The sequence below is a fragment of the Diabrotica undecimpunctata genome, chromosome 2 (genome assembly GCF_040954645.1).
Source record: "Diabrotica undecimpunctata isolate CICGRU chromosome 2, icDiaUnde3, whole genome shotgun sequence".
In the NCBI taxonomy this organism is placed as follows: domain Eukaryota; kingdom Metazoa; phylum Arthropoda; class Insecta; order Coleoptera; family Chrysomelidae; genus Diabrotica; species Diabrotica undecimpunctata.
In genome coordinates this window covers 22,888,336-22,955,317 of record NC_092804.1, presented here as the reverse complement: position 1 = coordinate 22,955,317, position 66,982 = coordinate 22,888,336, and the positions used below count along the sequence as shown (strand labels likewise).

The 66,982-nt window shown below is 33.5% G+C and overlaps 2 protein-coding genes across 2 annotated transcripts; both read left to right on the top strand.

The window, feature by feature from the left end:
• Positions 1-18,866: 18,866 nt before the first annotated feature.
• On the top strand, positions 18,867-20,850 carry LOC140433238 (uncharacterized). The gene is made up of 3 exons (XM_072521283.1): positions 18,867-19,253; positions 19,448-19,524; positions 20,388-20,850. The coding sequence occupies exons 1-3, from the start codon at positions 18,920-18,922 to the stop codon at positions 20,694-20,696; spliced, it is 720 nt and encodes a 239-aa protein (XP_072377384.1). The 5' UTR covers positions 18,867-18,919; the 3' UTR covers positions 20,697-20,850.
• Positions 20,851-23,515: 2,665 nt separating this feature from the next.
• Positions 23,516-66,449, top strand: conv (insulin like growth factor binding protein acid labile subunit convoluted). Its single transcript, XM_072522508.1, has 14 exons — positions 23,516-23,723; positions 33,122-33,387; positions 35,028-35,197; positions 39,138-39,362; positions 39,417-39,547; positions 42,916-43,162; positions 43,451-43,705; positions 45,011-45,622; positions 47,066-47,249; positions 47,350-47,450; positions 58,254-58,449; positions 63,091-63,357; positions 64,799-65,045; positions 66,062-66,449. The coding sequence occupies exons 2-14, from the start codon at positions 33,135-33,137 to the stop codon at positions 66,417-66,419; spliced, it is 3,246 nt and encodes a 1,081-aa protein (XP_072378609.1). The 5' UTR covers positions 23,516-23,723; positions 33,122-33,134; the 3' UTR covers positions 66,420-66,449.
• Positions 66,450-66,982: the final 533 nt, after the last annotated feature.

Genomic DNA, 66,982 nt, shown 5'->3' with positions numbered 1-66,982 from the left:
TTCATTTTTGTGTTTCAGCTTATCTTCTTATCTCTAAACATTTTTTCTTTCTTGTATAATGCTAGGTAAGCATTACTTAAGAATACTTATATACTTACTTACTTACATACTTCAGAAATTCGTCAAGAGATATTTCTAAATATTTTATAGTTGTAATAGGATTAAGGCGTCATTATCAATTTTATAATTTATAAGTGATTTAATCTTAAAAATCCCATATAACAGCACGGGTTGATATTTAAAGATATTTTGTTTTGTATTTGTTTTGATTAAGTAGTATCGATTTTCCTGAACAATTATACAAATATGCTTCTAAACGTAGGCACCCTTGGAAGGAGAGGTTACTTCCAACAGCTCGAAATAGATCAGTTGGCGTTAGACCAATCCATTTCCTAAAATTGATATACATCTGCGTCCTGCGCCTCTCTTGCTATTAATCTTGCCTTGTAGAATCAACTGTAGAAGTTGGTATTTATTATTACCCTTAATGTGGTAGAAGTAACCCAATTTTCTGTACAGTGTTATATAATAATTTCTTTGTTTTTTCTTGCCTCTGGAGAATGGTAGTGTTAATTTTACTATCACCATATCGTGACATGTATGACATTTCAAATGCCTCTAACCGTTTTATGACATCTTCTGTAAGACTCTAGCTTTCTAGTGTGATTGTCAATCGGCCTGTGTACACGTGCTCGAATTTTGCGCGCTTTTAGATTGTTAACGGCGAGTTTTTTTATTACGCATCGGAATTAATTTAATTTGAGTTTGCAATTTTTTAAAGAGAAATAACACGCCATATATTATGGTTTCCGATGTTAACTCTCTGCATAGTGACTCAACGGAGAGTGAGATGTCGGATACATGTAGTGATGACAGTAGCGTTATTATTGCGCATTGTAGAAAAATGCTAAGAGTAGAAAGTGAATCTTCTGACTCTTCTACTTCTTTAAAATTAATAAAAATGTTGAATGCCAACATTTGCGAATATTTCCTACAACAAATGTATTTTCCAAAGGAACAAATAATTTTTTCGAGACACCTGGAGCTAGACGTGCTCCTTCTCCTGATGTCAATCTCATAACATATTTTAATTTATATTTTACAATGACATTACTAGAGTCCATTGTTACAGAAATTTACAGTACAAGAAATCAGAACCCTGATTGGGATTAGAGATTGGGACGAAAAGACCTGCAATTTATAGTTATTGGAAAAAGGATTCCAGACACATTCCACACATTCAGTGATTTAGGACAATGTTTGCAAAGGACAATTGCTTTTAAAGTTTTTTGATTTGACCGATCATAATTTAATGTTTGAACTAGGCAATCCAAAATATGACCCGTGTGCCAGGTTTGACATGCTTGTATAAGCATACAAATGATGTGTTTAGGCGGATATTTATGTTTGAATTTGTATGCAACAAAACCAGCAATATACTTCAAAAAGTCCGGATGAATTTTTTCTTTCACCTCATAATTGTCTGCCACTTTCAAAACGTCATCGTCAATTATATGATCCTTCTACAAGCAGTGAACTTCTATAATTGTATTCTAAAGTATTTTTGTCCTCTTCAGACTGTGATTCTTTCGTACTTTCAGTTTTTTCTACCAAATTAGACTGCATTTTTTGTGTCAAGCAAATATCTTCTGACGCCGAAATATCGCTTGGCAATTAAGGACTTTCTATTCAGCTGTGACTTACGCAGGATTCACTAGTTTCAATAGTATTGCGACATTTTGTAAAGATCTCCGCCGAATGTTTTTCTAAAATATACCACCTTAATCTATATTTAAAATCTATTGGCGAACGATGATCATTTGCACCACCCATTTCTCGAATATAAGAAAAAAGTTCTCTAGAACGTCTTGATTCAACCTCGAAGTTATATATATATAGTCAACGTATTTTGCTTGTAGCTAAGAAAGTAACTCTTTCAGAGATCTATTAGTAAGCAATATCCCTTTTTGAAATGGAATGACCATTTCTGGCATTTCATCTAGTAGACGTGACTGCTTATCTAAATCTGTACCATATAAATTTCGTGTTGGAGAATTGGCAACGAACTTACATCGAGAATTTAATAGATCAAACCAATCATTAAATAGCTGAACAATTACAGAAACTTCTTTATAGTAACTATCTTTTGGCATAAGTCCATTTTCTCCAGCATAACTAATAGCTTTTGTCACATAATTTGACAATAATTGAACTGTAGGTCTCACTCTTTGCCTCATAGAGCCTTTTAAACAGAGATGATGTAGTGTAAATTTATGCGCAATTGTCAATTCTGAAGTTGATATATTTAGTAGCACTTCAAAGTAATCCTTGTTGATTATTTTATTAAAACTATGATCAATTACATGGTTTCGGGCAAGTTTAATCAAATGTGAAGGATCTACAAAAACAAAAATATTTAAAGACACCACAGGTGTGATTAATTTGTAAAAACAATTCATATACCGCACGATGAACAAATACAACTACCGGGACAGGGAATCCTACATCTCGAACATCGGTTGCTTCGCAGGTGACGTCATGTGCGTTGGAGTACACATTTCTATTTCTTGAGTAGCGTACCGGTATTTGTGTATCGTGGTCGAGGGAAGCGCCCACTCATATTGAACCTAATCTAACCTAACCTATAAAAGTGGAATACAATCGTATAATCGAGTCTTATGACCTTATGACCTTTCCTTTTCTTTATTTTTTTCTTGTGGAGTACCACACAATACGGAATATAATGCACATATGCAACATTAAAAGCGTTCAAAAATATCGGTCATAGATAAGTTATTGGAATCAGCACATAAGCCATATGGCAGCAAACAGCCTGGTAAAAATTTCTTCTTTGTCAACCATTTTCCATCCACTCCTGAATGTAGGTCTCTCCTAATTGCTTCCATCTTTCTCTATTTTGCGCCAATCTAATCCACTGTTTGCCTGCCACTGTTCTTATGTCATCTACCCATCTTTTTTGAGGTCTTCCCATGCTTCTTGTTGTCGTCCTTGGTCTCCATTCTAGAATTCTCCGTGTCCACCTGTTGTCATTATATCGGGCTACGTGACCTGCCCAGCGCCATTTCATTTCTGCAATTTCTTCCACAATATCCCTAATCTTCGTTCTACGTCTTATCTCGGTGTTTCTAAATCTTGTCTCTTAGTGATATTCCAAGCATGATTCGTTCCATTACTCTTTGCGTTGTTTCTAAATTTTTGGCAGACTTTTTGGTAAGGGCTACTGTCTCCAAGCCGTAAGTACAAACTGGTAGTATGCATGTGTTATACACCTTTTTCTTTAAGTTTACAGAAATGGAGGTGTTTTTCAAGATATATGCTAATTTGTCGAAAGCGCCCCATGCCAGTTGTATTCTTTTTTTAATTTCAGCATCTTGATTTGGTTTTCCTAGTTTGATAACATGACCTAGATATACATAATGTTCAACATTTTCTGTGGTATGATTTTGTATTGTTATATGTGTCTGGTCTCGGCTTAGTATGTTTGTTTTGCTGTAGTTCATTTTTAAGCCTACCGCTCCTGAAACTGCATTTAATTGTTGTAACATATCATTTAGTTCTTGGATATTATCGGCTATTAAAACTATGTCATCTGCGAATCGCAAGTGGTTTAAGTATAATCCGTCGACGTTGATACCCTTATTGTTCCATTCTAGTTTCTTAAAAATGTCTTCTAGAGCAAGGGTAAATAGTTTGGGAGAGATGGTGTCTCCTTGTCTTACTCCCCGTTGTAGTCTTATGGGATTGGTTTTTGTGCTTTCGTCCAGCTTTATCTGCATGGTGGCATATTGGTAAAAATAGTCCGAAAGAAATCACCTACTAGATAGAGCTTAATTAGACGGCCACGAAAACGAGGGTCAGACGATCTATGATTGTGAGGAATAATACAGTATGCCTTTACAAAAAAGAACGAAAAAAAAGCTTTGCTATTACTGCTTACTTGGTTAATGTTTATTGTACCTTCGTACCTCCAGATTAATAAATTTTGTTTACCTTTGCGGTCAACATGATATCGGTTCTTTTCAAAGCTAGTAAGGTTTCACAGTCAATCATGATGTTCCCTTTTTATTTTTGTGTAATTATTCTGTCAATGGCGACTATAATATAAACATAAGTCTCAATGAAAATTTGCAATTTAGTAATTTTTATTAGGTTTATATGACGTTTGATTATCAAAAATTGTTACTAAACAAATTGGAGGAATTTACTGTCATCCACTCGTTGGTCCTGCCCAAAAACATCCTTGTCTGCCGATGGTTTTGATCTTGAACGGGAATGGATGGATACACATTTACGAATAGAATGCTGGAATTGCCGGGACGACCGTTGGAAGTTTATTGGCGCCGTTTGTGGGCGCCGAGACGCCTAGTGGTTCGATCCGATCTCGATGTTTTCTGCAGAATGTACAGATTTTATACGCCCATATATGTTTATTGCATATTTTATTTTGCAATATCAAATGCCGACGTATAAAATGATGGTTGCTGAAAATTCAATTTCAAAATTAAATTTTACAAACGATTAGTTTCGAAATATAAAATGAGTTAATTAATTTAAATGAAGATACTATTTTTAAATAATATATTTTTATACTTTTGTATAATTTTCGGATTGATTCCATTTAGCTGGTTTACTTTTTTTAACTTAAATTAATTATTTTTAAGCCAAATCTTGAATGTGAGTTTCTAAAAAACCGTAACAACTTGAAATATTAATAATATACCTATCATTCATGGCAAATTTACCATAGCTGTGGATATAACCTCAAAATATGTGGTAATATGTGGTAACCTCAATATAAGTGGTAATATGAAAGAACATTTAAATATACATAAAATTAATTCTATGACCACTTCACAAATATAATTAACCAAGCAGTAGAAATTGCTATCTGAAATAAACAAGACAGAGGGACACGAAATCTACGATATCAAAAAACAGTACCTTGGCGTGATCAGGAATGCACTAAAATAATAAATAAAATAAAAGAGGCAATAAAGAAACTAAAAATAATTTTAATCTTAATACCTATATCAATGCAAAACACGTAATCTCTAAATCAAAATTACTTCTAAAAACAATAAAGGCAAAAGTTTATGTAATATTGTAGAAATATAAATAGAAATGTAGACATCACCTCTATCTGGGAAATTATCAGAATATTTAAATATGCGTTCTCTCAACCATCAAACAATATTATTGTTTTTTAATAAAAAAATTAACACTTATTTTTTAATAAATAAATAAGTAATGAAATATTAACCAACCTTTCAGTAATCTTATATACTAAAAGGCTAAGCCCTATTCTTGTGCGCAATACTCCTCCTAAACGGTGATAGATAGGAGAATAATTTTTTCGAATAATTAAACAGATTGTTGAGTAGATTCCCCCTAAGGTTTAAAATTTAAAAAATTCGAACCGGTTTAAAAATGGCGGCCATAAAATGAATTTTTCCTGTAGTAAAGTATAGGAATTCAATATTATACACAATGCAACAACGCGTCAATTCTCGAATGCTGGAATGCACCAACAAGTGTTTCCACTTAAGGAATAACGATAATGACCACTCAAAATTCGGGATCCTCCTGTCTCCGATTTTAATTTATGGGGTCTGTTTTACACTATCTGATGAGTTGGTATTTTTTTATTTTTATGTTTCGTTAGAAAGTATTCTGTTTCCAACAAGTGCAGCGTGTGTGAGGTGTTGTGATTGATATTTAGAGATTTAGACTACGTTTTGAGTTTAATACTTGAAGAATTAAATAATGAGGTAAGCATTACTTTGTTTTTAATTTATTAGTTAGAAATATATTATTAATTTTGTTGGGAATAAGCCACAATTTTACTTTAAATTAAGTTTGTTTTAAATAAATAAATAAAAAATAAACTTATTATAAAGTACAATTGTGGCGTATTCTCAAAAAAGTCGAACAGTAGGCGGTAGTGTAGACTAGCGCTGAGCATCATACTGTTTTCTGTATTTTTTAAATTTAAATAATATTTAAATATAAATTTAGTTAGTTAGTTAGTTAGAGTTCTCAAACCGACTTCTTTTTCTTAAACGTGGCATTTTACAATCTAAAATATGCAAAAAAAAAGTTACTTCCGGTTTTACTTCCGTTTTTTTATTTAAGAGGAGCGGAGTCTAACAATCATATTGTTTCCGTTTCCTAATGTAAATCTTCCTGAAAATCCTAAAAAACTACTGTATAGATTTTCATATAAGTACCTTTCTTACTTGTGCGTAGTTGAGTGTCGCATGTACCGTACTCCGAAAGTGGGGTAGCCGCTGTAATGCTGACGACATTTTTGGAACACTCCCTTCTCTTATCTAGATCTTATCTATTGTTCTGAAGCTACTTTCTTGTGACATTTCAAAGTAATTACTATTTTAATGGAAATAAGCCACAATTGAAGGTTAAAATAAGTTTATTGACGTTTGACATTAATCTAACTTGTAAACACAATACATTTTGGAGACGGCTATCGCCGTACTTCCGTTCTCCTCTGCGAATCCTCCCGGTCCAAGGCATGCTCCTCCTCCAAACCTCTTGATTCCATCGCTCTTCTAATTCATTCATTCCATGAGCGTCGAGGTCTACCTCCTTTTCTTCTTCCAGGGGGCTTCCATTTGTGAAGTTTTTGGAGCCAACGTTCGTCAGGCATTCTCAAGGTGTCCAAACCATTTTGAACTTCTTCTTTCTATTCTGTCAATGACCGTTTCTATGGCATTCATGTTATTTCTTATAGATTCGTTGATCTTCCTTTCCTGCCTTGATGTTCCAGCACTTCTTCTCAAATAATCCATTTCAACTGCCAACAATCCAACTTTTCTCTTCGGGTCTGCATTAATTGTCCATACTTCAGAGCCATAACAAAGAACTGATTCAACCATGGTTTGTCCTATTCTTTTTTTTTTTTGTTCCTTTTAGAAATGTGGCGATCCCACCATAAGGAGTTCAGACATCCTACAATTTTACGTCCCGGATTAATTTGGTGTTTAATCTCTCAAGCCGTTCTTAGCAATGAGTGCACCCAAACATTTAAATTTTTCCACTTGTTTGATTTCTACGTCCTCGTCTATCAACACTTCAAACCTTGCATCTGAATTGATAACTAAATATTCTGTTTTCTTCATGCTGACTTGTAACCGCCATTTTACATATTCTCTGTATAGACGCTTTATTATAAATTATAGATCATAAGAATCTTGAGCTAGGACGACTTGGTCATCCGCAAAGTTCAGGGAGAACAGTACGTCATTTCCTATTGGGATTCTAATTCCCTGGCAGTGGTTTTTCCAATTTTAGAGAGTTGCCTCAATATATAATATAAATTATAATATATAACATATAAATTAAACAGTAAGGGTAACATACTGCAACCTTGTCTCAGTCCTTTAGTCGCTTTTATTGGCTCTGATTGTCTATTTCCGATTTTTAGGTAAGTTGTGTTATACCTGTATACTTGTGTGATTATTTCTAAAAGGTATATCTTGGTCCACTGGGCAACATCTTCCTTGTCGTTCCCCTCTTCTTGACATCTTTCCATTGATCTTTCCCTTTCTTCTTTTTTTTTTTATAGCTGTTGTCAAATGCTTTTTTCTCTCATAGAGATGTCTCTTTTCTACTGCTAACACATGCAGAGGAACACAACCCGTGATAGTCCACAAGGCCGCCGCAGATACAGTCCTGTAGACGCATGCTAATCGCAGCAGACTCGTTCTGTCTACTTTGTCATAAGCCTAATATCAGGTATCTATATCTTAATATAATGAGAAGTATTAATAATTATTGTGTATTAATTATTGTGTATTTATACAATATTTATTGTGTTCTACATATTTAAAGTGGTAATTTAATTATTCAAGTAGCGTTTTGGATTTTTGTATTGTGTATGAAAGACAAGTAACATTTTCCCACTATTCTTTATATGTTTTCTATATTCATTAGACGGCGAGAGTAGTTTCTAATATTTTTTCAATATTTTTATACAAATACAAATTAAAGATTTATACCTAATAAATAAATATGTATTTCATATTAATAAGTACACATTAACATCTTCTTAAAATGGAATGTTACGCAAGCGATTTTCAAATATATCAAATAAGTCCAATTGACTCTTGTCCGACGGGAGTCTGTGCCTCGTTGGCTAAAAATTACAAAGAAAGATGATAGTCCATTTACTTTATTTATGAATGTTTTTGCCGATCTCAGAAAATAACATTTGTCAAAATAAAGTAACAAAAGATATGACGCGTGGGAAAATTTCTGAAGGAAATTCCGAATGGGGTGTGGTGAATGGTGAATAACAAGAAAGGATGTCGCAGGATTTCAAGTATTTATTGTTTAACTTTTCAACTTAATCCCGTCAAAAGAACGATGACGAGAAATCCATTAAAGTTATGTACCATCAAGTATACAATCGTTTATGATTATAGACTATAGAGATTAAAAAGAAATATTGTATTATATATACGAAAAGGGCTATAAAAATTTAACACGTCTTAGATTGAAAAACTCAAAAGTGCATTAATAAAACTTTAAACAACAGGGGTTTTTTATTAAATCTTTATTTATTATTTAAACTTGGCACTAAAAAACTCATATTTTCTAGAAACCTTCGTAAATTTGAATCGGCTAGTATTGTATTAGTGGATGAGGACTATACCGTAAAAAAGTGAAGAATGTGAAAATGATCTATATAAATCAATATTCAGTACCATTCAATTTAATACAATAAATTTGATTCGCCAGAGAGTGGAAATAGTCTAGCAGCACTTAGCATTACACTTTTAATAGGTAATATAATGTAACAAAAAATTTTGTAAATACTGAATTAGTTGCTAACATCGTTACGAAAACCAACAAATGTTATGAACAAATTAATGCTTTAAATGTAAAGCTACATTCTAGGCTAAAACGATGTCGTCCTCCTGACGTGATAAATTTAGCCATTCTAAGTATGCTGCATTTCTTACAAAATGAGACACTTGACAGGGATGATAAGCTTTAGAAAATTCGACCGATCATAGTGATATATAGTTATATATTTGGCATTTGTTTTGCTAGGAGTTGCCTACAATATTCTTACATTTTATGAGTAAAATGCTACCCAGATTAATATGCAAATAAAACACCCATTTCAGCTAACTTAAACATGTTTATTAAAAGAAATATGGAAGCTAATAAATTTAATGTACATACAGGGTGAAAATAATAACTTATAAACATTATACGTACTAATGACTAAATGGCGCAACTGAGGTAGATTAATTATGGGCGTATGTAAATACATATCGTCGGTATACTGCGAAAACCAGGTAAATGGCAAATTTTATTGAGTTAAGTATATCAAAATTCTCAGGTTTTTCCGCTCTACATACAGGTAAAACCCAATAAATAATACGACTTACCATTCAGCAGATACTTTGTGTAATAAACAAATAAGTACCACCTAATCAACTTTTCATTTTCTAATAAAACAATATATCGCTACTTACTTGTTTCTACTACTGCAAACCATATTCAGTAAAAAGGTGATAAGTGTCTTTAATACATTTTACGTGTATGATTTATTAAAATTTCTCTTTCATATCGACTAGTAAAAACCTTTAAGTACACTTACTTCATTCTACCTGAAAACGGGTTGTTTATAACACATACACAGATAGAATAACTGAAGACAGCAGTTCAATTCTTGATGATTCTGAGAACAATATAGTCTCAACGATGGAATCCATTTTTGATAGTAACTTTTCAGATGTAGACCCCACATATCAGCCAAGTGAAGAGGGATCGCTCTCTCTAGGAAGTCTATATGATTTACACACAGCTGTCTTTGATAGCCTAAATGATGAGAAAAAAGATACTGGAATAGGTGCACCCACGACCAATTTCGTGTCAACTAAAATAGCTAGTTAGATATTAAATCTACTTCTTGACAAAGTATGGAAAGACTTACGTTCACTAAAACGTTGGAGAAAAGTTAACCCCAAAGATTGGGTAATAAATGTCGCAAAAATGAGGCGTGCTGAGGGTGCCTTATGAGATAAAAAAAAACCATAGACCCGCAAAATTGCCAAAACCAGTTAATTGTTCAGAGTGCTTTTACAAATGTGCCAGTTATTTCAGCGAAGATTACAGACAAAGACTATGTCGTGATTATTGAAAGATATAGAAAGTTAGTTAAGAATATATAGGCCAGAAACATTTTCTTATTGCACGTATTAAAACGGAGCCACCAAAGAGAGTCGTTGCAGTTCGTAGAAGTTTAAAAAACCACGTGCATTTTCCAAAAAGTGTTACTTTTCTTTAAATGGTCAAGACATACAGGTATGTGAGAAATTTTTTTGTAAGACACTTTGTATATCAGAAAAACTTATATTCTAGGCTGTTATGCAGATACGAATAAGAGAGGCAAGCATACACCGCCAAATAAAACAGGCAGTAAGACCCGAAAAATCGTGAAGGCTCATATTGAGTCTTTTCCAACTATGGGCCCACATTATATTCGCCAAAGTTCAAAGCGTAGATATTTGGACAAAAATTTAAGTATAAGAAAAATGTACCAACTTTTTATAAATGACTGTGAGCAGAAGAAACTGGAAGGTGTTAACGAAATTACGTATTGAAGAATATTTTCTAACGACTATAATTTAAGCTTTTTTGTTGCTAAAAAAGATCAATATTTAGTTTGTAATAAATATGATAGGGCTAATCCAACTGAAAAATCGGATTTAGAAGACAGTTACAGAGAACATCAGAAAAGAAAAGAAGTATGTAATCTTAAAAAACAAAATGATAAGAAAAGATCTAATGAACAACGGGATTTTGTTTTAATTACTTTCGATCTACAGGCCGTACTACAGATTCCAAGTGGATTAACGGGAAAACTATATTATTCTCGAAAATTATGTGTCTACAATTTGTGTGTATATGAAGCCGCATTACCAAATGTAGCTTACCGTTTTGACTGATCAGAAATTAACGGTAGACAAGGAAGTTCTGAAATAGGAAGCATTATACTCCACTACTTATCAAAATGTGTTCCAGAATAATATGTAAGTGAAATAAGTTTATTTTCTGATACCTGCCTAAGACAGAATCGTAATCAGAATATTGCAGCCTTACTATTATAGGAAACAAAACATAGACCATTTAAATATTATTGAACACAAATTTTTAGTCTGGACATTCCTATATGGATGTTGACTCTATGTAGAGTAGTATCGAAACCGCTAAAAAACACAGATCTATCTATGCGATGCCAGATTACTTGCCTGTTTTTCAAAATGCAAGAGGAACTAAAAATATCAAGGTTGATGATAAAAAAGTATGTATAGAACCATACAAGTGTAAAGAATTTAAATACTACGACTTTTATGATTTAAAAAATTTGTCACACACTTTAATTAAAAACCGGACAAAAGACCAAAACGGCGAAAAAATAGTGTGGTTGAAGATAAAAAGAATGAGATTTGTGAAAGGAGATACAAACAGAATTTATTTTAATTATGACATGTCAACAAGCTTCAATTATTTCCTTACTGATACTGCACGGCAGTCAACAAGAAAAAAGAACGCCAAGTTATCAACTAGTACAAGCAATCTTGAAGAACTTAAGCGACTTTAGGATGCACATTTGCCAATTAGCATAGCAAAAAAGAGAGATTTGGTACAGCTATGTGATAAGGAAGTGATACCGGAGGAATATCACGGCTGGTATCGTAATTTGAAAACGGGAAATGATGTAACAGACATCTTGCCAGAGCCTGCTTTCAGTGACGAATCGGACCGAGGAAGCCTCATAATAATAATATTGTTATTATTATATTCAAAATAAATTTGATGTTTTCTATAAAACTGCCTTTAATTCATATAAATAATAACTATAACTACACACAGATGTTAATAAAATTTTCAGGGAAAACCAGTTAAATTTCATAAATATCGACTAATACCTTAAAACATTGCTATTACCTAGTAAAAGCCTCGTATCTCGATCACAAAACTGGAAAATATTATACTTGGTTTATTATATTTGTGATAAATATGTTATTTAAAGAGTAATTGATTTATTTAGATTTACAGGTAAAACCAGGTAAGTGATAGCATTTCCAACTTAAATTTAGGATTAGTCAGATAGGTGTCTCCACTTTTTCAAACTAATGATAGAATATCATTTCAGATATATGCATCTTTCACTAGAATACCTAATATTAAAAACAAACTGACTGCTTAATTCACAATAAAAAACTAAACTTTAAAAACGTTTTTTCTCGATTTCGGAATTCCGACATTTACCTGGTTTTCGCAGTATACCGACGATATGTACTGTGCGCACACTTTGAAAGATCTTTGATTGTCTTTTGCTTTTTCTTGTGTACACAGTCTGTCTTGCTCGTTCTTATATCTCCTTTGCTTTATCCTATCATCCTATGCTTCCTGGGCCGTGTTCATCTGATTCTGTCATTTCTTTAATTATTTCTTCATCTTTTAGGTCAGCATTGAGATGATCATTTAAAATTCACTCTTGTAAGGCTTCTCTTAATTTTAATGAATTAGTCATATTGCTGCAAATTTGATGAGCAGCATCTAGTACAACTTGCACAGGCTGGTCATTGGATTCTTCTTCTATTGGAAGGAGTGGATTGTTGATCCAAATATTCTTCCAAGATTTAATCAGTGTAGTAGGTTTGACTTGCTGCCACCCAAACGCAGCATTGATAATCGCATATTTAATGTTAAAGTTTTTTAAAATTGAAGTGGTGTCAGCATTAGGTTGACTTACAATATCCACAAGGAGTTGTTTCTTGTAGTGTGTCTTGAGAGTTTTAAAGTTTTGATCCATGGGCTGAATAAATGCAGTAGTATTTTTCAGTAAGTACATTACCCCGAAATATCCATCGGCAGTTTTGATTTTTAATTCGTCATTATCAGGATGTCCTGGAGCATTGACTAACAAAAGGAGAGCTTTCACTTGCAGTTTATTTTTTCTTAGCTCATCTTTAACTTGTTGGACAAAGATGTTCTTGTACCCATATAGAAAAACTTCTTTTGTCACCCAGACACAGCTTTGCACACATATGTAATTGGTATCTTCTTAATTTTGACATTTTTGAAGGCACGAGGTTTTTTGAACTTACGATTAGCAATTTCAATTTGTGGGATCCTGATGAGAGATGAGAGTAAGACGTTCTATCTAAAGTTTTTGACCAAAACGTTTTTTCGTCTGAAGTGACAAATGTCTTTATTAGAAGTTGTCGCCAATTTAGACCGGTTTCATCAGTGTTATAAAGTTGTTCAGGAATTGGGTCTAATTCGGTAATCCTTTTGCTCAAATTCTGAATAAATTCAGATATCTCAGACTCATCTGCACTCAACTTATCTCCACTCAACTGCAAAAATAGTATTACGTACCGTTTTTTTGAAGTTTTCGACACAACCTTGAGTTAATTTCTGATAAAAAAAACTGAACTTTATTTTTTAAAATGTCACCTGAAATAGGAGCTTGTTTGCTTTGTTGTTGCTTAAACCAGATGAGCAGAGCTTCTTCAACATCAGGAAATTCCTTTATTTTAAGGGTTTTGTGTCCTTAGAATTATTCTCTACAGATTTCATAAATTTTTGGATTTTGTCTTTGTTTTTCATAATGCCGTACACTGTAGCTCGTCCAATATCATACAATCTAGATATCGCAATCGGAGTTTCACAACACTCGCATCTCTTAATATCCCATTTATCTTTTAAAGTCAGCGTTTTGTGCTTTCGTTTTGAACTTGCGAGTAAAACTGCGGTTTTGTGGTTCGTCGGTAAAGCTCGTCAGTGTATCATTGCAATACCGCGGTTTTATATACATACGAGCAGGGTTACCAGGTCTACCGATTTTTCAGTAGATCTACTGATTTCAACTTATCTACTGATCTACTGAAACAGTATATAGATCTAGTGAAAAATCTGTGATGATCAAATTATTTTCAAAAAGTCATCATTATATCAGTGCTCAATTATAAATTTTGGAAAAAATAATTTCTCATTCATTCTTATACACAATGCAACATGCATCACATCTCGAATGTATGAATAAACGCTTCATTCTTTCTTTTAATAATTTTAAGAGCTTTAAAATTGAAAAACAAATATTTAAAAATTATGTTAATGCATGTAAATTACTTTTAAATGTACTAAATCACTCAATACATTAGCGCCCGTTAAAACAACTAAGTTATTATATTACCACAGAAAGCATCGAATCGTATTCAGGCATTTTAAATATCATTAATAGGCCCGATCGGAACTGGCCGACCCAGCTTACATAAGATCCCCGTACAAAAAGCGTTTGAAGTTAAGCAGCTTGCCGGACAACGATTTATATTGTCGTGTTTATGCTTGCTGTTTAGGCACCAGACGATCGGGCCTACGATGACCATCGTTGTCACTTGTAACGTAATTATCGAATTGTAATATAAATTTTCTTTTAAATTATGATAAAAAAATATGTAACATAATCTATAATTGTAACATATTTTTAAACAAACAACACAATTGCAAACAAGTGCACGGTTGCCCAAATAAATTTAAAAAAATTCGTAAAATTTGAAGAAAAAAAAATCACATTTGCGTGATTTCTTGTATGATTGCGTGATTGTATGCAACTTATATAATGTGAGATTGTTTTATAACTGATACATAAAAATGAGTTTTTATGACGCTTTACCAGGTTGCAGTAATAGTAATGTTGATAGTGAGTGTTTGGACATTGTTGTTTCACTATTGGAATCGCCATTATCTAGAAGAACTGAAATTGCGTATTAACCAAAAAGATGGGAAAAAGGTGCGTACTTTTAATTGCTCTTGGTATGATGTCTACAAATGGTTGTCTGGAAGTATTACGAAAAATAGACTATATTGTTGGCTGTGTTTGTTATTTTCAAATAAGAAATGTGTATAGAATTGTGAAGGATACTTTGATTTAAAAAATATGTCTGCCTCCTTAAAAAAACATTCCAGTTGCAAGGAACATTTAAGTAATTTCCTGTCCTTTAAGGATGTACAGAAGAGGGCATTTTCTGTTCGCGATTTGCTAGATGAAAAATCAAAAATCGCAAAAATTAGATACAACGCAGAAGTTAAAATGAACAGAGAAATCATTAAAAAATTTGGCCTACCCAAAATTTTACCACACCAGCCGCCACTGATATATATATATATATATATATATATATATATATATATATATATATATATATATATATATATATATATATAGACATTGTAAAGACTACGACCGTCAATTTATATTTCTAAAGTATTCAACTAGTGAATTCAGAGGTTTAATCGGTCATTCAGGTTGGCAAATAAAAAAAGAAGTCAACTACTTCATAAGTTTATTGAAGACGTTTCGCTTTATATTTCTAAAGCTTCATCAGTTCTCTAAAATATAACAAATGACATTGAGTTTATAAGAAATACAGATATAGTTCATAACTTACAACTCAATATGTAGTATGTTATCGATGTTATCATATCTACTGTACACTTTACTCCTTATTTAAAACTAACTTAACCAAAAAAGAAAAAACAAAAAACAAAAACAAAAAACACACAAACTTTGCAGAAAATAATGTTCATATTCGTAGATATGAATATTTAAAAAATTTTAAACGAACATTTGGCTTCATTTAGATGGTTCTCCACTGAAGACCAACAAAGTTCTGATTTATTGCATCTAAGCAAACTACTTGACGCGATACCGAAAATTTTTTGTAAGGGCCATGTGTCACCAAATTCCAAGGTTTGAGACAATTATGAACTTCTACAGGGGACATTGCATAATTAGTTGGACAGGTGGAATTTATATGGCAGAAATATTTGATATATTATTTTTTAATTTATGTTTTAATGAAACTTGGAAATAGGGGATAATTTTGTTATTATTTTGAACAAAAAATACGCCAACTTTTAACTGAAGAATAATTGGTATCATTTATTTCGTAAGATGAGAGAGTGGTAAACCTGGCTCAAATTGTCGATGTCGGTTCTTTTGTTTATTGCCGATGAGTTCTTGAGGATCTCACACATTTCAATAAAGGAGCGTTTCTGATGGTTGTTTTGTTTCGCCAGTATTTTGGTATTTGTGAAATCAATGTGATGTTTAGTGGAAATGGCGTGTTGTGCAAGGGCACAAGAGGGTTTGGAAAGTCTGATGTCGCTTTTGTGTGAAGTTATACGCCCTAGAAGAGATCGACTAGTCTGGCCAATGTAGCAGGAGTTGCATTCTGAACAAGGTATCTGATAGACAACATTAGTGTGCTCTAACGAGCTTAGTGGAGTTTTAGACTTGGAGAATAACTTTCCAATGGTTTTAGTATTTTTTAGGGATATTTTGACGGGTAAGTTTTTGAATAGTTTAGTAAGCTTGTTCGTAATTTGTGGGAAATAGGGAAGAGAAGCATATTTTGTGGCTGGTTTTGGGGTTAACGGGGAAATGTTTGTCTGTATGCTATTGGATATGGAGGCTAGTATTGCACCGTTGGGTGCTTCCGAAATAGAATGACCATAGCTTTTAGAGAAAAGATATCTGTTGATGATGGATATGGGGTAAGAGTTATCAATGAGAATGGATTTGAGTAAATCCAAGGATTCCCTCTTGTACCGCGTATGGGTCAACGTATGTACTCTAAAGCTAAGAGCTTGTACAAGGTTATGTTTGTATCTTATTGGGTGTGTAGAGTGGTAATTTAAGAACCTCCCAACCTAACCCCCATTCTAGTTAATTTCGTACTCGATGACCTTATCAATGAGAGTATCAGTAAGTTAGATTTCCAGGTTCCCTTTGTAAAGCGTTATGTCGACGACTTGATCCTAGCAACACCACCTGATAAGATTTTAAGCACCTTATCAGTCTTCAATAGCGTTGATCCTCACCTGCAATTTACTTGTGAATTGGAGGTTGATAACAGCATACCGTTTTTGGATATGCGAATCATACGCACACATAGTAACACATTGGGCACTACGTGGTACAGGAAAGACATGGCGAGCAACCGGTTCTTAAATTACCACTCTACACACCCAATAAGATACAAACATAACCTTGTACAAACTCTTAGCTTTAGAGTACATACGTTGACCCATACGCGGTACAAGAGGGAATCCTTGGATTTATTCAAATCCATTCTCATTGATAACTCTTACCCCATATCCATCATCAACAGATATCTTTTCTCTAAAAGCTATGGTCATTCTATTTCGGAAGCACCCAACGGTGCAATACTAGCCTCCATATCCAATAGCATACAGACAAACATTTCCCCGTTAACCCCAAAACCAGCCACAAAATATGCTTCTCTTCCCTATTTCCCACAAATTACGAACAAGCTTACTAAACTATTCAAAAACTTACCCGTCAAAATATCCCTAAAAAATACTAAAACCATTGGAAAGTTATTCTCCAAGTCTAAAACTCCACTAAGCTCGTTAGAGCACACTAATGTTGTCTATCAGATACCTTGTTCAGAATGCAACTCCTGCTACATTGGCCAGACTAGTCGATCTCTTCTAGGGCGTATAACTTCACACAAAAGCGACATCAGACTTTCCAAACCCTCTTGTGCCCTTGCACAACACGCCATTTCCACTAAACATCACATTGATTTCACAAATACCAAAATACTGGCGAAACAAAACAACCATCAGAAACGCTCCTTTATTGAAATGTGTGAGATCCTCAAGAACTCATCGGCAATAAACAAAAGAACCGACATCGACAATTTGAGCCAGGTTTACCACTCTCTCATCTTACGAAATAAATGATACCAATTATTCTTCAGTTAAAAGTTGGCGTATTTTTTGTTCAAAATAATAACAAAATTATCCCCTATTTCCAAGTTTCATTAAAACATAAATTAAAAAATAATATATCAAATATTTCTGCCATATAAATTCCACCTGTCCAACTAATTATGCAATGTCCCCTGTAGAAGTTCATAATTGTCTCAAACCTTGGAATTTGGTGACACATGGCCCTTACAAAAAATTTTCGGTATCGCGTCAAGTAGTTTGCTTAGATGCAATAAATCAGAACTTTGTTGGTCTTCAGTGGAGAACCATCTAAATGAAGCCAAATGTTCGTTTAAAATTTTTTAAATATTCATATCTACGAATATGAACATTATTTTCTGCAAAGTTTGTGTGTTTTTTGTTTTTGTTTTTTGTTTTTTCTTTTTTGGTTAAGTTAGTTTTAAATAAGGAGTAAAGTGTACAGTAGATATGATAACATCGATAACATACTACATATTGAGTTGTAAGTTATGAACTATATCTGTATTTCTTATAAACTCAATGTCATTTGTTATATTTTAGAGAACTGATGAAGCTTTAGAAATATAAAGCGAAACGTCTTCAATAAACTTATGAAGTAGTTGACTTCTTTTTTTATTTGCCAACCTGAATGACCGATTAAACCTCTGAATTCACTAGTTGAATACTTTAGAAATATATATATATATATATATATATATATATATATATATATATATATATATATATATATACATATATATATATATATACATATATATATATATATATATATATATATATATATATATATATATATATATATATATATATATATATATATATATATTGTATATATATATATATAAATAATTCCAATCTACTGATTTCTACTGATTTTTTGAATGCAAATCTACTGAAGACATAAAGTCTGACTTGGCAACCCTGCCTACGAGACTGGCTCGCGACTCGTCAGTTTGTTTTAATTTTTACTTGGCTCGTCGTTTAAAACCGGGCGTGTATCACGGGTGGCGAGCCAAACCGGCAGTTTTTGGCGACCGTTGAAGTGAACAGACGTGCGTGAGAGTTTTTAATCATGGATATGCGAACTCACAGTCGCGATTTTATATTAGAATTTATATCTTGCTTCCGAGACTGTTCTTGTTTATGGAAATGTACATCACCAGAGTACAAAAACAAATCAAATCGACTGACCGCATATGTTAAACTGTTAAAGATCTTAAAAAAACATGAACCGAACTCAACTATAGCCGACGTTAAGAGAAAAATTCAATCATTACGAGCTTCCTACAGGAAAGAAAGGAACAAGGTTACGGCAAGCATGAGAACCGGCTCCGGTATTGAGGATATATATCAGCCAAAATTATGGTATTACAACGAGCTTGAATTTCTCAACGACCAGGCTCGAAGTAAGTATTTTACCTACCTACCGATTTTTATTTCATTTAGGAACTCAATTACTTATGTGCAATCAAATAATGTAATAAATATAATTACCTATGTTTTATTCGTAGTAGTATGTCATATATAGTAACAAATATAAAATCATGGTATTCTAAACTAAACTAAAAAATTCTAAACTAAATTGTAAATTATTTTACAGACACTCGTAGTCAACGATCAACTCAACATAATGAGGACAATCTGAGTCAACTATCAATGCAACATTCAGAGTACAATGTGAGTATCGTTATTATTATTCGTTCTTTCGTCTATTTCATTATGTATTTACTAAATCATTCTGTCCTGCCACGAGACAGCTCCAGTTGTATTGAAGTATTTTACAAAATCTTCCCTTACTTTTTTTGTATCATTGCCAGAATATCCTGTGCGAGTGGCTTGTAGGCGTGCCAAAATACTATCCGGACTGATGCCTTGTTGAATTGTACCAGTAATTCGATTTTCTGTATCACTATCACCTGGAGAGATATAATCTATTCCGGATTTGCGTTTTAAATAATTATGTAAAGAACAACAAGACAACACCACAAAATTTATGTCATCAACTGATTTGAAATCAATAGCAGATCGAAATATTTGGAATCTTGCGGCTAAAATCCCGAACGCATTTTCTACTATTCTCCGGGCTCTGCAAATTCGATAGTTATAAATTCTCTTGGCATGATCAAAAGCTTCATCGCCAATATATACAAATGGTAATGGATCGGAATCCTGAGTTGGCTTTTCTGGCGGTGGTATATTTAAAGTGCCTGCATCCAAACGCTTGTAAAATTCTGTTTTCTTTAAAACCCCTCCATCAGAAATGCGACCGTTCGTGCCTACATCAACATATATAAATTCGTAATCAGCGTTGACAATTGCCATAAGGACAATGCTATGGAAGCCTTTGTAATTAAAAAAATGTGAGCCAGCGCCAGGAAGTGGAACTATTTTGACATGTTTACCATCTACTGCACCGAGGCAGTTTGGGAACTGCCACTTGTTTTTGAATTCTTCAGCTATCATTTTCATTTCTTCTACATTTTTAGGGAACTGAAACAAGAGAAAAGGGTACATAAATAATTGTTTTTATTTTATTACAGATAACTAGTCCGTCCCCATCGGTGAATTCACTGCCTGATTCTCTGCCTCCAACTCCATCCACATCACTGGATCCATCCACATTATCTCGAAAACTCAAAGATGACCATACAACTAGGATGTTTAGTTTGATTAGTCAAAGACTAAGCGAAAAAGAGGATGAATTTGATGTTTTCGGGAAAAATGTGAGTAATAAATTAAGGACGATGACGACTCAACAGCAAATTTTGGCGCAGAAACTAATAAACGATGTAATTTTTTGTGGACAAATGGAGCAGCTCTCCTTAAACTCTCAAATTAGCGTGAAATAAGTACCATGCTATAAGTACGAACCCACACACCACAACTTACTCACATCAAGTCTCTAATACCCAACAATTTTAGCCAGAAGCATCAAACTCAATGAAATATTATCTTACAAATTTTTCAGTTTGATATTATGTTTGTTTGTTTTTTTATATTATTGAGAAAGTTGTTAGTTAAATTTAGTTATTTTTTACTGCACTGAAAATAATAAGTATAAAAATAAATATTTTACTTTCATATATATTCGTTTTTTAATACTGTGTAAATAGCTCTGCAAGTTTCCGGAATAATTCTCCCCAAAGTTTGCCTGGATATTAAAGTAGAATACTGTAAACTGGTTTGGGATTTACCTTCACAAAACTTCAGTTGAACACGACATGTTGGCTGTGGACGGTTGACACGACTGTTTTGCTCGCTAGTCGATCAGCACCAACGAGCCGCGTGTAAAACCGTCGTTCTTAAAACCGCGGTATTATGGCTCGTTCGTCGATCACCCACTGAACTTTCTAAACGAATTAAATAAAAATTTGGCACTACGTATCACTGTATCTAAAAACCCTATCGAACTGAACTGCTCACGGAAAACACAAAATTAAGCATCCGGTAAGAATGAGATTCATGTCGCGACAGGTTTCAGTACAGCAGACAAGGCGGCGACTTTGACGGGAGGTGCGTCGGACTACCGAGCGTGTCGGATTGCAAAACGTCGGAGTATCAAGCGTGGACCTATTAAATCAATTTACAACGTTCTCCACCGTTTTCTAATTTTTAATTTCTCGGTCATTCAGAACCTACCTACTCTTCTATTCCTCTCGCTTTTACATCCTTGTCGATTCACTTTCTTCATCGGCGTTAATACAGATATGAATATAAATGAAACATTGGCTATTTCAGGTAGGATTGTTGAAACCCTAATGCAACCCCATTTGGAAAAAAGACACACTTTATATGCAGAATTTGTATTTAAATAAAATAAACATATATGGAACTGATATAAAACCACAAAGTTATGCCACTCTTCACAGAAAAACTAAAGAAGTCCAAAATCTCCTTTAAACATCCAAAAGTCATTACGTGCATAAAGTGGTGCAACAAAAGGGAAATTTATATGCTTAGAACTAATTCTATCTTACAACTAATCACAAAATATCCATGAATTTTACAGGAAAAACTGATAGAATAACTGGACAACCAATTTATAAGCCAGAATGTATGCTAGACTATAATAAGAACGTGGGAACAGTAGAGAAAAACTGATATGCTACTAAATTCTGCGAAAACAATACGGAACAACAAAATTGTATCGAAAAGTTTTTTGCTCTTGCTTTATGTCCATAAAGGACCATTGAAACCAGAGGAAACCATTGTTCATAAAAATTCCAATGACCACATTAACTGAACAAAAAAAAAAAACAAATGATAAATGAAAAAAAAAATTAGAATAAAGTACTTAAACGAGTGGTAGCGACAATTAAATTTATTTCTTTATATTCTTTAGCGTTTCGTGCTAAAAATTAGTGTATTTAGTGAATATAATAGTAATTATATAGGTCTTTGGCATATGTATCTGAGTTTGATCCATTTTTATAGGAAACATGAAAAAATATGCATACTGAGGCACCACTACTATAAACTATTTATCGTTTACAATATGTGATGTATTTATTTCTGTTATATCGAAAGATTTACAACTCAAAATAGTGAACGAAATAAAGGAAGCCAAATTTTACTCTTTAATTAATGATTAATGATGATCTACACGTTAGAGCTTCTGTACCAATCGCTCTGATGGTTCCTGTAGAATGAAATACGTATAAGCAAATATACAGAGGTCCTATACGGGAAATCGAATCTTAACTGTCTTTTCTTTTATTTCGGTTTATTCTTTATGAGTACAAGAAACCAATTCGCCAAGGTATTTTGCTTAGATGAGGAGATATATTGTGGAATACAACTTTTTAGATTCTCCATATCTCTCTTACATCTTTTAGCATCATCTGTTTTATCTTGGAATTTATAGAAGGTACAGATTAAAGCAAAAAATCTGAATTTTTGTTTTCGCCAATAGAAATCTTCGGATTTCTGCTTTCGTGTTTTATGTTTATTTTATTTAATAGTTAACAACTACCAAACTGACAAATAGGCCCGGAATTACAATTTTGCATATGGCTCTCTTCAGCCTTAGTCCATCACTGTATATATTTAACAGAAATAATTACAAGCTATGGTGGACTAGAAAAGCACTTTAAATAGAGCACTTAAAAAAAGCACTTTATACTTTGATAGTAATAGAAACAATGGTAATAGATGTAGCGCAATGCAGATTCTTTGAATTAGATGATAAACATATCCACGTATATTCTCAATCTATGGCGCTAAACTAAATTTACTAGATAGTTGTGACTGGGATCAGCGAACTGAGTATGTTACAAATTAATAGCTTTGGAACATGTTTGGAACAATTTTAACAATGATATATTTTTTTCATTATTTAACTACGTTATAGGCAACCAGTATAACGACTCATATTTCGGCTTTCATTATCGATTTCTGTAGAGATATAAGTTTCTACTAGTCAGCAGAAGATGGCGCAAATATTTAGATCTCCATTTTACCTCTGAAATTTAAGCGGCAAATTTCATTTTAAGAAAGTGATTATTAGAGATTAGTTTTGATAAACTGTTAATTACTGTTATTAAAATAAATTTGTCATAAACATCTATTAATTGATAAGATTATAACTTATGAATCGAACTAATATTGGTATTAACTAAACTTGCTGGTATAAATAGAAAGCGCTTGTAATTTGTAGTCTACCTGGTTACCTTGAAAGAAAGAAGGTGAAACCGCGACAGTACAGTGTGGTTCTGAGGTACCACACTTGCAGTTGACATTTAAATGAAACGTTAAATGACTGCCTGAGTTGTATATTAATTAAAATAAATATGTGATCTAGTAGTTAATTAGTCATAAATCCACCCTCAAAGTGTTTATAGTTTTATATTTGTTGTTTTGTGCTTGGAATGTGAAAGGTAGGCAATGACCGTAAGGTTAGTCTGAGTGTTATATTTTTAAAAAATATTTTGTAGTTATTTTGATTGATTAGTTTGTCATTTTTAGTTTGACTAAATTATTACGCAAAGATTTTAAATAAATAATCGTACAAGCATTTAGTAAAATACTACACTCACATGTCTCACATTTTAATTTAGTTTCTTTCTAGGTCTGCTAATTTAAACAACCTATATAATAAATGAGACATTAACTAAAGGTAGTTTTTTATTTACATACAGTTTTAAAAATTTTGCCTAATTTGATCTTTTAACAATTAATAGGTACTTATATAAATACCTAAGTTTATATTTATATGAATTAAACCGGATGTTGTTTAAAATAACTTAAGATTGTTAAGATATTTCCTAATTTGGCATTGGAAACTGATACAGATGAGATAAGTTCTAACAAGGAATAAAACTCTTAATTACAACATAAACTAACTACGATAGCTATGTGTACAAAAGATACATCAGTTCAAGAAAATATACAATACCCACCAAATTACCTAATCAAAAATTATTATGAAAATACATAGTAGATATTTTTATAACAAGAATGTAATACTTATTTTGGTATTTTTATTCGTTAAACTCATAGGCAAGCTGCGGCAATTCATACGGAAGACAAAAATGTAGACAAAAACAAAATACAAATTTAAACGCAATTTGTAAACTGTTATTAAAAAGGAATTTAGAAATATTAAGTACGTAAAGATTTCAAAATTTTACGTCATTGTCGAAGATCTTTCAAAATAACTGAAATTAAGTCTACTTTTTTTCTTTCTCTCGTGTGTCAATAGCTAAATAGCTGTTTTTGACTCTGTCGTTTACCATGTGATCGTGCCATTTCAACCGTCTGTTTTTTTCGTATGTCATCAATAAAGCTCGGATTTATAGGCAACAAAAATTGAAGAAAAAGGCGCCTATATAGGCAAAGATTTTTATTAAAAAAGGCAGGAATATTAACATTTAGGCAAAATATAGGCAATAAAGTAATATAACTTATTATTTATTGTACAAAGTGAATTAACGTAATATTAACTTAAGGCAGGTATATTTACACATCATAATCATAACATTAGTATAAATAAACTAGTAACTAAATAACTGTAAATTAATAATTAAACATTGTAACCACTTAAAATTTTATCAATGATAGAAACAACTAAATGTTTTTCAATATTTTCGGTCTTAAAACTATGTCTTCGATCACTTAAAATTAATTTGTACATTGAAAACGAACGTTCGACAGATGTAATTGGAGCATATTTCAGAGCGGATAATAAATCTGGCATAATTTGAAATTCCTCGGAAAATGTCCCATTCAAAACTTTAGCGACATTAGATAAAAACGAAAAAACCTTACTTCCAGGTGCCGATTTAATTTTCGTCTTTAAATTATCTATTAATTTTACTGACTCACATAAATTTATCTCTTGTTTTTCTAATAAGGTAATTGTGGTAACTATTAATTTATAATTGTCATTGATATAAGCGAGTTCCTGTTTTAATATTTCGAATTTTTTAATATTTTTTTTGCTTCTTGAATGGCTTCGGAAATATCATCATCAAATTCTGACATAACTAATTCTATTTCATTGCAGTGTTCAAAGTAAAAAAAAACTGCTTCGAGCCAGGTTCCCACCTCGTAATTACGGGTTTAGGTGGCAAAAAGACACCTCGAAGTCTTTCTTTATATATTTGCACCCTCAACGGAGCCTTTACAAAAACTTTTTTCATAAAATTTATAAAATTATTTACCAACGGAAACAGATTTCTTATTTCTTCAGCAATTCTATTTACCCCGTGGGCTACACAAGTGCAATGAATTATTAGGATAAAAAATCTTTAAAAAAACAGTAGCTTTTAACATATGTGCCGCAGCATCTGAAAGCATTAAAACTATTTTATTCACTGGTATAGCGTTGGGTAAAAAGAGGTTTGTTAAACTATCTTGTATAAATCGACTTATTGTTAAATTGTTTGTTTTTTCCAATTCTTTAACGGCAACTAAATAAGGTTTTCTCGCAAAGTTTTCGTTCAAAATTTTAATCATTAAATTAGCTATATACCTGCCGCATACATCTGTCGTTTCATCCACGATAATATACAAAAAATTGCCCTCTAATTCCCGCTTAATTTTTGAAATACATTCCACATAACATTTTTCCACTGTATGTTTTCTCAGTGTACTCTCGTCCGGTAAGGATTTATTAAGATATTTTTCGAAAAAGCATTTAAAACTAGGGTTATTAACTTATATAGAGGAATGTTGGAATGCAATCATCATCTGGCATAAATTAAATTTAAATGCGTCTTCCTCCTTTTTTTTTTGAACTGCTTAAACTATCCCGCAGAGGTAATTGGGCTAACTTAGAGGAATTTAATTTTTCCAAATTACGTTTATGAAGTGGGGTTCCACAATGCTGGTCAATAAAGTACTTTTTTCTACTTGAAATCTGAGAATTTAAAAAAAAAATAATTAGAATTCTAAAACTGCTTTAGAATTTAGTTATGTTGTGGGATGAGAAAAAATAAAACTTACCGATTTGCCGCATGGTTTACAAAATGCTCCATCTCCTTCTAGAGAAAGTTCCGAATAAGGTGCGATCCATAGCCTTAATTTAGATGTCATCTTTTCACACAAATGTCTAAAAAGTTTTAAAACGTGTTCTTTGCTTTTCGGTATACGCAACAAAACTAAACTAGGATATAGCAATTTGTGACTAAACTCTGATACAGTAACCGAGTGTACAACTGATAATAAACGAATAAAGCTTAGGGATTTCCAAATAGTTAACCCTCAAGTCTCGATCAGGTACATTTTCCTAGAAATCTGTTATACAGACAAACCATTGATATTTTATTATTGACCCAAAATTTTATTATAGAATGGTTTAGTAATAGAATAATATCATGGGTAGTACCATGAAATTTTAAAAAAGGCACAAATAGGCGGAATTTACGAAAAAAGGCAAAAAGTACAAAAAACAATTAAAATAGGCAAAATAGGCAAAAAAGGCATTTTGCCTATAATCCAAGCTTTAGTCATCAAATATTATGTGTTTAATAAGTCATGATGTCTCGTATTTAATTATTTGTTGGTTTTATATATTCATTATTTGTTTTATCTTTGGTGTATTAGTAAAGCCACACCTTCTTTGGGCCTGTTTTCTTTGCTACTCCACTGTAGATTAGTATATTTTCATCTAATTTTGATTGTCCTTGTCCTTTCTTTTTGTTTTACGTAGAGCGCATAATGTTTATTGGTTTCTCTTTCAGCACTTGGGTTATTTCTTGGTCTCTTGTGTTTAGCGATCTAATGTTCTATGTGGTAATGGTCATCTGGGTTTTTTTTATATTTTTCTCTTATTTTCTATTTTTTTTTCTTATTTTTTGCCGTGATTTTCTTTACATTATCAGTCCGATTCCGAGGCTTCACGGTGTTTCTTTAAGCAGCCTTTGTATTTACAGAGAATTAAGAGTCCAAAAATGAAAAGAGTTGTTAACCACAATAAAAACACCCAAAATCGAATTTCTCGGTCACATCATGAGGAACAGCGAAAGATATGGGTTGCTGCAATTAATTCTACAAGAAAAAGTACAAGGAAGACGAGTACCAGGAAGGCAAAGGATTTCCTGGATGAAAAATCTATGTACGTGGTTCAACACAACAACCACAAATCTTTTCAGAGTAGCAGTTTGCAAAATACAGATTACCATGATGGTGGCCAACATCTGAAACGAATAGGCACTACAAGAAGAAGAAGAAGATATTGTTTATTAATTAAGCATTATTAAGTTTTATATTTAACTTTAGGTAGCATTATTAGCCACGTTGTTTTAATTTAAGTAAATCTGCGGTTTTTACATTACCAGCCAAATTACCAAGCGCACACTTTAACGGTGTATAAGTGAAAGATTTTACTTACGAATATCGCTCATGACTTTACTGCTTACTTACTGCAGCCTTTGGTACTCTGAGAGTCACAGCTGGTTCGTTTGATTCTTTCAATCCTTTTTTGCAAGTTAATCTGCTTTTTCGATGCCAAGATCCCTAGTACCTAGACAAACTCAACCTTATTCCGGTCTCCCAGTTCATTCAGTTCTTTGATGCAGTCGTACACCAGCCTGGATGTCACTTCCTGCCACGTCAGTGCCTTCAGTGCCACTTGACTATCAGACAATATATGGATCTGTTTTTTTTTTCAAGGGCTCTCTCATTACTTCCTTTTGCACATTGAAATATCGCATAAATCTCCGCTTTAAAAACGACGCAGTTACTCTCAAAGTCAAAGCTTTCACTAATTCTTGTATTATTGGAGTGTATTTCTGCCCCCACATCCTCTATAGTCTTGGATACGTCTGTATAATAGATCTTTTCCTGTTGGTTGTGATATTCCTTGCATCTCCATACATTCATGTCTGGAATAGACACCCTGTATGAATTCTTAAAATTGTATCTTTTTGTCATGTCATCTGGTTTCTCATTAAAAATGTCCTTCGTCACAGTCCTTATGATACTGATATGCCCTGTCCCTTCATAGCAGAGTTTCAGTGATTGTCTATTCAGTTGGCTTCCAATCTTGCTTCTTCTTATATTATAAAATGCAAGGAAGACAGGCCTAGTAGAACATCCATAGTTGCTGTATGCTCTCCCCAAAAATCGCGGTATAATTTATTACAATTTTTTTGTGACACCCTGTATATATAATTACGTAAGCATCCTTTCGTTTAAACTTTAAACTTGAATACCTCGTGAGATTATAGTAGTTTTTCAGCCATATTTGCCATGATTTAATATTCCAGTCATGGGGCCATTACAGTAAATCGTTTCTTTTCTAAATCGTTAAAGTGTGTTGAACTTAATCAACAATTTTATTTATAATAATCGTGTAATTGATATAAATCAATAGGTTTCAGCGGAAGACGTCGACAGATTGTTAACTGAATTTATTTTGTTATTTATTTATTTTTAGCAAAATTTATGTTGTGAGAAATATTTTTTTACTAATGGCATCCGAATGGCAATTGTAGTTTTGGAAACTGCAGCACGAAACATTTCTGCGGATATGCGGCTAAAGTATCTCCTTAGGTCCTTCAGCTATGAGTTCTGACGTCTTCCTACTAATATTTCGCCCTGTACTTTACCTTATATTGTAATTCGTAGTAATTCATATCTTTCATCTCTCAACACCTGATGCAAAAATTTATATTTTCCTTGCTGGTCTACTTCATTTTTGGTAACTTTTTGTCTCCATGCAATTCTCAACATCCATCTGTACAGGGTATGGAGACAAATCGCGAACTCAGATGAAAGTGTGTAATTTATTTAATGATAAATATCCAGAAATATCCATCACACGGTCAACACTAAGTAAGATTGAAAAGAAATTTCGAGAAACTGGTACGGTTGAAAATGGACCCAAATCAGGTCGTCCCTCTGTAAATTATGTTACAACATTAGATGTTCTACTTGCTTTTGAAGAAGAGGCGCACACTTCTGTTCGTAAGGTTAGTAGTGATCTCGATGTTTGCAAAACAAAGGTACACAAAGTACGTAAAAGTAAGTAAAGTAAGTAAAATGCACAGTTGTACACTAATTAAACGAGGATGATCCAGATAAAAGAATACCATTTTGCGAAATAATGATGGATAACAGCCACCGAAGCCCTCTCTTGGTTCAAAATATTATTTTTTCTGATGAGGCTACATTCAAATTAAATGGCAAGGTCAACCGTCAGAATTATAGATACTGAGCAAAAGACAACTCCAACTGGATGCGGGAACATCATACACAATACCCGCAAAAGGTAAACGTATGGGCTGGCATTGTAAGAAATAAAATCATTGGACCCTACTATTTCGAAGGTAATTTAAACGGGCCAGCATACCTTCAGTTTTTAAGTGGGTATCTGGTACCTACTTTAGTTAATTTGTTCCCCAGTACATTTATTAATCTTGGAGGTATTGATAAAAGTTTATAGTTTCAACAGGATGGTGCGCTTCCGCATTATGCTTTAGATGTTCGAAGGTACCTAAACGAAATTTTTCCGAACAGGTAGATTGGAAGACGTGGACATATTGAATGGCCAGCGAGGTCGCAAGACCTCAATCCTGTGGATTATTTTATGTGGCGTCATTTAAAGAATGTTGGTTATAAAACGAAACCTGCAAATATTTGAGACTTAAAAACAAGAATTCGTAAAGAAATAAGCAATATTTCTCAAGAAAGCATATCAAGGTTCTACAAGAATTTGTACAACCGTTTGGGTTACTGTCAAATACAACAATGGCTACAATTCGAACATTTAAGATTAACTAATGTGTTAATTATTGGATTACTTTCAAGTTATTTATTATAATTTATTAATATTATAAATCAATAAAAATTAATTTTCTAAGCACATATCTTTCAAATTATATCCGTTAGACCCCCAGAATTATACTTTCTTGGAATCAGCTCATTTTTATCGATCTAAAAATGTCCTAAAATACAGAGTGTTACATTTAAAAAAAAAACCGATGACGTCATCACTGTAATGTGTATCACCTTGTATAATGAAATTTTATTGTAAAATGTAGAACATTAAATTTAAAAATCGACGAACGAATCGAGATTTTTTTAAAAAGGCTTTTCATATAGGAAATATCGAATTTATTCCATACTTTATGGACTCACTGTATATTAATTCTATTAATACTTCCATTAATACTATATTACACTGTTAAAAAAATAACTGTTTCTAATTTGAGTTAAAAGTGAATATGATTTTTATCGCTGTTAGTTATATCAAGTCCTCAATGCTTAGTTGTTATATCTTTTGGACAATAATTCGGTTGGAAATTCTTAATAAAGAAAAGAAAGCAAATAAAATTTAAACGTAGTATTGTTAGTTATTCCAAAGTTTAAAATGTACTGCTTTATTCATTTGACATTGTATATATTTAGAATGACCCGAATAAATCAAAAAGTTTGTGTCAATCTCATTTGCCTTTTGTCCAGCCATAATAATAAAGTAAAACTAGTTTTACCCAATTTCGGGGTTTACCCGTAATATACATACATCACTAAGTTTTACAGCCATAGAGCAAAACAAAAAAGTACGTTTGGTCATTCGCATTCTGAACTCCAGACTAAGGTCTGTTCTTTAAAAAAATGTTTTCGTGTTCAGGAGTGTTCCATCAACGTATAACAATATTGTTTCTAATTTTAGGTAATGGCATACTTGATGTAACGTTTTTATAAAGATATTAAGTGGTGATGTGCACCTGTAGTTTACTCGGCTTAGTTTTGAAGTAAAGACGAATCAAAAGCCTTTTTATTAATTAATGAATATGAAAAATTTTATCTTATTATTATTCAATTTTATTTTATATCAATTATTCTTAGGTTTCCTTCATCTTTTTTCTTAAGACACTTTACTTCTACTCCGTATGCTATCACCGGTCTAATTACTGCTCTATATATTTTTGTCTTTGTGTTTTTGCTCAGGTTTTTGTCTTTCAGTAGTCTGTGATATTTCCAATACACTCTGTTCCCCGCTTTAATTCTTTCGCTTATTTCTGCGTTTCTTCCATTTTCGCCGTTCACTAACACCCCCCAAGTATTTAAAGTAACCCTCTGAAATTTATTTTCACCTATTATTATCTCGGTTGGTCTGTTTAAATAGTCTCTTGTACTTATTAGTACAAGACTGTTCAAGACTTATCAGTTGGACTGTTTCTTCTAGTTTTTTTTGTCTTCTTCTAAATGTGCCTATCTTCTAGAGATGTTGGCGATCACATTGACCCATCTTATTCTATTCACAGCAGCTCGAAATAGATCAGTTGACGTTAGACCAGTTCACTTTCTAAGATTGGACAGCCAGGATATACATCTACGTCCAGGGCCTCTCTTACCCTCAATCTTGCTTTGTAGAATCAACTGTAGAAGTCGATATTTATTATTACGCATGATGTGACCAAAGTAAGCCAATTTTCTGTTCTTTACGGTGTTAATAATTTCTTTGTTTTTTTTTCTAGCCTCAGGAGAATAGTTATGTTACTTGTGTGGTGTATATATGAAACCCTCAACATAAGTCGGAAGCACCACATTTCAAATATCTCTAATCGTTTCATGGCATCTTCTGTAAGGCTCCAGCTTTCTACTTCATAGAGGAGGACACTAAAGACGTAACATCTAAGAATTCTTATGCGTATATTTTTACTTAAAGATAAGTTGCAGAGAATCTTCCTAAGTCTATTGAAAGAGTTTTTGGCTTTTTCAATACGAGTTTTTATTTCGTAGCTGTGATTCCAAGTATCCTTAATATTGCAACCTAAATAGCATATTTTTTCCACTCTTTCTAATGGTGTATCGCCCATTTTAATTTGGGTGTTTATGTTGGTGTTCTTACTAATGATCATTATTTTTGTCTTCTTGTAATTTAGTTTTATGCCGTATTTGTTACATGTTTCTACAACGTTATCCATCATCCTTTAGAGCCCCTGCGCACTATCTGCCAGCAACATTGTATCGTTTGCATATCTAATATTGTCTAGAAGTTGGCCATTTACAGCAATCTCCTTTTCTGATTCGTCTTTTTTTTGTCACGTACTATCAATGCTAAATCGTCCGCGTATCCTATGATTTGTGTTGAACTTTGAATAATTGTCCCTTTTTGCAGCTCTGTGTCTCTGATTATTCCTTTTAGTATGATATTAAATAGCGCCAATGACAGACTATCTCCTTGCTTTACTCCACGTTCTTTATTGATGTCGTTTGTATCACCTTCGGTTGTTTTAACTCTTGCTGATGAGTCCTTCATCGTCATTTTAATCAGTCTTATTAACTTTGCTGGTATTTACATCCGTTTCATTTCTTTTAATAACTGTTTATGTCAATGAACAATATGTGCAGTTCTATGTCATATTCGAAGCTTTTTTCTTTTGATGGTTTGCGTTAGCACGTGTATTGCATCTATTGTTGATCTCCCTTTTCTAAATACCTGTTGATAATGTCCTATATTTTGGTCTATGTAACAATTTAGTCGATTTCTTATGATTGTGGTCATAATCTTATTCGTATAAGATCATTTAATAGCTCTACTAAAAAGTAAGCGTTTCTATTGCTTATATTAGATTATTTTTTTATATAATATTAACAATATTAGAATTTATAATAATTTTAGATTATTTTTAAGTTTACATAATAAATATTTAGATTAAATAAAAACTAAACTAATAATACGTGTATGATAATTAAACGGGCGCTCTCGATATCATTTCTTTAAAATTACTCCAATAACCACTAATCACTTCGTAATACGCCTATTATTATATTCGGAAAAATGGTATATTAGACTACTTTCTAATTTTTTATTATTTTTCAGAACCTATTTAACAATGATACTACGACTTTCTCTTGTGTTCATACTATGCAACTTCACTTTGTCTGAATATATTCCTCCTGGCCCGCAATACAGATGCCCGAAGGACAAACTCCTCATACATCCATGTACCTGTGATATTGAGTCTGATATTGGAATCTATGTGAGCTGTAATAACACCAATTTGGCTACGATGAGTATTGGATTGAACAACTTAGCTACTTTTAAACTGCCTATCGAAAGATTAACCATTTTCAAATGCAGCATAGGTAAGTGGAAATCTAATATACGATCAAGGTTAATAGCGAACGTGGTCGTATACCGGTTCTAATTTACATAGTTTGCGACTCTCTCTCAAATCTCTTTAATTCAGAACCTAATATATTTTATATTGCCAGATCTCTCTTTTGCGCTGTTTTTTCTTCTTTTAGTGAACTTTCAGCTTATTAGTCGATTTTTATATATATATATATATATATATATATATATATATATATATATATATATATATATATATATATATATATGTATATTGTTGGTTAACAGTTCCTTCTGTATCCAACATATGAGTGAAGTTTCATGAAGAGAGTAACAAATGGTGAGCTTTTGTGGTGTCGGACTCCTGCGCCGGCTAGCCCAACTGATTTTCGATGTTGCACTTTGAAAAATAAAGATTATACTTTTGCATTCTTTTTGATAACTAGAGCGCGGAATATATGCAACATTTTTTTGAAAAAATATGCGCATATATATGCGTCTTTTTTCATGAAAATATGTACAAATATTGACTTTTAATACAAAATATGCTATCCAATATGTAATAAAATTTAATGATGTAATAGAACAAAATGGAGTGCAAAAAGTACTATGTTCAAAAATTGGTTTTTATTTGGAAAAATACACATAATAAGTAAGAAAAACATAGTCAGATACAATTATTTACTATTTTAAAATGGTACAAAAAAGTATTTCAATATTTTATAATTTGTCGTTTGGAAATACTATAAAAGGCATTTACAACAAGATACTTTTCCAAGTTTTCCAGTAAAAATGATTGTCTTCTATCAGTAAAAATGTATTTAGACATTGAAAAGGTTCTTTCAATGTCTACTGACGTAATGACAATATTGAAGTTTTGGCAGCATACCATAAGGCCATGGTACATGTTCGTCAAAATACTTATTTTCGTAGATATTTTTGACTATTTTTAAAAATTTAAACCCTTCATTCTTTATTAAAGTCATTCCCGCTTTGTGCCTTATTTGATTTCTAACTTTACCCGGAACTTCCACACTTGGCCATAACAGTTTAATGGTACTCATGGACTCTCTTAAACTTAATTGTCCACTCTCTAACGATGTGATCATATCTGGTATAAAGCCAAAATTAACTTTAATAAAAAGTAAATCTCTAGATACACTTGCACTTTGTAACAAGAACTTACTTTGAACTAAACTCTGAGCGTCGTCCTCCATGTCCAAAATTAAGTCTTTAACGGCATCAAAATGTTCAGCGTAGAATATAGCTGCGTTAATCCATGTTCCCCATCTGGTAATTACAGGTTCTGGTATTAAACTAACTCCAGGCAGTCTCTCCCTACACATCTGCACTCTCAGAGGGGCTTTGATAAATACTTTTTTAACATTTGAAATTAGCTTATTTACTAACGAAAAATTCTGTTCTGATGGTTTCTGCTACTCGGTTTATCCCGTGCAGAAGACATGTAACATGGACCAAATTGGGGTAAAATACTTTAAGGTTCTGTCCTACTTTTACCATATAGGGTTCGGCATCAGATAGAAGCACCAACAACTTTTCTTCTGGTACTGGGTTGGGAAAAAAGAAGCTTGATAGAGGCTGCTGTATGAATCTGGATGTATTTATTATTATGGTACTTTTATTGTTCCAGCAAGGTTATTTGGAAGTCTGCTCTACAAGTTAAATCTGCGTACCCTGCTTATTGAAGATACACCCATAGAAAAAATTGAGGAGCACACATTTCTTGGTGTAAACAATACACTTAATGAATTACATCTGAGAAATACTAGTTTAAAGGAATTTCCTACATTGGCCTTTAAGGTAAATATTTGATAACTAATATGATTATTAATCCAGTTTTAAACTAGATAAATTCCAATATTAATATGATTATTTATTTTTTATATGGTTAAAAATGTAATCCATCAGGTGTATGTGTGTAGTCATTGTTGTATGTAGACGGAATTAAACATAGTTTATCCCTTAAATATTACGAAACCAATAGATATAGAAGTAACGGAATACGATAGGAGGACTCATTAGGTCTTATGCTCTCTATTACGCGGACGATGCAATATTGCTATTCCAAACTCAAGGTAATCTAGTCCTCACAAAAGAAAAAGAATTTAATATGACAATTTAAATCCAAAACAGTAGTGATCAGTAAAGAACCAACCAGATGTAAATTGATGATGCCAGCGTTGTCCAGTTATAAAGACCTGGAAAGAGAGGTGAGAGATCAAGTATAAAGAGCAAATAAACTGGCAGGTTGCTTTATATGGGAAACAACAATGAGATGAAATCAAGAATTTATAAGGCCTGTATAAGACCAATAATGGCATATACATCAGAAATAAGATCGAACTTAGCTACAATACAAAGGCTACTAGAAATGGCGAAGTTGAGAGTACTAAGAAGAATTACAGGAAATACGCTGAGAGGTTGAAAGAGGAGTAAAGACATTAAAAGGAAATGTATCGTACGATATGTAAACTAGTGGTAAATAAACAGAGAATATAATGGACTACTTACAGAAGCAGAATAAGGAAGACCTGCGTGGTCAAATACTCTGCACTATATTTGGAGCTATAAACGACCAAGAAAAGTAAAGCAAATGATACAACTTCGAAGTATACCAACTTTTTAATGAACCAGACGTAATAACAGTCATTAAAACACAGCAACTCAGATGGGTTGGACGCATAATACGACTGACAGACATTACGATCGCTAAAAAGCAAACCACAAGAACACCTCTAGCAAGGACAAGTAGAGGCCTACCGTAAATTAGGTGGTTGGATGAAGTTGAGATAGACGTAAGAGTGTTAAAAATCAGAAGAATGGCAACAAGTCGCCATAAACCGAACAGAGTAGCGACGAGTCTTGGAGCAGGCCAGGATTCACAAAGGATTGTCAAACCAAAGATGATGAGGATAAATAAATTAATAGAATAGTTTATTTGAAACTTAATTATTAACAATAGATTATCGGTAAAATATATTGCTAATCTCTGAAGAACTCATTCCAGCCTCTCGTCTGTGTCTTACCATAGTGCTTCTTTACGATACTTTGATACTCAGTTGTACCGGATTAAATATCTACTCGATATGTAATATATTTCTGTAATTTTATGTCAAATTTTAAGCATAGTCATCTTTTGACGAGGGTTATACACATACACCATTAACGCTATACTAATGAATGAATTAGAAACCTTCAGATCGGAGCTATATGGGGGAGTATAAATGGGGAAGATTATATTACTAGAAAAAAATAAAAATTATTGTTCATATATTTTAGATATGCAAACTATTTAACAAAATGTAATTGTAGGAACGAGTAACTAGAAATTCAACTTTTATAAAGAATTTTGCATTATACAGGGTGTTTCAAAAAAAAGGTAACCCCGTCTCTAGGGTAGGTAAAAAACTGAAAAATAATTGGGGTTTGCTTAGTAAAAAATTTTTGTAACGCCATCCGTTTTCAAGATACAGGGCGTTGAAAAAAAAAATTTACGCATTTTTACGATTTTGCCGAAACTACTGGCAACATTGTAATGAAATTTTATAGGAATATGTTTTGGAAGCTGATACATCCCATGAATTTGTTTTTATATCTGATTCTCATAGAGGGCGCTAGTTACACGGATCGTACTAAGTATTAGTCAATATAACTTTTTTAAGAGTATAATTATTAATCAAAATTTCAAGTAAACTTAAACATCATTCAGTTTTACATGAAAAAGGTACTCTTGATAAAACTCGATACTGTGTACCGTTTTCGGAATATTTTGATTTGAAAATTAAGAAGTAATAATTGATGCTGATAGTAATGATAAAGTTCTAATAGGTATACCTCTATTTTCTCCAAGTGTGCCATGGAAATCTGACATTTATTGATTGTTATGACGATAAATCAACAATAATTAGAGTTTTGAAACCTTGTTATTTGTAAACTCAAATCAAAATGTACTCAAATGTTGAATACACTGATATGTTATTAACCTTAGGCGAATGTTTAGGATGTTCTAGTGCAGCTGTGACACGTTATGCAGAAAAGTTTCCTAGAAGAAACTTACCAAGTAAAAAAACATTTATAGCCGTTGAACGACGTTGTCGAGAAACTGGGAATGTGAGACCAAATAAAATAAATTCTGGTAGAAAAAGAATAACAAGAACAATTAATAAAGAAAATAATATTTTAAATTTACTTGATCAAGATCCAACAGTTAGCGTAAGGAATATAGCAAGACAAACAAATACTTCTTCTTCAAGTACGTGGCGAATACTAAAAGAACAGCAATTACATCCTCATCATTACAGACAAGTCCAAGAGCTCTTGCCAGATGATCTACCGGTTAGAGTGGATTTTTGTGAAACATTGCAACAAAGGACAGCCCACAATTCAAATTTTAATTGCAATTGCAATTTTAATTTTTTAAAATGCATTCTTTTTCCGGACGAGGCCACCTTTACGCGACAAAGTATGTTTAACTCCTATAATGCACACTACTGGTGTGATGAGAATCCACGAGTCAAAAGGGTATCACATTACCAACACTCATTTAAAGTTAATGTTTGGGCAGCAACTTTAGGTAACAAATTAATAGGTTATCATATTCTACCTGGAAATTTAAATAGTGATATGTATCTTGATTTTTTAAACAATTCCTTATTCGAGATATTAGAAGATTTAACGCTAAACGAGCGAAGATCTTTATTTTTTATGCACGATGGAGCTCCACCACACTTTGATAGAAGGTGTCGTAATTGGTTGAGTAATCATTTTCCGAATCGATGGATTGGTAGAGGTGCAGAAGCTCCGAGTCTATGGCCTTCTCGGTCATGCGATTTTAATCCTTTGGACTACGCAGTTTGGTCGTATATTAAGGAAAAAGTCTATGCTACAGAGGTAAATTCACGCATGCAAGAATTGGAAGAAAGAATTTGACGTCAATTTAATGACATCATAGCTGATCCCCTACCGTTTAGAAGGTTAATGGAATATTTAGAAAAAAGAATAGACTTGTGTATTGGCGAAAACGGAGGGCATTTTGAACACTTACTGTAATTGAATTTTATTTTATGTTCTTAGTCATTAATTTAATTTTCTTCTTGTGAGTTTTGTTTAATTACTAACTATTTTATACCATGGCATTTTGAACACTTACTGTAATTGAATTTTATTTTATGTTCTTAGTCATCAATTTAATTTTCTTCTTGTGAGTTTTGTTTAATTACTATTTTATACCAGCATCAATTATTACTTCATAATCTTCAAATCAAAATATTCCGAAAACGGTACACAGTATCGAGTTTTACCAAGAGTACCTTTTTTGTGTAAAATTAAATGATGTTTAAGTTTACTTGAAGTTTTGATTAATAATTATACTCTTAAAAAGGTTATATTGACTAATACTTAGTACGATGTAAAAAATCTCTTATCTGGGACATATAGTATGGAGAAGTCGATATAAAATATTACAACTAATCCTTAAAGGCAGAATAGAGGGCTGTAGATGTGTAGGAAGGAAACGGGTTTCTTGGTTGAGGAACATTCGTGAATGGACTCGGATATTAAATGCGGTACAATTATTCCATATTGCAGAAGATCGAGAAGCCTTGCCAATGGTGATCGCCAACGTCGGATAATTCTGATATGACACGCGAAGAAGAAGAAGAAGAACACTTAGAAGTTGATAATTTATTTTTATTTAATAATTTTTCGTTTAGAAACTCTTATTTTTATTTCCATATTTCAGATTCTAGGTAATTTAACTATCTTAAACATAACTGGTCATCAAATGAACGAAATTCCAAAAAATGCTTTTTCGTCCAGCGACATGGCAGGTACTTTATTTAGGCTTCACATAGCTAATGGAAATTTATCAACACCGTTTCCGGAAAGCTTGCAACCACTTCGAAGGCTAAAGACTCTCGATCTGCATGGAAATAAAATAAAGGATTTGAAGAAAAATCAATTTAAGGTAAGAATAATTCTGATTCAATGATTGTGATGTCTCATTTTGTTTATATTTTAGGGGCTAAGAGATGTTGAAATTTTGGACTTGAGTTTTAATGAAATTCCTAGAATTGATGCTTCGCATCTATCGGATCTTACCAAAATGTCGTGGTTAAATGTTTCTAATAACAGACTTACAGAGATTACAAGGTAAATACTATTTATATACTTTGGTTTACAACGTTTTACGTCTTCCAATACCTAGTCGTCATCTATTTCAGTCCAATCAAAGATTTTCTTTCAGATTTTGTTCTCCAATTTCCCGGTTTATGCCTTCTTCCAAGATCAGACAAAGTCTTCCCCTTTTTTCTTCCTTCCTCTGAAATTCACATTAGGTTAGATTAGGTTAGGGTGTCGTTATTATCATTAAAGTGTGGTCTATCCTCATTTTAACGTCTTGTTTTAAATGATCTGGAAAATATCTTGGATTAGAGAAGTATAAATATAAGGGGCAAGATCTTAAATAGAAGACTCTTGCTTTGACATCGAAATATTAATGTTGTGGGCCAAAAGAAACAATAGAAAGCAAAGGTACCAATGAAAAAAATAAAACGATCTATAATTTCACCAAAGGTAAAGATAAATGAAAAAAAAAAGTAGAATCAGGATAATAATTGTATATTGTAAATAAATAAAAAATGGCAGTTAAACGGTATAAAAAATGAAATTAAAATGTAAAATTCTGAAATACCTATTCTAGATAAATTTAAAAATAAATGTATAATAATAAACTTAAGAACTTACAGTTATGTCGTATCAATAGTCACGAAGCACAAACTTTAGAGTTGTCGAGTCCTAACGTTGAGTATTTTAGCAGTTGATCATGGAGTTTGCCGCAAAAACTTTTGAGGTGAAGATTTATGGAGATTGCCGCACAATATGCACAAGGTATTGTACATATGTGGAACTTATATGTATAAGATACTCTCCAGATTATCTGAAATTATAGATAAAAATTATAGAAAATATATATATGCTCTTGCAGCAGCCTTGGTATAATTGGTCTTGATTAGAGTTTTTTTGGCGTATGTGTAATCTTGGCCTTGATTCATCAGTTTACTGATTTTAGCTTTAGTGATGTCAGATTGTTTTGCGGCCTTAATCTCTTCGTCTGTCATGAGATCAACGTCTTCCAACGCTGTTACTCTGACAGACTTAGTGGTTCCATGTCTTTCAGCATGAGAGGTTTCTTTAGAACTTACTGGCCTAACGGCGTTTGGGTGTTCTTTAGAAGTTCCCTGCCATTAGGCTTTAGGAACCGTAGTTTTGGCTTCAGAGTTCCCTCGCCTTTCGACCTTGGAAGCCCTTTGGTCCTGAGTTTTTTCTTTTTTATTTCATGTGCTATATTTATCCCACGAGTAGCTAGAGAAAGACAGTCCACCTCTTGTTGAGCCTCGCTTTCGAGGTGGGGTGCTAGCTGTTGCCCAAAAGAACCATTTACGACACTGTTAGCCGAGTGCCCTACAGGCTTCACTAAGATATCTCACGGCTTGACTTGGGGAGTGTTTATTGACTATCTGCGGTCTAGATCAGCTGGATTTAGTTTCAGCAGGGCCACCTCGTAAAGATTACAATCAAAAATTACACACCCCCCAATCATTGTTGGGAGTGTAGGGCTCCTAATGAAAAACCCGTGTTCTTGGATCTATTCGTTCCCCGCTTGGCTTTACGCTAATTAGAAAAGAAATACCTCCCTCAGCACCTTGCGTTCTTTTATTTCTAGCTTCATTTTATCCGCCTCTCACATGTGGCTTCCAAAGAAGTTATGAGTTTCTTCTGTATGAGTTTGACTACTCCATGTTGGGCTCTCTAGTCTTTAAAAATGATCAGATTTGTGGAGGTTTTTTGACTCTGGAACCTTTTGCTTTATTTCTGTGAGCACTGTGATGTCCAGGTTCTGTCTACTTAGTTCATAAATGATCCAGTTTATTTTTTGCTCAATTTCTTGTAAGTTCTTGTGTATTCTAATTTCATGTTCAAGTGAATATAGCCAAAAACCTGACGTACTTCGTTGCCACCGTTGTTGTTTGAAAATTTGTGTTCAGGCTTACTTGTTTTACTTCCTGTTATAGTTATTCCATCATTTTTAAGCTTTATTTAATCTCTCGGCTATAATAACAATATCATGTGCAAAATACAAGTAACTTGAGTATTCACTATCAATATTTATTCCTTTTTTAACCCAATCTAATTCATTTAACGCATATTTCAGAGTTGAAGCGAATAGTTGAGGAGAGATGGTGTCGAGTACATCTACAAATTCCATATTTATCCAAAAAGTCATGGACTTTAACTTATGGTTATATTAACTTATCTATAATCTACTTAACTTCGTTCTAATGTTTTCAATACTGCCGGCGATTCCAAGGTTTCAAAAGCTTTTTAGAAGTTTCAATCAATATTTTGAGTGCTTGTAGGTGATCATTTGTTCCACAGTCTCTTCTTAACCCAGATTGCTCCTTAGCCTGTTACTTTAACAGCTTCTATCATTATTTATTTGGTCATAATCCGGAGCTTTGTTCGGGCCTTTTATATAGCTCTTTAAACAACGTTTTTGATATCTTTAAAATTACCAGCATATATAACACCAAGGAATATACAATAGAAGGGCTGCAAAACTTAATGAACAAAATAACGGAAACAAGTAGAATATATGGACTGGATATAAACACTAGCAAAACCAAGCTTATGTTCATCAGCAAGGAAAACATACCGGTAGCAAATCTGTATTCGAACCAAATGAGAAATGAACGTGTCTCACAGTACAACTTCTTGGGAACTATAAACAATGAGTAGTACATTACTTAAGAGATTAAATATCGCATCGGAAAGGCAATAAGTGCATTCTTGACTATGAGCTCTGTTTTCAAAAGCCATGACCTCACCCTGGAAAATAAGGCTCCTTAAATGTTACGTGTACTCAGTGCTTATGTACGGAGTAGAAACGTGGACATTGAAGGCGGAAACTCTATCAAAACTTCAGGCTTTTGAGCTTGGTTATACAGAAGGATCCTGAAGATACCATGGACAGACAAAGTCACCAATGAAGAAGTACTACGGAGGATGAACACAACCGCGGATTTGGTCAACATCGTGAAGGGCCTTAAGCTGCAGTACTTGGGGCATATAATGAGAAATCAAGGCAGATATGAGCTGTTCCAATGCATTTTGCAAGATAAAATTTAAGGAAAAAGGGCCCAAGGATGAAGAAGAATATCCTGGCTTGCTAACCTGAGAACATGGTATAGAAAAACCTCTACACAGCTATTCCATATAGCAACCAATAATGTCATCATAACCAGAATGATCGCCAACGTTCGGAATGGAAAGGCACCCTAAGAAGAAGATAACACCAAATATAACAATATACCAGATAATATATGCCTGATATATTATTTCGAACATGGATAGTAATTCCTCTTTTCCGCTCTGGTTTTATACATACTGGATTAATTTTATTTCTACGATTTCAGTGAGTTTTTTACCGAATATATTAATTATTGTGTTCGTATTTTTAGAGGGGCCTTTGCAAGAAACACAGTCTTAAGAGTACTAAACATGAACGGTAATAAAATTAAAAAACTTGACCAGCACTCATTTAGGGGTATGAGATTTTTGAGAAGACTTTATTTAGCAGAAAACGAGATTGGAGATGTTGGCAGGGGAAGTTTCGGTTCGTTAAAACGAATTGGTACGATCGATCTGGCTAGAAACAGACTGAAGAAGCTCGATTATCAGATGTTCTTTGAGTTAAACTTTATTGAGGTACGTATCTGAGAATACATTATTTATTAAAAGAATTTTTATAATTAAAGAGTGTGTTTTCCAAGACGAATAATTTGAAGCACTGATTTGTCGTGGTAGCAAAGGATATTGTATGGTTTTACCTTTTTTGTAGAAGGTTTATCATTATGTTTTTATTGCACGTTTTTTCAGACTATACTTAAACAAAAAAAAAAACATAATTTTGCGAGGGTCAATAATTTATATTTTATTTAAGTAAGACCTTAACATTTTTTTACTCTTTTTATATTTTCTCTTTTTTACATTTAGATACTGAATTTGGCCGAGAATCAAATAAAGGAGATACAAAAATTGGCCTTTAAGGACTTATATCTAACAGATATTAACTTATCAAAGAATCAGATAAATAAAATAGAAAATGGAGCATTCGAAAATTGTGCCAATATAACATTGTTGGATTTGTCTTTTAACGAATTGGCGTCTCTTCCCAAAAAGGCTTTTGACGAAACCACATATGCAACAGAACTACAGCTATCATATAATTACTTTAGTAATTTATCGCAAGTAAGTATTTTTAATTGTTTTTCTTTACTAATTCCTAAAGATATTTAAAAAATTTAATTTAATGTAACATTTTGAGTAAGCTTACTACTTATTTATAAATAAATATAAGGTTGAATGCTCGAATAAATGAACTTTGATCAGATAAAAGGCATATATCGAGCACAGTTTAATTAAATCTTGCCCAAGTACTTTCGATCCCTAGATCATCTTCAGGGGCATCTGAAATAAGCCAAGAAAGGTTTTTTTTTTTTTTTAACCAAAGAAATTGATTAACTTCGATAAAAACTCGAAGTTTATGGTTGAAAAAAGGTTTTTATGTGATTAACGTTTATAGACTTACTTCGTCAATTGTGGCCTATCCGGCAAGAACAAGATGTCATAAACATATAAATGTACATTACACTACAATACAAATGGACAAACAAACACTTTAAAATAATTTAAGGAAGGCTACATTACTTGAAGAAGCCGGAGACAGAATGGCTCCTGATCTAACGGAAATGTTGGGGTGACATGTGACAAATGCCAACTTGGATGAGCAGTCACAATCATAGATATGTGATCTGCACCTTTTACAATTCTATGAAACTAAGTATTGACCAAAAGTCCAACTGACACTACTATAGGAGGTCACTGATGAAATACATTTCTTATAATATAATACAAAAAAACGTTTCTTGGCTTATTTCAGATGCTCCTGAAGATGATCTAGGGATCGAAAGTACTTGGGCAAGATTTAATTAAACTGTGCTCGATATATGCCTTTTATCTGATCAAAGTTCACTTATTTATAACTTATAGCCCTTTTTGTCAATTGTTATTTATACGAAGGGAAGGTTAAAATTGTATTAATAAACTATACCACTAAATCCCTTATTCAATATGAAAAACAACTACATAAGTGACTTTTTATAAAGGTATATATAAGGACTGGGATGGTAATAAAGATATCTTCTATCTAGACGGAATTAGTAAATTTGGTTGAATTTCCAAAGTATAATAAAAGAAATGAGATAGGGGATCGTATGGTAAAGTTTGGAGCACCACGTCTTCCGGGAGTTTTTGTTTTTGAGTACTTTCCACGAATTTTTATTAGAAAGAAACTATAAATCCAGACAGAAAGCATCTGGAACTTCAACCAACCATCTGGCCAACCTTCAAAACTGAAGACAATGCAAGTTGTTTCTCCGATTGAAACCTGAACTTAACTCTTTAAAACAGTGGAATAAACATCAAACATAGATTCGTTGTTTATAATTTACACGACGTAATATTTTGATTATGAATTTTTTTTTTATTTTTTAGATTCCTTTACATAACATGACTGGCATAAAAATTCTTAATGTTTCTCACAACTTCATCACTACCATCCCAAAAAAGATGTTCCCCAAATTATACGAACTCCACACGATAGATATTTCACACAACAACCTTACTGATGTATTCAATTCGGTATTCCAAACATTATTTTCTTTACGAAACCTAAATATGAGCTACAATAACCTGGTTACTATCAAACCAAGTATGTTTGGTTCATTACCGACACTATTGGAACTAGATTTAAGTTACAATGATTTAGAAAGTGTCTCCAGAGGTTCGTTAACAAGGTTAGCAAGTACTAGAAAATTAAATTTAAGGGGAAACGCTTTAAGAAACTTCTTCCAAATACCCATTTCTTTATCACATTTGGATTTGTCTTATAACCAAATAGAGAAATTACCACCGGACACATGGCCCAGTATGAATTCATTGTTGAGTTTGGATTTGGGTAATAATAACATTGGTGACAATTTGGAAGACGGAAGTTTTTCAAATTTGTTGACATTACAGCGAATAAATTTAAATTACAATGGAATCGAGAATCCACCATGGGTAGCTTTAAGTCAACTGACTTCATTGCAATATATTTATTTGGAAGTAAGTGTTACTTATAATATTAATACATATGTATATATATTCACATACATATACATATATATATATATATATATATATATATATATATATATATATATATATATATATATATATATTACACATTCCGAGCTTTCGATTTCCTCTGTGAAGTGTTCATCAAAGTTTCCGAGATTTCAGTCTCATGAACTTTTATATTTAAAAATTCGCAATTTCTTATAAAGACTGCAGAGAGGAAGTTGAAAGCATGGTGTACCCAAATTCGACGCGGTTCTACACAGAAAATTAATAAGTAATTAAAGCTAAGAATTTTGAGATTTACTTTCAATGCAGGGCTCTTGTCATCTGCTTATACGTATTTCGACCTTATTGATTAAAACTAATTATTCTTTAATGACGGGAGAGATTTATTTTTAATTTAGAGCCTCTGCGTAAGTTGCGCTGAGTAGACCTAATGAGGTCGAAATACGTATAAGCGGATGGCAGGAGACCTGCATTGAAATGCAGGTCAGAAATGCAAAAGCAGAAACGTTTTTCTGCTTTATTTATTTACGCATTTCCTTGAGTACTAGAAACTAATTCGCGAAGGATATTTGCCTTGGTGGATCTACAAGTTGTGGAATGCAAATTGTAGATTCGCCTTGTCGGTTAATTCATCAATTATGTCTACTTTGTATATTGTAGAAAGCGCAGTAGACAAATAATCTGAAAAATCATTTTAGATTAAAATTAATTTCAGAGTGTGCGGAGACCTATGCTATGATCTCCATTAACTTATCCAGAGGTGCTTTAAGTAGTTCGTCACTTAAATTTCCTGGACCAGGGCTTTCCCATTCTTTTGCTGCATGAGACTTTTTTGTACTTCTGCTGTAGTTGTCATGGGTCCACCAAGGGCATTCCTTCCTATTATAATTATTACAGACTTTTCTCTCCAAGAGCTTCTTTTGCAGCACCACAAAGAAACGATTTCATGTTGATATATACTTCTTGATATGTTCACTGCTGACCCATCTTTTATCTGCGTAAGTTTGGCCGCGAGTCGTAGGTAATATAGGAATTTAAAGGAATCATCATGTTGGACTACCTGATTGTCTTAATATTCTTCGCTTTTAGGTACTTTGAAGTTTAGTAGATGGAAGAAATATATGCCTGTTGTAAGAAAATGGTCTGAACCACACATAAATCCCCTCTTGGTCTTCACATGCATAATCTTAAGTCTCGTTTTTTGTTTAACTATTACTTAATAAATGATCGAGTACATTAATGATGTAAAATACATTTACTGATAAATATAGTTAAAAAAATGTAGTGTTAATGAAGACATATAATAGAAATGTTATAAGTTCTTTCAGTAATTTTATTTATAATCGCTGGCAATGTTAAAATAATTTAAATACTGTTTTTGTACTATTTAAGCACATTAATATAAACTGTTGTCGTTTTCAGGGTAACAATATTACAAAGCTTGGAAGAAACGCCTTTGGTAAATTACCAGTAGTTTTTGAACTCAATTTAGCTCACAATAATATTTACAATATAAGCACAAGAGCTTTTGAAGGGCTACTGCAACTTCTAGTTTTAAATCTGACTAATAATAATATTACACATATACCCAATGGAGCTTTTCAAGGTAATGTTATACATTATGTCTACACCCTAGTGCTTAAAAAATAATTCTATATCTCGAAATAATTCTACAATTTTTTATTATGTAAATAAATGTGTTGTAGGATTGGTAGCTCTTCAACAACTGGATCTTTCATTTAATAGAATTTCAAAAATGGATAATAAGACTAATGGAATTCTTGATGATTGTCTATCATTGGAAAAGGTAAGATTACAATAATAAAACAATAAAACATAAGTTAGATAACTATCCAACCATAAAACAATTTTTAATTTTTAAGTTTTCGCAAATTTTTAATTGGCTCAGATATGTTTTAAAGACCTATAGATATAAAACATAATTAATATCGTCTCGGTAAAAAGTGGACACATTGTTAACTAACCAAGTGAAAACTAGAGTGTTGAAATTCGACAGGGCACGAGAATTCTTTATTTAAAAAAATGCCTCGTGTTTATTGGATCGGTAACTTTGAACTAAAAATCATTGGTTTGACGATGAATGCAAGAATGCAACAAAAGAAAAAAATGAAGCCTACAGAAAGATGCTTACCCGACGAACTAGAACAACTGTAGAGAACTACCAGAAAAAGAGAAGACAAGAAAAAAGGATGCACAAAAGAAAAAACAAAACCACCTAAATGAGGAACTTAAATATTGTTGTAAAAACAACCTGTATATTGTAATCGTAGTATAGTTATTTTATCAAATTGTACGCTCACATCGTCAGCTATCGTGTTAACGTGTGTGCGACTGACTCCCTATATCAGGGACCCGCTCTTCCCCGCTTTATATAACTTAGGACAGACAGTGCCAATTTGCCTCTCGGCAAGTGAAGGCCGGGTGTATGTGATCCCTAAAAGTGCGTGGTGCGTAAGCGATAAATGCGCTTGTAAACGCGGTGTTTTGTGTTAAAACGTATATAGTTGGTCTCTCTCAATTTTATCATTTCATGTATATCTGTTACTGCCTCCTTGCACTCACTGTAAAGCTAATATTTGTATAACTCTTTATGTAACTATCAGAATTGCGATAATTGTCAATGTTTGAACCAGCCCTTAAGTCTATTGTGTAAATAAATCGAAGGAAAATACATTTTAATTGTTTTATTGCTTCAGTGGTCCTTGATAAATATTTTGAAGCAATTAGGTGTTCAAATACGCCTCTCTTAAATGTGGATAGTTTGGCAACAAAGTTTACAGTTTCCACCAGTTGTGGTCCTTCGAGCCGGATATATTGTTTATCGCAATTCTCGCTTTGATTTATCTTCATAAATCAAATTAATTTTCTCTTATTTTAATTCTCTTCCCATAAAAATTAAAATAAACTCATTAGTAAGTGCTCTTCACAAAATAAAACGTATAAGATATAAGATAAACAATCTCACGGCACATGGAACATTACGTCACCACGCAAGTGTTAATATCGCTTATCTAACATTCTTAGATTTATCGCCCTTCGACTCTTCGACGTGCATCTCAAGTGAAATTGCTGACAAGAAACATGTGATGTGACTATGGATTTTTATGGATTTTTTAGATTCATGTCTATTTGGTGAGTTCGTTCCAAAATATATTTTTATAATCGCGTATAGGGACGTTCAAAAGTTCGAACGCATATTATTAGTATACGGGACGAGTTTATATTTCGCAGGATTCGTACAGACATTATTTTCTGAGACTCTTGTTTATTATACGGGGTGGACTAAGCTGTATTTTAGACTCTAAAATTTTTTATTTCTCGTGTATCTCTCATAGATAAATATCTCGCGAAGCTTTCGATACATCTCTAACCGCAATGGATCAATTGAAGAAACAACGCAAACCGTTGAAATCAAAAATCTCTCGTATCTCTAATTGGTTAAGGGATAACTCTGCTCAAGAAACGGATCCCTTGCAGTTCCAACTCCGTCGTACTGAGCTAACGAATTGTTACGCCAAATATGATGACCTCATGGATCAGATTGAGGAACTGGACGAAGCAAACACTGAAGAACGCGATAGGGAAGAAATTGAAGAAAAGTACTTCTCAACTCTGGCAGGTCTTCAACATAGAATGGAGATGCTCCAACCTCTTTAACACCAGTCCAGTTCCACTTCTCCATGTTTAGCTAGTGCTAAAGTGACTCTTCCCGAAATTAAAATTCAAACCTTCTCAGGATGCTTCTCAGAATGGAGTTCATTCTATCAGCTCTTCGAGACGTTAATTATCAACAACCAGGAACTCAACAACGTCCAGCGTTTTGTTTATCTCAAATCTTTTCTACGCAACGAACCTCTCCAGTTGGTAGAAAACATCCAAGTTTTAGAAGAAAACTTCCAAATCGCGTTAGACACTCTTCGAAATCGCTACGAAAACAAATCGCGCGTAATTAGTTTGCATATAAAGCGTCTTTTGAAAGTTCCATCCTTAGTCAAAACTAATGCAAAGGCCTTACGTGAATTTTTGGTCACCGCAAAACAGACCTTACTCGCGCTAAAAAATATGAATGTACCCATCGAGCATTGGGATCTCTTATTAATAGAAATATTTTTGCAAAAAGTGGACTTTACCACTCACCGGTCTTTCGAATACGAGTTAGGGTCAAAAGATATTCCCACGCTAAATCAATTCTTTGATTTTTTAGAAAAAAAGTGTGACATTATGGAAAAGTTAAACTACTCAGATAATAACGATAAAAAAGTTATTAAAACTCACTCTAAAACGGTTCTCTTCTCTTCGGCAAGTAATAAAAATAACTCTTACTCCAAAACATGCGTATTTTGTAATAATGCTACACACACTATTTATGCATGCACAAAATTTGCTAATCTTTTCTTACAGGATAAGTATAAATTTGTTAATGAAAACAAACTATGTCGCAACTGTTTAGGAACTAAACACTTCTCTCTAAATTGTTCGTCTCAACGTTCATGTATTATATGCAAGAAAAGGCATCACACACTCTTGCACAATGACCATGAAAATAGCTCTTCTTCTAGTAGATCTTTTCAACGACAAAATCATGCAACCTCTCGCAATGTACAAAACACTTGGTCTGATGGTGAAGCCGGTCCAAGTAATTCTGTCTCTCTCTCTGAATCTCAAACCTCTCAGGTCTCAAATGTGATGACTTCTCTCTCTGCTCTGTCAATAAAGCAGGATGTTCTGCTGGCAACCGCTCTAGTCACTATTTATTCAAAGCATGGCGTACCAATACACGCTAGATGTATTTTAGATAGTGGATCTCAGTCGTCATTTGTCTCTAAAGATTTGGTCCAAAAATTAAATCTCTCTCCTTACAGCAAAAGGTTACAAATCTCTACTATCTCTGAACATAGTTCATTCTCGAATAAAATGGTCGATCTAGAAATTTTTCCATACAAAAGAAATGGTAATGGTTTCAAAATCTCCTGTGCTATTTTAGACAACATAACTTGTAGACTCCCCCAGGTATCCATAAACAGAAGTAAATTTAATATTCCCTCTACAGTCACTCTCGCAGATCCCACCTACTCTGTCCCTGGAAATATAGATCTTCTTCTTGCCAGTGACATATATAGCGAATTGTTATCGGATGGTTTAATACGTTTGGGTAAAGGACTCCCTGTTCTCCAGAACACACACTTAGGGTACATTATGTTTGGTTCTTTACCTCCTTACGCACTTCACAAAGGAATTTATCGCTCACAGTTGTCCCCTACACAGTCAAATGTCTCTTTATTTGTCCAGTCCACATCTGAGGAAGATAAGCTCGATAATATAATTCGACAATTCTTCGAAGTCGAAGAAGTGACCCCCTCTGTTAAAATCTCCTCCTCTGAGGATCTGGCTGAACAAATATTCACTGAAACAACTCAAATTCTACCTTCCGGTCGGTTTCAGGTAAAGCTCCCTCTCATTTCTGAAACAGCACATAAAATGCTGGGCAATTCTTACAATATGGCTAGGAAAAGGTTTATTAGTTTAGAAAATAAACTCTTAAAACACGAAAATGTATACTCTCAAAATAAAGCATTCATCAATGAATATGTTTCTCTTGGACATGCCAAAAAGGTTCCTCTTTCTCTCACAAATGTGCACTTAGAAAATAAATACTTTTTACCTCATCACTCTGTCATAAAAGAAGAATCATTAACTACCAAATTACGGGTGGTTTTTGATGGCTCCATGAAAGGTTCCAGTGGCTATTCTCTAAATGACATCCTGTTGAAAGGAAAAACTCTTCAGCCTGAACTTTTCGACATTCTCCTTCGGTTTAGATTGTATACCTATGTCTTCACTTCCGACATACAAAAAATGTACAGGCAGGTACAAATTCATCCTGATCACACATTCCTGCAGAATATCCTCTGGCGGGATTCTCCAGAACAGGACATCGAATGTCTTGAGCTTCAAACCGTAACTTATGGAACAAAAAGCGCAAGCTTTCAAAGTACTCGTTGTTTGATGGAATTAGCTAAAACTCATCAAAACAACTCCCCATTGGCCTCCGATGCTCTCTTAACAGGCTGCTATGTAGATGACATTCTATATGGGGCCAATGACACGCAAACTCTTCTTAAGGCTCATAATGAGATAACTGACCTACTCAACAAGGCATGCATTTCTCTTCATAAATGGTGCTCTAATTCAAAAATGTTTTTAGAAAATGTTTCTACTCTCTCTACAAACTCTGCCTATGTTATTTCACCAGAGAATGCTTCTAATAAGGTTTTAGGTCTCTGTTGGAACCCCAGTACTGATACATTTTCAATTTCTGTACCTCAATTATCAATAAAGGATAATTACACAAAAAGGGAAGTACTCTCTATTATCGCTCAAATTTTTGATCCACAAGGGCTCATTAATCCCGTAACTGTTCTTGCTAAAATTATTATGCAAAAAATTTGGATTTCTAAAATTAATTGGAATGACTCCGTGGATTCAAATATTTTAAATGAATGGTTGAAGTTTATAACTGATCTCGCTGCTCTCAAAGACATAAGCATACCCAGATGTCTTTTCTCATGTCATGAAATTTCTTCTATTGAAATTCACTCTTTTTCTGACGCAAGTTTGAAAGCATATGCTGCTTGTTGTTATATACGGGTTATCTACAAATCAAAAAATGTCTCGTGCTCTCTCATTGCTTCGAAAAGTCGTATTGCTCCTTTAAAGACCATAACGCTTCCAAGGCTGGAACTTATGGGTGCTTTATTGGCTAGCAAGCTCACCACAAAGGTGGTTGATATCATAAAGGATAAATTGCCCTCTATTACCTCTATAAACATGTGGAGCGATTCTGAGATAGTTTTGGCGTGGCTCAGATCACATCACTCCAGATTGAATCAATTTGTCGCCAACAGGGTAGCTCAAATTCAAGAAAATTCTTCTCACTCTCATTGGAGACACGTAAAGTCTAAAGACAACCCTGCTGACATCCTCTCCAGAGGAATGATGCCCTCTAACATACTCAACTCCACTCTTTGGTTTCACGGTCCTCAGTTTTTGCAAACATTTGACCTAAATTTGTCTGAATATAGTCCGAAGTTTAATTCTAATAAATTACCTGAAGCAAGAAAAGTTGTTCTTCACACTCGAAGTGCTCAATTTGATTTCTTTGTCATGCTTTCTGAAAGGTTCTCCAGTTTCACGAAATATGTAAGGACTATAGCTTATGTACTCAGATTTGGTAATAACGCAAAGTCTGGCACTCAAAAATTATCCGGTGCACTTGAAGTATTTGAACTTCAAAATGCCGAAATGAAAATTATAAAATTATTGCAAAACTCAAGTTTCTCCTCAGAAATTGCTGATCTCAAAGGCAATAAGATTATTTCTAATAAGTCTCTCTTACAATTTGCTCCTTTTCTTGACAAAAATGAAATGCTCCGTGTAGGTGGACGTCTTAGGTATTCCGAAGTTACCTTTGATCAAAAATATCCTCTCCTCCTCCCCTCGAAAAATCATGTTGTTCGTCTAATTCTCAAAAAAGAACATCTTAGGCTCCATCATGCAGGTCCTCAGAATACTCTCTCTCAAGTTCGCCTTAGATATTGGCCCTTGAATGGTCTACGGGAGATTAAGAGGATAGTCCACGAATGTCATGTTTGTTTCAAGTTTAATGCCAAACCCTTAGCTCAAATCATGTCTGATTTACCTAAGGAACGCTTATGCTCTGCTCAAGTTTTTACTCATGTAGGTTTGGATTTTGGTGGTCCCTTTCTAATAAAGGCCTCTAAACTTCGTAAAAGTCCCTTGATAAAGTCATACATAGCTCTATTTGTCTGTATGTCCACACGTGCGGTTCATATAGAATTAGTCAGTGGGCTCACAACAGAAGCGTTTCTTCTTACTCTTAAGCGCTTTATTAGTCGAAGAGGCCTCCCTCAGACTATATTCTCTGATAATGCGACAAACTTTCTTGGGGCTAAGAATCAGTTATTCGAACTCTATAATTTCTTGAAAAATAAGGAAACTAACTCTTCTATTCAGGCATTTTTAGCCTCCTCTCAAATTCGGTGGAAAACGATACCACCTCGGTCTCCTCATCATGGAGGACTCTGGGAGAGCGCTATAAAGAGCGCTAAACATCATATCTATAGATTGTTGGGCAATCTCAAAATTACATTCGAGGAATTCAGTACCGTGCTTACCCAAATTGAAGCCGTACTTAATTCTCGGCCCATTTGTGCCCTCTCTAATGATCCCTCCGATTTCACATATCTTACCCCTGGTCACTTCCTAATTGGAAGGTCTCTCACCTCGCTACCCGACCAGGAGTATACATCTATCCCGGAAAATAGACTTAGCATCTGGCAAAATCTCTCTAAGCTCCAGCAACTTTTTTGGAAAAAGTGGTCGACTGATTATCTGAATCGACTTCAAAATCGTCCAAAATGGTTTCTCCCAGTCAAAAATTTAGAACCCAATGACCTTGTGTTAGTTAAAGAAGATAATCTCCCTCCTCTCTACTGGTCATTGGCACGAGTGATGGATGTCTTTCCGGGTAAAGATGGCCGAGTGAGAATTGCATCTGTTAAAACTAAGGATGGGATTTTCAAACGCACGATAACAAAATTGTGTCCCCTTCCTGGTGAAGGATTATGTTAATGTTATTAGGTTTAGTACTTTTACTCATATGTTGTTTGTATACTATTACTCATATTGGTTTTTTTTATGTACTCTTTTCTTTTTAATGCTTTTTATAATGTTAAAGCTAGTGCTTCAACTGGGGGCAGTATGTTGTAAAAACAACCTGTATATTGTAATCGTAGTATAGTTATTTTATCAAATTGTACGCTCACATCGTCAGCTATCGTGTTAACGTGTGTGCGACTGACTCCCTATATCAGGGACCCGCTCTTCCCCGCTTTATATAACTTAGGACAGACAGTGCCAATTTGCCTCTCGGCAAGTGAAGGCCGGGTGTATGTGATCCCTAAAAGTGCGTGGTGCGTAAGCGATAAATGCGCTTGTAAATGCGGTGTTTTGTGTTAAAACGTATATAGTTGGTCTCTCTCAATTTTATCATTTCATGTATATCTGTTACTGCCTCCTTGCACTCACTGTAAAGCTAATATTTGTATAACTCTTTATGTAACTATCAGAATTGCGATAATTGTCAATGTTTGAACCAGCCCTTAAGTCTATTGTGTAAATAAATCGAAGGAAAATACATTTTAATTGTTTTATTGCTTCAGTGGTCCTTGATAAATATTTTGAAGCAATTAGGTGTTCAAATACGCCTCTCTTAAATGTGGATAGTTTGGCAACAAAGTTTACCCTTTCCACCAAATATATAGAAAATATCAACAGAGAGAAAGAATTCAGAGTATTCTATAAGAAAGTTAACATCAACAGAAACGAATTCAAGGCAACCGCAAAACAATACAGAAGTCAGAATGACGACCTATTAACAACAAGGAATATGTGTATTGAATAGATGGGTGGAATACTTTAACCAGGCACTTAATATAGAGGAAGAAGAAGAAAATCTAGAAGACGAAAGAGATGAGGTAAAGGGAACAGACGAGAGGGAAGAGGAACCAACAACGATTCTTGAAGTTAAAAAACTAGCCAGAAACAAATCACCCGGAATAGATAATCTCCCAGCTGAACTATACAAAGAACGTGGCCATGATACCATAATGGCATTACAGCAGCTTATAAAAAAAATCATGCTCAACCTGTATGCGTCCACTGCTGGACATAGGTCTCCCTCAGCTCTTTCCATCTGTCTCTGTCTTGTGCGGCTTGCATCCAGTTATTGCTAACACGCTTCAGGTCGTCAGTCTATCTAGTTAGTGGGGGTCCTCTACTCCGTATTGCTTAAAAGAAATATGGACACAGAAATCCCTCCTTAATGATTGGAATATTGGAATACTTTTCACCACACACAAAATAGGAGATATCTCTGAATGCTCTAACCACAGAGGAATTACGCTTCTAAATGCAGCGTATAAAATATTTTCCACAGTACTATGTCACCGTATGGCACCATATGCAGAACGGATAGAGGAAAATGCCACGCTGGCTTCAGAGGTGGTAAATCGACATTTCATCAGATTGCAACCCTGAAGCAAATTTGGGAAAAACACTGGAATATGGCATTGATAGTCATCACATATTTATAGACTACAAAGCAGTCTACGACTCTGTGAATGGAACAGAAATATTCACAGCAATGAAAGAGCTAGGAATACCAAATCAGATGGTAGATTTAACAAAACTCTTGAAAAAGTTGAATGCAGAATACGAATTCAGGGGGAACTGTCTGAACCTTTTAAAACAAATAACGGGCTGCGCCAGGGAAACCCTCCCTCCTATATACTGTTCAATCTGGTTCTGGAAAAAGTAATACTACTACTACTCTACTACTATCGGTTTACAGCGTTCTCCGGCGCCTTCCGACTCCTAACCGCCATTCTTCTCTATTTTACCATAGGCCTGGAGGGATTTCTCTTTCCTCTAGTTCTTTTTCAATTCCCTCTCTCCAGCTTCTTCTCGGCCTTCCTGTTTTTCTTCTTCCTTGTGGTGTCCACGTCAAAATCTGTTTCAGAATCCTGTCATCTGGCATCCTCTACATGGCCGTACCATATTAACTGTTTTGTTTTTATGTCATCAACTATTGTATGCTTGACTCCCATCATTTCTCGTATTCTCTCATTTGGTATCCGATCTCTTCTTGATTTGCCTGCTGCTCTTCTCCAGAAGTCCATTTCTGTTGCTTGTAACAGTTTCTCTGTTCTTTGTTTCATTGGCCAAACTTCACTGCCATATGTGATTACACTTTTAAGTATGGTGTTGTATATGAGTTGATATTGTTTGGTCCCACAGAATGCCGTTCATCATGGATATGGCTTTTCTACCCTGTATGTTTCTATCTTTTATAGCAGCATCGAGTGTTCCATCTTGAGTTATCTTCATACCCAGGTACTTGTATTCATCACAGTGTCTAATTTCTACCCCATCGTCTAATATAATGGACTGCTTTGTCCCTCCAATACACATGGTCTCAGTTTTCTTAATGTTGACTTCGAGACCCCATTTGTTATATTCTTCTATTAGCTTCCGAGTCATGTAACTCAAGTCGTCATGATCTCGAGCAATCAGTATTTGGTCATCACAAGGTACGGGTAGGAACTCCTTTTTGGATAGTCCTATCAGGGAAAGTGAATCAATCCCTGCCTTCCGCAGATTCCAGGTGTTTTCTAACCCAGGAAACTATTACCTGCTAAGGGTCCCTTGTCCAGGGTCACGGATAAAGTCCACAATGGCATCCAGGGCGGAGAAGTAGATCTTCACAACGGCCTGGAGGACGGAAGTGGCAGCCCCCTGGTTTTAGGTTTTAGAGCAACTCGCATAGGAGAAGGATACTCTGACGTAAAATCCCTGGCCCTCCAGGTTGGGAGTTGAGGCACCGGGCCAACTCCTCGGTACTCATAAAACAAGTACAATGTTAAGAAGCCTAACCAAAGCCTCGGAACAAAAGATTGGAAACACAGTAGACGAAAACAGCAAAGAAAACGGAAAAAGTAATACGTATGTCACAAACCACAACCACTTGTTCAATATATAATAAATCAGTGCAAATCCTGGCCTATGCTGACGATATCATTATTGTTGGGAGAACGGAAAATGCTGTACGAGAGGCGTATGTAGCATTAAAAGAATAAGCTACAAAAATAGGTTTAATAATAAACACCAACAAAACGAAGTATATGAAAATAAGCACTCGACCACAAATCCTACGATCACTTGTTATAGAAAACGACGTCATCGAAGCAGTAAACGAATTAGTATACCTGGGAGCGCTCCTTAACACTGAAAATAATACTACCGCGGAATTTGCACGGCCAACAGATGCTATTTTGGGCTCAATCTCCTCCTTAAATCCACATTATATCGAGAAATACAAAAATAAAACTCTACAAAACAATAATACGGCCAGTCCTAACATATGGTTCAGAGACCTGGATTCTAACAAAAAATAATGAAAACATGTTAGAATGCTTCGAAAGAAAAGTACTAAGGCGAATCTATGGAGCAGTGAATGACAATGGAGTGTGGAGAAGACGATACAACTTTGAACTTTATAGAATATACGAATATTTATATTCTTAATACGCCGCATCATTTACTCAACGTACTTGCTACATAAAATGATTATTCTGCTACTAAACTTAAATCGTATATTTAGATAATTAACAATAAGAAACATGTTAAATCCATGAGCAAAAGTTCTTGTCTTTAATAATTTATATCGTTTTTACAAATAATTTAAAACTAATGAAATTAAGCATACTGCATAGTCCAAAATATATGAAATGTTCGCTTATTCTCCAAATTCATAAAAAATCAATTTTTGTTTAATAGCTGCATTTTTCGGTAAATTTGCTGACGCTGATTACGAGTCTTTCAGCATTTTAATAATCCAATTTCTAGATACCGTTTGTTTAACAACTTATTTGGGATACATTTGATACATGTAATTTATTTGGCGAATAAAGTATTAGATCCTATGTTTCTAATCGATACTATGTTTTAGCTTGATTTGTCTCACAATAAAGTTAGCTTTCTTTCAAAGAAGTTTTTCCCCAGCAACCCCTATATTCCCTATAAGCTAAAGGAAATCGATTTGTCTTATAACTTGATGCCCGTTTTAACCATAGATCTAACAATTGGGACGTCAAAAGTGGAGAAATTGAATTTGTCACATAATTCCATTGCTGATATTCGAACGGGTAAGTATTTCTGGTTGGTGATAAATTTTTATGAGCGGAAATTGTTATATTTAAGGACGAATTTGTTTTAATCAATCCAATAAAGTAATATATTTGGCGTCTAGTTTATTTGAAGATGATGTGACAACAATTTTTTTATACTTTTTTTTTATATTTCACATTTGTAAATAATATTCTTTTATTTTAATTACGTAGTTGATTGTTTATCTATCAGCAATTGTTTATTTAAATATAAGGTTGAATGCTCGAATAAATGAACTTTGATCAGATAAAAGGCATATATCGAGCACAGTTTAATTAAATCTTGCCCAAGTACTTTCGATCCCTAGATCATCTTCAGGGGCATCTGAAATAAGCCAAGAAACGTTTTTTTATAACCAAAGAAATTGATTAACTTCGATAAAAACTCGAAGTTTATGGTTGAAAAAAGGTTTTTATGTGATTAACGTTTATAGACTTACTTCGTCAATTGTGGCCTATCCGGCAAGAACAAGATGTCATAAACATATAAATGTACATTACACTACAATACAAATGGACAAACAAACACTTTAAAATAATTTAAGGAAGGCTACATTACTTGAAGAAGCCGGAGACAGAATGGCTCCTGATCTAACGGAAATGTTGGGGTGACATGTGACAAATGACAACTTGGATGAGCAGTCACAATCATAGATATGTGATCTGCACCTTTTACAATTCTATGAAACTAAGTATTGACCAAAGTCCAACTGACACCACTATAGGAGGTCACTGATGAAATATAAAATTATATAGAATATTTTTTTAAGTAGATTGAATAATCCAGATCTCACACTCAAACATGTCTGTAATAATTAAGGTGTTAGTTTGAGAGCAACTGAAATAGACGAAAAGTAAGAATGCAAGAAGCGGACTAAACAATATGTTAGACAGTGGGTGGTTGACTACAATAAAATGGTCTACCAAGCACTATCTGTAATGTAGAAAGGAAGAGATCTGACTATGTAATTAAAATACTAATAATTGAAAATCAAAATGGAAAGCAAAGTATATAAATGGGGTGTAATCCAAGTAGTTCAGTTGAACCCACAGTCAATGGTATAACTATAAAATTACTATGGATGTGCTCAGTGCAGGAAGTCTAAACAGTCGAGCTGGGTCCCCTACGAGGTGAAGCTGTAATAAAGTTTTTAAAAATAGGTTTAAATTTAGTACAATTTAAATTAATTTGAGTATTAAGACAGTGAGAGTTTTCATTTGTTTCCCTTGTAATTTCCAAATCTTCCAATAAATCCAACTCCATATAGTTTTTCTTTCTACTAATGTCATGTAAGATAGATGAACCAGTGTTGATGTTAAAATTGTGTTTACTGGATAATAAGTGTTGACCAAAACTTGAAGAGTTTGGTCTTTTCAAATGTTCTGAAACTGTAGTGGATAACTTTCTAATGGTTCTACATACATAAGAGGCATCACAATCATCACATTTTAATTTGTAAATACCACTTTTGTCAAGTGTGTTCATCCTATCTTTGGTGTTGATTAAGAAGGAACCTAAGGTGTTGTGTGACTTGAAGGAAATTTTGATTTTATCGATTGTAGAAGTAAAAAGTTTAGATATTTTATTGGAAATGCTGCTAATGTAGGTGAAGGAGAAATATCTGGTGTTATTTGAAGCAGTAGGTTGAAGAAAACATTGTGATGAATATGCAAGTTTTTCTGCAATTTTTAGTTTAGCTCTATTTAGAAGAGCTCTATTTATGATCCTAACATTATCTATAACATCAAAATTTCCTTCAAGTCACACAACACCTTAGGTTCCTTCTTAATCAACACCAAAGATAGGATGAACACACTTGACAAAAGTGGTATTTACAAATTAAAATGTGATGATTGTGATGCCTCTTATGTAGGTAGAACCATTAGAAAGTTATCCACTACAGTTTCAGAACATTTGAAAAGACCAAACTCTTCAAGTTTTGGTCAACACTTATTATCCAGTAAACACAATTTTAACATCAACACTGGTTCATCTATCTTACATGACATTAGTAGAAAGAAAAACTATATGGAGTTGGATTTATTGGAAGATTTGGAAATTACAAGGGAAACAAATGAAAACTCTCACTGTCTTAATACTCAAATTAATTTAAATTGTACTAAATTTAAACCTATTTTTAAAAACTTTATTACAGCTTCACCTCGTAGGGGACCCAGCTCGACTGTTTAGACTTCCTGCACTGAGCACATCCATAGTAATTTTATAGTTATACCATTGACTGTGGGTTCAACTGAACTACTTGGATTACACCCCATTTATATACTTTGCTTTCCATTTTGATTTTCAATTATTAGTATTTTAATTACATAGTCAGATCTCTTCCTTTCTACATTACAGATAGTGCTTGGTAGACCATTTTATTGTAGTCAACCACCCACTGTCTAACATATTGTTTAGTCCGCTTCTTGCATTCTTACTTTTCGTCTATTTCAGTTGCTCTCAAACTAACACCTTAATTATTACAGACATGTTTGAGTGTGAGATCTGGATTATTCAATCTACTTAAAAAAATATTCTATATAATTTTATATTTCATCAGTGACCTCCTATAGTGGTGTCAGTTGGACTTTGGTCAATACTTAGTTTCATAGAATTGTAAAAGGTGCAGATCACATATCTATGATTGTGACTGCTCATCCAAGTTGTCATTTGTCACATGTCACCCCAACATTTCCGTTAGATCAGGAGCCATTCTGTCTCTGGCTTCTTCAAGTAATGTAGCCTTCCTTAAATTATTTTAAAGTGTTTGTTTGTCCATTTGTATTGTAGTGTAATGTACATTTATATGTTTATGACATCTTGTTCTTGCCGGATAGGCCACAATTGACGAAGTAAGTCTATAAACGTTAATCACATAAAAACCTTTTTTCAACCATAAACTTCGAGTTTTTATCGAAGTTAATCAATTTCTTTGGTTATAAAAAAACGTTTCTTGGCTTATTTCAGATGCCCCTGAAGATGATCTAGGGATCGAAAGTACTTGGGCAAGATTTAATTAAACTGTGCTCGATATATGCCTTTTATCTGATCAAAAAAAAAATTGTTTATTTGGAAAGACTTGTATACGAATACGACGTTCTACTTGTCACACATGTTCAATTGACTTAAAGGAGATTGTGTCGGCCAGTCCAAAATTCGAACGTTATTTTCCTGAAAGTTCTCTTGTTCTCTCCTATTTCGGAGTCTAAAGCAGATACATGTTACACATGCTTTTCTTCAACAAATCGAAGTTTCACTTTATATTATTTATAAAACTCTGGTATCTCTGGATACCATCATATATAGAAGTTTTGGAAAACAAAAAACTTGACGAGCTAGCACACAATATAATTACTGATGTAAAAACTGAAATAACAGACATAATTCGACTCAGCAACAGAGCAACATCCAGCTCAGTATAACAGAGTACTGATCACAATGCTGGCAAGGAAAGTGGAATTCAAACCAATTTAAACTTAACATTATTAAAAGTAGGGTTAATGACAAACTGCAACCACCAACAAGTAGAAAAAACATGAAATTTGAAAATTAGATACATACCTTCAACTCACCAGCATCTAATAACTAACACCGGAAAGTTCCTCCTGTGAATGTCCAGTAATCGTCGCACATTCCTGCTCTCTCTATTCCTGCGAAAACAGCAAATATACTAGAGAAACTAACTAAGTGGATATACTAAAGAACACTACTAAATTGTAATTAATCAAACACAATTAAAATTCTTAAGGCTTCCCTAATTACATTTCTCCATAATTTTCTATCTTGGGCCATACTAATATCAATCCCCTTTACCGACATGTTCAACCTAAGTGTCTTCCACATTCGTTTTTCTAAATACAATATGCGTTGGTAGTGTTTCACCCGCCACGCTCACATCTAACAACACAGTAATATTTTCTTTCCCAGACCCATTAATTGCTCTCTGGATAGCTGTTACTTTTGGGCCAACAACTTTTATTCCGTTCGGATCTAAACAAAAACTATTTTCAATTATATTATAGATAGCTTATGAAGAAATAGCTTTTTCTTGCTATTTCCATTATTTGTTGTTTTTCTGACTGAGGTTAATGTTTTTTTTAAATTGCGTGAAATAACACACCTGTTAAACATGGACGTATATTTTATCAAAGGCTGAGCATGCCAGCCTTTTACGGTTGTTGGATATGTCTCTTTCTACTGCATTGAAACTCCCCACTCGCTCTCTTTTGACCAAAAAGAGACGCTGCTCTACTTGATGTAACATAGTGACACAACTAACAACGAAAACAAAGATTGTGTCGTCACTTAGCTCTACCGACTACTCGGTTTATGTTAATATATACGTCTATGCACCACAGAGTATATTAAGGTTATAAACAGACCATCAATAGGTACTCAATGGGTGGAACCATTTTAAAAAGTTTAGTTTAGCAAAATAAGCGTTGGTTCCACTTCCACTTGCCCCAATTTTCCACTTAACCCAGTGTACTTTATATTGTATTATATTATTATATTTTAAACATTTTTTTAAATGCTGTATTAACCGTTTGTTAATGTGGCAATTCTAAATAAAAAAGAATATTCTGATTATGTATAAAATTATTATTTTTATATTTTAGGTGTTATTGGTAACCTTACACGTTTGAAGACCCTGGATCTGTCCAATAATAAACTTTACGACCTCGTAAGCGACAAAGGTTTCTTTAAACTGCCGTCGAATATCTCGGAACTCTATTTAGCAAACAACCTTTTATCTGACTTACCTTGGGGATATCTTAAAAACTCCGTTCAATTATCCTTACTCGATTTAAGAAACAATCACTTTGAAAATTTTGTGCCAGATCTGATTCAGATGGTTGAAAATAATATCGATGTCTATTTTGAAGGTAAAAACATAAATTTTATTCAATAAATTATTATAGTGTTTTTAAAAAATAAGAAATTCTTCGTCTAAGAGGTATATTATCTAAAGATTGCACATGCAACTAATTTTTCACCTGCTATCCAAGGTACGGTTGAACAGTTAGTAAGTTGTAAGGTACTTTTTTGTAAAAGTAAACGAACTAAAGTGGCAATCAGTGAAACACAGTGAAAAAATTGCATAGTATAAATCTCCCAAAGCTCTAAAATATATAACATATTAATTTAACTATGATATTGCTGATTCAAGCACTCAGGGGGTTTTGGGCTCGTTGAAAGGTGATGCCGGGAGCAGTCAATCGAGGTTAATCCTTAAAAGACTGATTTGGAGCCATTTACCGAGAAGGGGGCATCGCTTTAACCATAGAGCTTGTATGCGATTTCTATAGGATAAATCCAGATTTTCTAAAGTCGGTGAAGTATCTTGTCGTGATCCTTGATTCTAAACTGTGGTAAAAGAAACCCTGGACTCAACGGTACAGAGGTTTATAAGAACCACCGAAGTTCTGTTATATATAGCGCCTCTACATCTACACCATGAAGCCATGATGGTAACTTAATGACTCAACTACTCTGGGCATTGGTTTGGAGTCACCGATTAGACTGATCACTGTGATATATTGGGTCAAATCGCGGAATAATGTTCTATTCTTTTCATGAGACAGAATAACATGTTTCCTCACTTTAAGCTTATACCCTTTTTCTCTAGTTTAGTTTAGGGATTCAAAAGTGCCCCATGTGCGAGTGCCTTGGTCAACAAAGTCAAATTTGGTTTTGATTTGGGTACCGTCACGTTCAGATGTAGTGGTGAACAAGTGGGCCGATGTCCTTGCAAGACGGGCCTCGTTTACTCTGCCTCTGGACCCTTGCTGATCCTAGTAAGTAATAGGAGGCTCGAAAAACCTGGGTCTCCATGGGAAAATATGGGAAAATATACCTATTATTAAAGAAAATAAATGTGCCATAATTAAAAAAAGTAGATTGTTTATACAAAAAAAAATAGTATGTATATGCTTTATTAAATTAAAATTATACATATTGATTTAAATTCAAAATTTCTTAAATATTGTGAGCTTTTTCGTCAGTTAAATTGGTGATAGCGTTGGTTGAAGTTATTCAATCAACGGTGATAGTAATATTCGATGTTGCAAGCCAGTTTCGCCAACGTGAGACCCGGACTAACCTGCCGCATTAGATGTTTCTCATCAAAAATGTACAAGAACTCAATACTTCTATTTTCCAATCTTCGGAACGAAGGAGGCACGAAGAAGAAGAATAATATAACATGTATAATGCTTATATGTTTTTGAACAAACTTTACTTATTTTAATACACTGTACATTTCCATCTAATTCTATATTTAATCTATCTCTGGCTTAATCATCTAATAAAGCTCTTTTTTTATAGGTAACAAACTCCATTGTGATTGCTTTTTGCGACCATTATCACGATATTTCAGAAGTGAGATATACTTAAAAGAGTTTTATAAGACAATACGATGTGAAACTCCATCGTTTTTGAATAATCACACCTTATACGACCTTCCAGAGGAAAGACTTAATTGTCCAATAAATGTAAATACCACACAACTCATGAAAACGCTACCAGGGGATTATGAACTATTGTCGGATTTAAGGTTTAGGGAATTATCACAGTAAGTAGATTTTTATGTAGATTGTTATAAATCCCAATCACACATGTCATTCTTGGGGAATGCAGCCAATTGATTTGGGATAATATAGGTAAAACTCTTTGAGCTTAGTATATATATAGTAAACTCTTAAATATTGGGGAAATCTGCAAGAAAGACTCTAATGAGTATCAATTGTTTCGCCGAACGTTTTCGCCAAAGAGAATTAATTTGGCTTCTTCAGGGCTGAAAGAGAATAAATTATAATTAGCTACCATATATTATCTATTAAAAACATTATTGATCTTACCGTAACTTAGAATTGTAGAGTTAGAATGTTAAAAAACTTTACTAGTAACAACATAGTGGTGTTTTTTGTTACTATGTGCAAAGAAAAAGTTTTTTTTAACGTTGGAAATGTATGGTAGCTTTGAACTTAAAACGCAAAGGTTTATTCAAGGTCAATCGAAAAACCCAATGCAACTACATTTAAAAGGAGGTAATTCTTTGAATTGTCGGCAATAACTAAATTTTTGATTGTTAGAAAGTTTAAATGTGAGGTTCTGTTTTACCAGAACGCATGTCCTGACAATTCAAGTAGTTCTTTTGAATCTTTATGTCGTTAAGGTTCATTGGTAAAACCGAATGAAGTTAAATCCCAGTATAGGGAAATATTATTTTAGATTTTCTTAATTGAATTTTTTTTTATAATATATTGTTCATGTATTATTATAATATCTTATTGAGATGTAACTAAGAAAAGCAAGGGAATGTTATCTTTTTTAGTTAATGAAAATTATTATTAAAGTAGGTTAGTTGTTAATGGATATATCAGTCAAGTTAGTTATCTGTGATGTTATATTGTTCTTGGTATCTGATTTAAGTAAGAAGTGGTATATATCGCTTATATCTAAGCGCCCTAATAGCTTATTTAGCCCTCTAGCTGTATATATCCTGGTTGAAACAAAATGGTGTTAGTGCCCTATTTTAAACCTCACAAAATATGTCGTTTGCAACCATTAATATTTGTTATTTTTTAGCAAAAAGGGAATTTTTAAAATAAAGTGGCGCGTCATGAAACAAACCGACATAGCAGACACAGAAGTTTTTGTTAAGGATATAAAAAATTCCGACAATCTGGTGTACAGAAGAACTGTTCCTTATTTCAAACGGATATTGGAAATAGATTCTAACACAGGTTTTAAAAAGAAATTAAGTGATGGTAAAGGGTACCAAATATGTTTGTTAGCCAAAGATAGTAAAGATGAAGTCAAGAATTTTTACGTTGAACAATGTAAAGATTTATCGATGACGTTCTCCGGAGGATATTCGATGTTTAGTTCTAGTAGTGTTATGTATTATTTATTGTTTGTATACTTTGTTAAATTTTTATTATAGTTTATAAATAAATATAATATTTAAATTTTATCAATGATGCTTTTTTGTATGGTTTTATTATTCAAATAATTTCTTAATGTTGCCGCTGCTAAACACTGCTAAACTGTTAAATAGTACGAGAGACTTTCCAAAGATTAAGATAATATTAATATTCCAAATGAAGTTTTGGATATAAAAAAAAACTACTAATAAAAAGACAAAATATTTAATTAGATGCAGAAATCACTACGAGTAAGCTGTAAGCACACTTGATTCCTTTACGTAATATAATTAATATGAAAAATTGCAAACTTTATTTTCAAAGGAAAGACTTTCAGTGAATATATTTCGCCCTCAATATTAAACCCGAAACCAAACAGACTGAACACGACTTCTACAAAACACAAAAAGAAATATGGAGAATGGTCAGAGGACAAAGGAAAGTGATAAACGAAGTAATAAAACGAAACACATTCAGAAGGAAACATTGGCAGACTACCTTCGCTATCCCTTTTGCTAAAGGGGATGATATTGAACCAGCAACACCAGAATTGACGACAAACGAAGAAATCAACATTGAGGGG

Excerpts from the sequence above, each read along its gene's own strand:
- LOC140433238 (XM_072521283.1), top strand. The coding sequence starts at position 18,920 with ATGGATATGCGAACTCACAGTCGCGATTTTATATTAGAATTTATATCT. Across the intron at positions 19,254-19,447 it reads TCTCAACGACCAGGCTCGAA|ACACTCGTAGTCAACGATCA; the intron begins GTAAGTATTTTA and ends ATTATTTTACAG. Across the intron at positions 19,525-20,387 it reads TGCAACATTCAGAGTACAAT|ATAACTAGTCCGTCCCCATC; the intron begins GTGAGTATCGTT and ends ATTTTATTACAG.
- conv (XM_072522508.1), top strand. The coding sequence starts at position 33,135 with ATGATACTACGACTTTCTCTTGTGTTCATACTATGCAACTTCACTTTG. Across the intron at positions 39,363-39,416 it reads TGAAGAAAAATCAATTTAAG|GGGCTAAGAGATGTTGAAAT; the intron begins GTAAGAATAATT and ends TTTATATTTTAG. Across the intron at positions 39,548-42,915 it reads AGACTTACAGAGATTACAAG|AGGGGCCTTTGCAAGAAACA; the intron begins GTAAATACTATT and ends TCGTATTTTTAG.